This window comes from Coloeus monedula (genome assembly GCF_965178545.1).
Source record: "Coloeus monedula genome assembly, chromosome: 1".
NCBI classification, from domain to species: domain Eukaryota; kingdom Metazoa; phylum Chordata; class Aves; order Passeriformes; family Corvidae; genus Coloeus; species Coloeus monedula.
This window is the reverse complement of record NC_138781.1, coordinates 127,346,860-127,418,510: the sequence shown is the minus strand read 5'-3', so window position 1 is coordinate 127,418,510 and position 71,651 is coordinate 127,346,860. Positions and strand designations below refer to the sequence as shown.

General features: G+C 39.9%; 3 protein-coding genes across 5 annotated transcripts; 1 reads left to right on the top strand and 2 right to left on the bottom strand.

Annotated features, from left to right (window-relative positions):
• Window positions 1-34,972: 34,972 nt before the first annotated feature.
• Window positions 34,973-47,509, bottom strand: LY96 (lymphocyte antigen 96). Its single transcript, XM_082292699.1, has 6 exons — window positions 44,141-47,509; window positions 39,550-39,815; window positions 38,499-38,588; window positions 37,456-37,584; window positions 36,548-36,600; window positions 34,973-35,567 (listed from the first exon to the last, which is right to left on the bottom strand). The coding sequence occupies exons 2-6, from the start codon at window positions 39,719-39,721 to the stop codon at window positions 35,466-35,468; spliced, it is 546 nt and encodes a 181-aa protein (XP_082148825.1). The 5' UTR covers window positions 39,722-39,815; window positions 44,141-47,509; the 3' UTR covers window positions 34,973-35,465.
• Window positions 47,510-47,638: 129 nt separating this feature from the next.
• On the bottom strand, window positions 47,639-52,055 carry TMEM70 (transmembrane protein 70). Of its 2 annotated transcripts, none has more exons than XM_082292676.1 (3): window positions 51,878-52,055; window positions 50,708-50,819; window positions 47,639-49,602 (listed from the first exon to the last, which is right to left on the bottom strand). In XM_082292676.1, exons 1-3 carry the CDS (start codon window positions 52,022-52,024, stop codon window positions 49,145-49,147), a joined length of 717 nt encoding a protein of 238 aa, XP_082148802.1. In that variant the 5' UTR covers window positions 52,025-52,055; the 3' UTR covers window positions 47,639-49,144. The 2 variants fall into 2 exon arrangements, with proteins under 2 accessions (XP_082148802.1, XP_082148803.1); XM_082292677.1 differs by having other exon boundaries at window positions 51,881-52,055.
• Window positions 52,056-52,973: 918 nt separating this feature from the next.
• ELOC (elongin C) lies at window positions 52,974-64,788 on the top strand. 2 transcript variants are annotated; one of them, XM_082296941.1, is made up of 4 exons: window positions 52,974-53,093; window positions 60,355-60,415; window positions 61,854-61,997; window positions 64,565-64,788. In XM_082296941.1, the coding sequence occupies exons 2-4, from the start codon at window positions 60,412-60,414 to the stop codon at window positions 64,753-64,755; spliced, it is 339 nt and encodes a 112-aa protein (XP_082153067.1). In that variant the 5' UTR covers window positions 52,974-53,093; window positions 60,355-60,411; the 3' UTR covers window positions 64,756-64,788. The 2 variants fall into 2 exon arrangements, with proteins under 2 accessions (XP_082153067.1, XP_082153068.1); XM_082296942.1 differs by lacking the exon at window positions 52,974-53,093 and adding an exon at window positions 53,354-53,559.
• The last annotated feature ends 6,863 nt before the right edge of the window (window positions 64,789-71,651 follow it).

The following is a 71,651-nucleotide window of genomic DNA, read 5'->3' as shown; positions in this document are numbered from 1 at the left end:
ACTGAGAGCTGAACTTTGCTCCATTGACTCGAAAATACTACTTTTCATACTCTGGCATGTGCTAATTAAGTAAAACCTGTACATGCTAAATGACTAAAGTCATTCAAACTCCATCTAAACATGAAATCACATCAACTGTAATTTTACATTTTCCCCTCCCTTAAAAAAAAACCAATATCAATGTAGTTTTAGTGGAAAGGGAGGTTGGAGATTTCATCTTGGTATCCCGGAATGGTTAACTATGGCTGCACCCATCTCCTCCCTCATAAGGACACCCATTGGGTAAGACTGAAGCAGTCACCTATACTGACTGCTTCTTTGGGAAATTCAGAAGGAAAGCTTGTGGTTGTGATCATGCCTTTAGCACTATGGAGTCATCTCTCAATTTAATGCATTTTTGCTGGCTGTATTATTCATATTTTGCATATTCACACATGTTTCTGCAGACAGTGTCTTCATCACTGACAATTCAATAAGAACCTGCATTTCTGTTGCCCAGGAAGTTATTTTGCACCTGCCCATGAGAGGTATTTAACATGACCAGACTTCTAATCCGGCTGGGAGAGTTCATTTGGCATGACCAGACCTAGAGTGTATGGCACTATTTGTGAATCTGTAATCATGGTGGTTCTCAGAGGATGTGACTGGACTCATAGAGCCAGCTGGCTCTGCACTTCTGTTGCTTAGTGCTCAGAATCTAAGCTCAGCCACCCCCAGCCCCTCCGATATCTGAGGACCAGCTGGAATGCAAGGGGGTTTATTTTCTGCCAAATCTTTCTCTTAATACAACAGAAAAATTTGCCTTACTCTTAACATGACAAGTAGCCATAGAGTTTCAAGCCTAGTCTTAGCACAGTGATTTCTTTAAATTTATTATTTATTTTTTTAAAAATTATGTACCTATCATTAAATCCTTGAATAATGCCAAAACAACCAAATGCAACATAAGAGTGTAACCCTTGTACCAGTAGCTGATGCAAAGGCATCCACTAGGGCCAGGCCCTGAATTAACAAGCCTGAATATTTAAGTCTGGTACTGTGGAAACTGCTTATACATAGGAAAAAAGACCTGTCATTAAAGAACTTTACTGAACTGTGTCACTTTGTAACAAAGGTGGTTTTCATTCAAGAGTTAAGGATGACAAAAGAATGCTAGAAAATTTTGGTCCTATATAAAGCTGATAGGGAAGTCAGGCACATGACAAATTTTTATGGCTGTGAAATTTCCCAGTTAGTTCCTTTAGAACCGCAGATGCAGAGGTACCAAAGGACTGAAAAAATCCAGTAAACATCAAATGTTTCATACATGAGTTGCTGGAGATCCACAGTGTTTCAGTACGAAGCACTGTTTGCTGTGGAGGACATTGACACAGGGAAAAGCTGGTCAGTAATGCCAAGGCAATGTTTTTCCTTTAGTACTCAACATAAGAGAGGTGTGTGCTATTGCCCACTGAGTCCCAGAGAGGAAAAAATTCTAGATAACATGGGAACTGAAGATATGCTGACATGTTCCAGCTCCCCCAAATTCTTTGGAGTACCTCTTCTGAGTGCCTGGTTACTCAGGGTACCCGTCAACCTACGTCACCACCTGAATCTGAGAGACATGGAAATACTGAAAACATCCACATAAATACTTGAACTTAGTTTTGGCACAGAACTTTGGCAATGTGAAATCAACAGTCTGACAAAGGGAGAGCAAGGGGACAGGAAAAGATAAAATACATTTCCTACCTCAGAAGCATCACTGTCTTTTTTTAATATCTTTAAAGGCACATTTGAGTGACCAAGCCAGGTGAACCTGTGGCCAGACTGGGAATAAATACAGTGGCAACCAGTGATCCTATGGGAGAAGAAAAGGGAAGGAAGGAAGAAAAGCAGCAGAACAGTGTTCCTTCTGGCCCAGAGGCAGGGGTAAAAGGTCTGCCTTTCTTAATACGGCCTGTGTCAAAAAAATGCAGATTTAAATGAGAGGAAGTGCAATAATAAGCTTCCCTTTGATGCTGACTCAGGTGGGTCTGAGCCGCTTCCAGCACCTTCAGAAATCTCCAGGTGTGCAGCTGCGTTGTGCCTGTTCAATACCACGGCTAGAGAATCACTACAGAACCAACCAGTGAGTCTCTCTTACTGGACAGATTATGAACTTCCAGAGGTGCAACAGAGGAGCAGAAATGTCATCTGAGAGGTGACCAAAAGGGCGTAAGATGACCAAAATAAAACGTTATTCTCCCCATAACATCAAGAATCTTTCTTACTTCCAACAACATGAATCAGCATGTGCAGCCCAGATGGTTCAATGTGGAGGGCTGCAATGCCTGAGAACAAATGAGAAAGGGAAGGAGGTATTTATCAGGAAGGAGGAAACCACAGCCTAGAAGATCCAAAGCTTGGTCTTGGTAAAAGAGCCATCCAACTGCCTGGCTAATGAGAACAGTCTTTCCCACTTCCTGGGAAGGTGCAGTTATTTTGGATTCTTAACAGAGCAAAATAAAACCACACAGCCACAAAATATTGCAAACAGAAATGTCTTTTCTGCATCAGGGTTTACTGATTTTTTACATTCCTACTAACTTAATAATTCCCAAGGGAAAAAAAAAATGGAATCAAAGCAAAGCAAATTCTTCCTTTCCCAAAATAGGAGCTCTGTCTGGTGATGCAGTAGCTCATCTGCATGTTATTACTGCTAACAGCAAAATTAATGAGCAGATATGATGTACGAGAAACAAGTCAAACCAGCAAAAGCAGGAACGTTCATTCTACTTTACCCTGGTACTGAGAAGTAGAATGAGATTATGTCTAGCAGAAAAAAAAATGGTAGGAAAGAAATGGAAGAAAAGTTTTAACAAAGACTTTTTTGAGTCCTGTCCATTTTTTCAAGCTTGCCGGTGGTGAAAAGCATATTTTTCAAAGCTTCATAACACAATACTGCAAAGTGTGCCTGCTTTGCACTCTGTCTACAAGGCACCATCCTAGCCTCCAATGCTCTCACAGCAGGATAGGGTAAACCAGTGCCTCAGCCACTCAGGCATTTGAAATAATACTCAGGTCATCACAGAGCACATCTCCCTGTAGAGCTTTACAATCACTTGAAGATCTTAGGAAAAAATAAAATAATAACATAAACCAGCTGATCTGTTTCTGGGTCAGCACATAATCCTTGCTCCACCTTTTACCTGAACATCCTGTGCCCCTTCTGAAAGTTCCTTAATCAACCCTTACTTTATCTTACAACTATCAAATGTAAATTATAGTCATGTGGGGTCATCTTTCCAAGGTTACACTGCATGGCATCCACCTGCTCCTGCCTGTCAGAATTAAATCTGGAGAGTGCTGAGTTGCTCCATAATCTGTGTCATTTGAAGATACAGCTTTTCACCTATACTGCAAAGTGCAACCTTAATTTTGGGCTTTATGATGGGAGCAACGAAGTCCCAGGAGGGAAATACTGTCTTTACAAATTTTTTTTTTAATTTAGGGTGGAAAATAGGATGAATATCCATTTTGCTGGTTTATAGCCTTTCTTAACTCGCCTTTTTTTTACACATGGTGGGTTTATTTTAAAACAGCTTTCAATAATAAGGAACAGGATTCCCTTAGCTGACCTTAGACATATGCAGCCTCACAGATGGGAAGGAAGGGTGCTTTAGGCTAAATAAGCAAGTGATGTATAGGGTATAAACCGAGGAGAATTCTTCTCCTGTTCTCCGGTAGCTCAGCTGTGAGTGGTAGCAGAGAGCGAGTTACCAGCACGCAGCAGCATCGCCGCTCTGGGAGAGAGGTTTGAACCCCCTGGAATCACTGCACACAGCAGACACAGCCATCCACATGTAAAGCATTTTCAAACCCACTAGAATTAGGCTGCTGATTCCATTGGAATAGATATGCCTTCTGTTTGCTTGGGAAAACTCCGAGGGCTAAATTTGCTGTTTGGAAATAGTGAAATTTGAGGCAGCGGCAAGTTTTTATTAACTGACTTCTTAGCCAGGAACCGTGAAACAGATTCAGTGTTTTTACACAATGGTAGATGGAGTAAACTGTATTTACACCGTCACCCCAACAGTAATCACCGTCAACAATTGAGGAAAATAAATACTTTAGAGTGAATAATTTTAGTAAATATGACACTTCCCAGTATAAAATTTTACCCTTTGGGTCTGCAAAAAAATATATTTGAAATGAAATTGCTTTATATCTTCTCTTTCACCCTATTCAAGTTTTTAAACTTCTTTTTTATCAACTATAAAATATAAAAGAAGGAACAAGAAAGAGAAAACAAAAAACAGTGGAAAAGGCTTAAAAGAAATCTCGTAATTTCAAAGATCTTATAATTGTATTTTGTTTTCTAGTTCCAGAACAACTTCTCTGTTAAAAAACAAGTACCCAATATCTTGTAAACTGTCTTGCAGTATTCCCATAAGACATGTCCCTACATATAACAGTTTTATAAGCTGCAACACTAACACAGAGTTTTTAAGACTTCAAGAATCATCCAGTAAATCTGTGCCAATGGGCTACATAAATCAATGTTTCCCAAAGTCCTTGATGCCATCTATCTTAGAATCCTAGAATGTTTTGGGTTGGAAGGGACCTTAAAGGTCATGTAGTTCCAATCCCTCTGCCATGGCAGGGACACTTTCCACAATACCAGGTTGTTCAGAGCCCCTTCCAACCTGGCCTTATCCTGTACATGTGATCTATATTTATCTGAATAATAATTATTCATCCTAACCTGTAAAATCAGCTATTTTAGCCTATTAGCTCATTATAATATTCAATATTAAAGGTATTTTTATTACTTCTTCCAGGTGACATTCTTAATGAAGGTGAAGTTGCTTAAACTTTTTCTATCAAAATAAAAAGGTAAGAAGAATATATTGAGGAGAGTACTTGTAAGAACTACTTGAAGTCATGACAGTCAAACCTCAAAACGACCCAAAATAGTGCAATTTCTACACCATAATAACTTCCCTGGTCCTTCCAACACACATCCACATAGCAAGTATGTACTCCAGTCACACTGGTAACACTTCATTTGACCTCAGGAAAACTGAGCAATATTGGAACAGGTATTAGTTTCTGCTGCTTCCTAACAGCTCCTGATTGGAATGGAAGTTGTTTTTAGTAGGTAGATTAATACACTTGTTGCCCAGAAATGAGGCGTTCAGTGAATCCACCGAGGCAAAAGACATCTGAGTGTATGGCATTTTTACTTTTCCATTGTTTTTTTAGGAATGCTTATCTGGCTGAATTCAGCTACTGGTATATGTTCATATAACTAGTTACCAGTAAATACTTTGTAAATAAAGCAAAATTGTTAAAAAGGCCAGTATGCACACACACACACACTCACACTCAGATGCATACACAAAAATAAAGGATAATACATTTTTGTACTTTGGGTTACACCAACACCACATGTAACAGGATCTGGAGAAGATAAACTTCCTTAAATCGGGGTACAACAAGAGTTATTTTAAGAAAGACAGGATGTCTAGAGGGGTCAGGCCTTGGACATGACAAAGAGATCCTTTCTGCTTCTTTTCTTAGTGAAGAGGAGACAAATTGGCTAGATTAAAAAAACTATGTCCTGTTGCAAGCTTGAAGATGGCTCATAGCTCATGCCTCAGTTTCCAGCGAGGTGCTACTGATAACACTTCTGTGGGGTATGGTGTGCTGTGTCTTTCCACCAAGGCCCTTTGCTGAGCAGAATCACACTCATTATGCTCCATGTCCCGGGCATTACACCACTAATAGGTGTTACTAGCTCATTTGAGTGAGTGTAGGTTCATCAACTCATTGGAAATGTGACCATTTACATCATTTGGGGATGTAATTGGGTGCTGCAATCAAGTTATTGGCATATTAATATTACTCCTGTCCCCATTCTCACCACAAAAATTGAAAATCCTGTAGATTGCAGTATTGGGAAGGGCACCCTTCTTAGACCTCCCGGACATTTCCCATCTGGGTGGTATTTCACTGATAAAAGCAGTCATGAACTGTCAGGGCAGCTGTTGCAGTAGAACTGTAATGAAATAATGTTTGGTATTTCATGACTAAATCTTTATTCTGTGCATCTTGGACAGCTTCTAAACAATTGCAGCTCTGCCCATCTTTATCAAACACTGGTACTGAGGAGGAAGGGGTAGGAATTTAGGCCCTACTACTCTGACTAGAAGATCCAAATCTTCATTTCTCTGTTAGGAACTTCTTTCTGTTTTACTATGCATTTAGTGCAATGATGGCATTGTTCTTTAGTTTAAGTATTTCCTTCCCTCCCTGGCCTCTGTACCCTTGAGACATTACTAGAAAGCAATTCATTTTGCTGGGCAAAGTAATGCATTTTTAATATGTTCTAAAACATCACTGATGTCATGGCAATTGTCTTTTCTGCAAGTATTATAGTGTGAGTTCATAATACTTGATTATGTGTGGCCATGACAACAACTCTGCTGGAGAGGTCTCACCAGTGCCTTGCAGAGGGGTGTGTAGAGTGGAATGTACCCCTGTGGAGCTAATCCCTGTATGTAAATCTCTGCTGGAAGTGAACTATTTGATGTATTTTGGTGTCCTAAGTGACTTCTTTTCTCCATTATGACTATAGATCCTTCTGACTATTTTTTTCAATCTGTAATTTTCAACAGATGAACTCCTGTCATATTGCAAGAAAGTGGTGTTATTCTTCCCTAAACACGAGTTAGCACTTCATAGTGTTAAATCTAATCCTACTTCTATTATTTATTTATCACAGTCATCCCTTTTTCTTCTTTTAGGAATCCTCTCTGTCCTAAAAAACATGTTATCAGCAAATTCCATTAGCAAACAAGTACTCTCTGTGACAAGGTCATTAACAAACACATAAAAGAGGACTGGCACCAGAGCTACAATCACGACCTCTTCCTGGTCTGACAGGAACCCTTCCAATACCATCCAGAGTTGTCTCCCTGTAGCTGGTCCTTCAGCCCTTTTCTCCAGCTCAAACAACTTCTCCTGTGGTCCTGTGCCAAAGGCATCAGTGCAGGCAGTAGAGCCCTATTTAGCCAAGGTTATCAAAGGTAGATATCTGGCTAAATTTCTCCATGCCTCTCATACCGAATTTCAAACCTTTAGAATTTGCTTTCCTCTCTTTATTTAAAGGCTCCCTTCAAAATGTCTTTTAAATCCTTGCATATTCTGAAGTCAGAGTAGCATGCCCAGAGCAATCTAGGAGAGATTTATGAAAGAAAAAGTGTGGGGTTTCTGCTGGGCTGGGGCTGCAGCCCCTTTGCAGCCCCATTTCAAAGAGACCTTTTACCTAGAGTAAAGGCTTCAGCTGTTTTCCAGTGACTTGGTGGAAAAACTGCCTGGACAGATTTATCAAACCTGCCTCATGGCTGCAACTACCTCAAGCATCTTGTGACTAGAAAAGTCACTTCCTGCCCTGGGGCAGGGAGCTCAGTGGTGCTCCTTGTGCCCTTTCTCCCTACCCTTCAGAAGGGCTAACATGGCACAGGTCCTCCCAAAGCTTCTTCTCAAGTCCACTGTTGCTGTAATGAAATTCCAAGTCTCCTCCATGCTAAAGTCTCTGAGTTCCTTTCCCCAGCTGATATCAAGGCTTGTTGGCTCTGTCATGTCCTCATTACTCACTGAAAACAAATACAAAAACAGCATTCGTTTTTTTAGATCAAAGTCATATTGGTGAATAACACTGACATTCCATAAAAACTAAACCTTGTCATTGCTAGTAATGTGTCCTCTGGTCCATAGCACAGAAGTTAAAGCTTTCAATCATGATTCCCAAAAAATCTGTATCTGCTATCATATTAGACAGCTCCTCATAAACACTAAGGTCAGAGTAACTGCTCTGTAGTTACCCAGATTTTTTTCTGTTTTCCTCAACTGCCCCCAGGACTACAGCAACTACTTCTCACATCCTTTCTATAGTCCTTCATCTTCTGTCATTTAGATTGGTGCAGTATTCCCAAAATTAAAGAGCCAACCTTTATCAAATTGTGGGTCAAATATGTGTGATGATCGCCACAGTACACCAAGCTGCAAGCACTGCCTGAAGAGCTGAATGCCTCTTCTGGTACATCATAAAGGAAAACATTGGAGCTGCTGCTATTGTCACCATCACTACTCCCAACAGCAGAAACCCAAAGTCTAAGAGGAACTGTGCTTAGGGAGCTACATAAATGCAGGTTTGAGGTCTTTAAAGAAAAGAAACAAATATGTAAAGGCACTGCAAACTGCCTGCATTTACAGCATGTTACATTAACAATAATGGAACTGCTTTAAAAGCTAAGCTAGTTTTCATCATTCGTGTCATTTGTTTCCTTTTTATGTTTCACTCAACTTGAACAGTGACAGCTCCATTTGTACTTCAATCAGTTCTGTTGTCAGGCAGCAAACCTATGTTGCAGTTCTTGTGATGGAAATACTTAGAGGGAACAATTTGAAATAAACTATTTAAACAAAAATTGAAAGAAAATCTTGAAAACCCCTTATCTTGAGGATTTTACAGACTAAGTATCTAAACTTTGCCTCAAAAACTGACACGATATAACTTCTCTTGGATATTTAACAGATCTATAATGCTTGGATGCCTTTCTGCCTTTGCATAAAATACAAGCACGTAACTAAATTAACTCTTAATTTTTATTTGTATTCTACCCTACACACAACAGCCAATTCTAAAAGTAAAAACTGTGAAAGGTTATTTGTCTGGAGAACAGCTGGATTTTATTTTCTTCTCAAAACTGGAAGACAATGCACAGAAAGTAACACAAGCTGTTAACCCCTGATTTTTTTGCTGTGCTGCAGCTCCACAGTAAAAACAACAGCCAGGAAATAAGCCATGTTGTTTCCCAAAATTCAGTGTAATCACAAGTTAACTTCAATGATCTGCATTTTCTGCCACTCCAAGCATTAACGTCCCCAAAACCACCTTTGAAGAGAATAAGCATTGTCATCAAATTGCAAGTCATCTTATTAATGACCAAAAACACAACATGGAGATTAAATATCTCTGGACCTTTGAACTAAGGACTTCTTGGAACAGCTCAGGACTCAGAATTTTAGGTATAATAATCCAGAATTTCTGCTCTTAAAAGGACAAAAAGGAAAGGAGAAGGCTAACACACAGTTCTGCTCCTTGTCCTTTGCAAGAGCAGAGCTGGCAGATTGTTTTAGAAAGGGGGGAAATACTGTGGTCCCCCCAAAAACCACTCAAACTCTTTCTTCTAGTGCAATAGAAGAACTGTATGAGAGCTTTTGCCTCAGCTAAATATCTCATTATTTCCCTTAAAAAAAGATAGAAGATGTAAACATAAGGAAGTAGTCAGAGCTTCTGTACTCTTTGCTCAAGAAATGTCTACAGCTGCAGGGGAGCTGATTCAGGATATCTCAACAAGAACTATTACCAAAAAACCTGACTGCCAGGGAAGGGCACTCAGAACTGTTGCCTCTTGGTGACCTTTGTGACTGAGATTGTGGAAATGGTAATACAAATGCTTGTTATGTCAGCATTCTGTTCCCTGGGAATTCATCATTGTATTAATTATATAGAGCAGAAATGGGTCCAAAACATAGGATTCAGAGTCAAAATTTAAGTCTCTCACAGTTTGAAGAAGTTTAAATTAATGAATCTGAATTTTCCATCTCCATAGGATTACAGAAATAATTGCTGCCTAATGTCAGCAAGGAAGTTAAAAAATGTATGGGTGTCAGATCAAAATATATGTACCTTAAGTTTAATGCAAGTCTTCTTTTTGCCATGCTATATAATCAGACCGTACAAATGGCAACAGAGCACATTTATCTCTGAATGTGTCCTCACCTTCAGTCAAGTTTCAGTACAATGTCTTCCCAAAGCTGCAGCTTTGGAGAGAAGATATCTGGAGCAGCATGCTTTGTATGGCTCAAGAATTAAGTTTCAGATCCAAGTTCCTGTGATTATTAAATCCAGTCTCCATAATGTAGGGTAGTCAGTTTGTACTGTAGTTTGAACTCTTTTTTTCTGACAATTCAAGAACACCTGTCTAAGTGAGTATTTCTACTTTCAAACACAAAGTGTGCCATAATACTACAGCAGTATTCAAGATGAGAAAGCACAAAAGGGAACCCAAACTGGACAACAGAAAAAATTACAATTTTTAAAATTATGACAAATCTCCATTTAGATTAGTTGTGCTACTCCCTTTAAACTTCATTTACATTTCAATTTTAAAAATGGCAATAAAATTGTTGCAGTAATAAAACCAACTTCATCCTTGCAATAAAACCAGAAGGTTTTTTCCAAAGTTGGCTGTGATCTACCCTAAAAAGAGATTTTCACCATCAACCCCAGAATGGACATTTGACTCCTATGAAAAGCTGGGGAAGTATAATCAGAGCAGCTCTGCAAGGCATAGGTGCAGGATGCCACACATCAGATGTTTACTCAGTTAATCAGCAGTGTGAAACTAGAAAGAGGAGGAGGAAGACAGAGGAGCCGTGACACAGCATTGTCAGCTCTTGTTTCTGCAATCCCTTTCCTCTTTCATTTCCTCAGAGCTGTAGGCCATGTCTACATGCAGAAGTCACATCAGCTTTACTGAGACTGAGATACTTAAGCCAACAACTCGCATGTGTGCAATCACGTTTCACTGGCTCAACCCAAAGTTATATAAGTCAGTCTTAAAACCCACAGAAAGCTCTTCCTATCTTAATTGACACAAGATTACAGCATTATTTAAACACCAAAATATTTCAAGACCTCAATCCCGCTATCTCTGAGAAACAGGACAGGTAAGCTTAGCTCTGGATGGGCTCTTTGCTCAGGTCAGGCAGTGCAAATCCAAAGGCATAAAGCACAGGTGGGAGGGGTCAGAGAAGTTGGGTGTACTAAGCCAGTGAACCTGGAACAGCAGACATTTATTTATAACGCAGTAGTAGCGCACATGCATTCCCTAAAATACAAATCCAGCTTGCATGAAGCAGGCATGTTTCCAAAGGTCTTTGGAAGAACGACAGACATGCTACAGTTGGAGTTTAGCTGCTGTTCACCTATTTGTCCTTTTCCATAACATATTTCCTAGCTTCATATTCATTTTTTTCTCAAGAACTAGCTTCCTACTTGTTTGAGCTTGGAGAAGGAGGGGGCCTGAGGAAACAAAGGTTTTCCTGGCTGAAGGTTCGTGCAAATAACACAACCATTTTCCCTAGATGATGAAAATAACTGTACTGTGTGAACTGGCACAGAGCTACTAGCATGGAAGCTGCTTTCCTTAATTAAGCATGTAGCAAGGTAGATCAAATTTAAATTGGGGTAGGTGCCCTCAGACAGGCTGGCTTTGGGGTTGCCAGTGTCAGCTGCTCCCTCCAGGCTGGGATCAGCCTGCATACTGCCAGTGGCAGGAGGTCACAGCCCCTGCTGCAACCATGGCTGCTTTGCTGTCTGTCTCTCTCCTTTGCAGGTCTCTTGTCTGCATATTGAGACATTTTTATACTTAATGGCACTGACTCTGTGTGATATTGGACCAGGACAAACAGCGTGAATGCCTTGCAAAACTGCAGCAGACTGTGGGTGGGTGCTAGCCAAGGAGTGAGAATGGGGAGGGTACAAATTCCCGATGATTAGCTGTGTCATTTGGACACGCTGGGAACTGGCTGCTGGTCCCACAGACAAAAGTTCATGTCCTAATTTGCCGCCTGCCTTTTGTCCTTCATCTGGACTATTTATGCACTTGGGGCAGCAGATGCTGTTACCCTGCACTCCCAGCTCTCCCACATTGTCCCACAAACAAAGCTCTCAGAAAGACATGTGGGATCTTGCCAAAAGCCTTTAAGCAGAGAACTGTGTGGGCCAGCCCTGAAGATTTACACAGATCAGCAGGTGCCTAAAGAGAGCACGGCACTGGCTGAAATCAATGGTGGTAAGGGTAGCAGGCACCTCACTGCCACTGGGTCCTGCCAGCCCCAGACAAGGGGTCACCAGTAACTCACCTGAAATCTGAGTAGCATTTCCTTCCCTCACCTTTTAGGAGGCAGACAGTGGTTTCACAAGACATCATCTCACTAACTAATTTTCTGGTTAATGCTTAGGCACCCTTTAGATGCAAAATAAGGAATGTAAAAGATCAGTGGGTGAGTTCTTGATCCTGTCAAAACTCTTTATAGCTAATGATAGCACTGAATGCTAACTGAAGTGGCTACTGGCTACCTACCAGTCAAAATAAGGTCACTAGTACGTTTACAAAAAACTCCCAAACAACTTTAAATCTAGAACTGTTACAGTATTCCACTTCATTTATTCCAAAGACAATTCACACCACCTGAATTTCTTGGGACAAGACAATGCCTAAGTACAAGGTCCTGCACCTGGGTGGGGAGGATCCCAAGCACAAGTACGCTGGGTGGAAAATGGATTGAGAGCAGCTCTGAGAAGGATTTGGGGGTGTTGGTTGATGAGAAGCTCAACATGACTCAATGATGTGTGCTGCAGCCCAGGAAGCCAACCAAAAGCAGAGCAACCAGAAGGTCAAGGGAGGTGATTCTGCCTCTCTACTCTGCCTTTATGAGACCCCGCCTGGAATGTTGCATCCAGCTCTGGGGTCTTCAATGTAATAAGGATGTGGGCCTGCTGGAGGGAGTCCAGAGGAGGCCACAAAAATGATCAAAGGGCTGAGGCACCTCTCCCATGAAGACAGACTGAGAGACTTGAGCCTGTTCAGCCTGCAGAGGAGAAGACTTCAGGGAGACCCTACAGAAGCCTTCCAGTACCTAATAGGGGCCTTCAAGAAAGCCAGAGAGGGGCTTTGGACAAGGGCATGTAATGACAGGAGAACGGGGAATGGATCCAAACCAAACTAAAAGAGAGTAGGTTTAAATTAGATAATAGGAAGAAATTCTTTCCTGTGAGGTGGTGAGCCACTGAAACAGGCTGTCCAGAAAAGCTGTGGATGCCCCATCCCTGGAAGTGTTCAAGGCCAGGCTGTGTGGAACTCTGAGCAAACTGATCTAGTGTAAAGTGTCCCTGCCCAAGGCAAGGGCGTTGGAACAAGATGATCTTGAAGATCTCTTCCAACTCAAACCAATCTATGATTTTATGAAATACAAACTGTTGTCCCTGTGCTCTCTAGCAACAGAAAGCATGTCCAGCATTTGTGTGCATCTCCAGCTAGGCAGGAACTCACTGCAAAACTCTGTGTGTGTTGGATACAGAACATGTTCCCACCTTGGAAAATAGAAAAGCTTTGAAATACTTTCAGAGTGTCCCTTTTACTTTTCCAGGGCCATTTCTCTTGCATTCAGTAAGACTTTCTGAGAAACATTTGAGCAACATGGGTTTTCTGCAGTAAGGAAAGTAACAGTAGAAACTGTGTTTCACCTATAACTGAACCTATGTGGACCCTATAAAATTTTATTTTAAATCTGGATTTTTAAAAAGCAATTGGTTTATATAAGTCAAAGTTAAAACCATACCATTTATCTCTCTTGCATTAATAATAATGAAGTGCATTTAAATTTGTTAGTCTCTCTCCTGAGGTCTCCTGGACAGGAACAGTTTTCTCTTTCATATTTTTACAGGAAACAGTTGTACTCATTTCAGATAAAAATTATGCTGACTCCTCCTGAAGTTTTCTGCAAAACGCAAGACATTTCCCTTTTTCACTCTCAATAGAGTGGATTCTTCTTGTGTGGGAGAGCTAAGTTCAGCCTCCAGATCTAACTAGAGGTCTTCCAGGACATGAACCAGGGCTACTCCTAGTAGCTGACCAAGCTCACTTTATCTCTCATCATTACAAAGCAAAAAGCTCCACTGGGAAAATTTGTTTGGTACCACTATGCTCCCACCAGTCCTTTTTACTTCTGTGAACTGTCTTTTTCTTCTAACAGACATTCATTCAAAAATCCCAACCAGCTGCACTGTCATCCCATTTATCAACACCCAATATGCTGATATTTAACAACAGAACTCACCTTGTTGTTTGTTGGACACCTGCAGTTTAGGAGGCTGCTGTACTGCTGGGTACTATTCAAGAGGTATTCTGCTGTCTGCACCTGCAGGTAGGATGAGAGAGAAAATTGAGAAAACATAATGGTGCTTTGGGGAAAAGGAGGAATTTGAGTACAAAACTGAGAATCTGTCACAGGCAATGTAAAAAGAAAAGCTGAGAAGGCAGGATTTGGATGCCTTGTGGCTATCCAGACTACGTGAGCTAACCTTTTTAAAATGATGCATACTTCCATGCTGGGATTCATTTCCCCTAACTTTACAGTAGATGTCCAAAGACATCTCTACTGTCAAGGGAAAGAAGAAAGCACTCCTCAGGCACAAATCACCTTTGATTACATGGGTATCCAAAACATTTTAGAAGTAGCAGTCTCAAGCAGTTGTTTACTTCTCTCCATTGATTATTGTAGGGTGGGATAAGAGATAGTCCAGATGAAGACGTTGCAAATATCTGCAGTTTGACAAGAGGAATCTCATTCTGCTTGTGGCTGAATCACACACCATGTACCCATGAAAGAGTCTTTCAAATATAGGACAATCCAGAAAGCTCTATTTCAAAGATATTTCATGGATGAGTATGATTTTGGCTTCCTTACGCTTTCTCTCCACTGAATTGGTCAGCAATCTGAAAGAGGACAAGAAAGTACTTCCAAAGAATCAGACCCTTGATATGAAAAGAGAACATCCTGGCAGGACACAGAGTGCCTAATATTCATGAACTGCTTTTTTTTTCCTTTTTATTTAAATAGAGATTTCCTTGTAACTTGCTCAGATGGCATACTCAATGCCTCAGGCAAGCCTGTGCAGCTGCCTCTACAGCTTGCAAAGGACTTGGCTACATTACAAGTGTCATATTTTCTCACAGATAAATTGTTCTTGAACAACACTGCCTAAGTAACAGGGTTTCCTTCAGTATCAGCTTTGCATACCTCCTTCCTTCTTTTCACCCTCCTGTTATTGTACAGACACAATGACTCTGACCACTGCAAAGAAGCTCTTTTTACCCTTTAGTTCCTCCCCAGTCCCTCTTGCCATCTCCAAGGGAATGGATGGCATATGGATCATGTTCCGTATTCCACCCTGGTGCCTTCTTTTAGCACCTGCTTTAAAGATCCAGGCCCACAGTGCAATGGACAAAGTTTAGTCAGAGCCCACTGCAGTTGTTATACAGTAGGCTAGTGACTGAAAGGAACTGTCCTCACCCAGCTTTACCACTTCCAGGAACCATTCTTGCAACTCCCAGGTCTTGTGAGGACTCGCCGAAGGCAAGGGGGTGGATTTTGTGCATGTGTGAGTTGGAGAAGTGTGGGTTTGCACATTGTAGGAAAGGAACTGACTTCGATGTACCAACAGAAATGTACCTATTTTTGTTTACCTAAATAAAATCTCTTATTTCACATTAAATATTTAGTTTATATCATCTCTCTTGCAGAGTTGAGAAGGGACAATATATAGCCATTTTTATCCTGAAGGAATTCTATTCTCCTAATTAAACTCTTTTCCTCTGTCCATACAATTCCCCCCATGACACAAATTACAGGTTATGAATGGCAGGAGATCAGACAGTGTAACCTCCTGAAGACCATGGGAGCAGCACAGAGGAGGTTGTTACTACACTGACAGACCAGGCACCCAGCTCCCTGTCCCTGAAACTGGTTAAACAAAATATTTCAAACTTGCATTATGAAAACAAGACTTAAAATCTGCCACATCCTTTTCCACAGGTTGGCAGCTCTTCTCTGTCTCTGCAGTTGTTCCCCACCCCACATGCACCCAACCTGAGCTACCCTGCTGCACCAGCAAAAGCTGCATCTTTTATTAAACCAGAAGCATGACAATCTTCCTCACTGGCTCTCAAAACTGAGCACTGAAAACCCTAAGGAACCCAGACATTATGTTTGATCTCTTTTTTAAGATAAATTTTGAATAAATGGCAGTTGTCAGCTGCTGGACGGGAGCAGAAGGGTTTGTTGTCCTACCCACCACTACTAGAAAAATGAACCTGAGCTTTGCCAGAAGAACCAACAGGGAGAGCAACACAAGCTCAGGATAATATTTACAATATTTACAGCACCATGTCATCCAGCTGAAGACAGAAAAATAACAGAGTGGATAAAATGCCAACATCTTCTGCAGACTTTTCTGTGTTACTGCCCCTAACATTGCTCCCACTAATGGGGGATAAAGTGAGGGCAACAACCAGGGGAAATTTTAGCCAATGTTTAGTAACATGGCTGCAGCCCAAGTCACCATCCAGAATGTAATTCCACTCCTCTGAAGACTCAGCAGAGCTCATTGCAGCAGATAAACAAGTCGCTCTGTTACCCTGAGGCATGACAAATACCACTGTGAAGCTGCCTGGATGGAGAAGAAGGGATCCAGTGCAAGATCCAAGCCCAAATTCCTACCTGGGAAGGCTGAAGAAAAAAAAAACTATCTCAGCTTTCTACTAGATGCTGTCTTATCACAACCAGAGCATATATCCCATATCTGACCCCAGCACACCAAGGCAGGACTTGAAACTGAATTCACTGTCACCAGTGATGTCTTTCTCTCTTCTTGCCTAGGCAGAATATGTTGAGGGTGCAAGCAGGGTGCTTTGGGGTCACTTCTCTGCGGTGCCATGGAAATTTTAGACAAATCATTTTGGGTATGTCTGTATTAAGAGGCTAGAGACACACCAACCCTTTCCACATTCTCTGGGGCCTCTCAAGGCCAGGAAGGAAAATCAATAGAGAAGCAAAGCATCTGCCCTGCTGAAGTCCACAAATAGATATCCTATCTGCACAGTTCTGCATCAGTACTTTCGTATTTTTTCTAGCCCCAGGCTGTCATATCCCTGCAGTACCATTCAAATTTGCCTATTTGGGGGAAAAACAAAAAAAAGCAAAACCACACCCAGCTAGTCAAAAAAAAATAAACCCTTTGAAGTGCTTTAGGTGTTTTGGTAGGAACAATATTAAAGCCCCAGAGAAATATCTTGTATGGCATGATAACCAGTGAACTCTGCCTGAGCCTGTGACATACGCCTCCCCTTAATGCTTTTAGAAAAATCAATGAAACTTGTGCTCCTTAGCAACTTAAGGCTTTTATTTTTTTTCCACAAAGCGGAGAGACAAAACTCCCAAAAGGTATCAGCAGCATCTCAGCACAGAAGAAATGTAATTTGTCAGACCACAGCATTTTGAAAGACTTCACAGCTGATACTATTTGGACTTGACAGAATCTGTGGCCAGTTAACACCTCATATTAGAATTTTGCTCAAGAATAACTAATTGGCAGGATGTCCTTAGCCCCAAAAAAGCATATTTAACATTTCCTGAACCATCATAAATTTCACCATCTGCCATCTTGCCTTAACATGGTCCCTGCCTCTTGAGAAGACACAAAACCATGAGTGAAAATTTGAGTGTCTCTCTGACTACCAGAGTTCAAAGCATCTGTCAGTTACACCATGTACCAGAACACAACACACATGGACTGCTTGAAGTCATACACTCAGTAGTCAATGCTTCTCTCAAACTGTGTATAATTCCATCTCTTGGGGAGAGAAAACAACATATAAATTAATGCAGGGTCAGATTCTGACAGAAATCTTCTGTCATGCCCCTAGTTTGTTCCTAAGTTAAGGCCCTACTTGATTCAGATTCAATAACAAATAATGTAGATAAAGCTGCATATTACTCGTAAGAAGCTCACGACCTGAAGAAGCAGCTAGATTCACAGCAAATCTCAACCTCCATGAATTACTCATTCAGCTTGGTTGCTCTATGTGATGGTCATCAGAAGAATTCTAATGGCCATTACATGTTCTCCCCAAACAGTTACTTGCTGAAAAATCAAGCCTGTATACTCAGTTAAGATACGGTTGATTTGTGTTTGGGGACTCCTCTGCAGACTTTGGTCAGCCAATTGGCCTCAGTGAGTGCTTTGTGGAGGAGATACTAAAGTTCAGACCCAAATGCTTTCTCTCCTTACCAAGACCATCACATCAGCCTGTGTGTCCTGAAGTCTGCTTCTGCCCAGGGTGTGCCACCCCCAGAAGCACCATACACATGTGCATAGCAAGTCCATCACCTGTGGGATGAAGGGGACCCGCTGCCTCAGGCTTGCTCACAGTCAGACATGTCTGCAGTGGTGCAAACATGAAATGGGAAGTGATACTCAATAACTTGTCTAGGATTTGTGTGTGTAGAAGAGCTCAGGTGTAGCTACTCTTACAGGAGCTCTGTACACACCAAAGGAAATCTGCTCCTCCTGAGCCCTGGGAAAATGCCTCAAAATGAGCCTATCTTTCCTGAGGATAATGAATTGCACTTTTGTACTTCCCACTTGATCTCTGATGATCATTATGCAAACTATTTGTGACACTAGCAACGGGACAAGACCTAAAAGTATTGTCACTTAAACCTGTGACAAACCACAGCCACAGTTCTAAACAGCCTCAGGTCACCCCAGCCCACAGGGAAGGTTGTGCAGAGATGGCTTGCAGCAACACAAACCAGATGTCAGAACAGATCTCCCCCAGACCTTCTGTTATTCCTTGCTGAGACCACAAGAAGTACTTCCCCATTTCTTCTTTGCAAGCAGCTGAGAGCTGTTGTACCCACATATCACTTTTCCCTTTTCAGGCTGCTAATTGAAACTTAAAGACCTTCATTAGCCACTTCCTGTGGACCTGCATGGGGGATTCATGCCATAGAAAGGCAAGGTCATTGACTAATGAAACCTGACAAGTCTCCCTGAGAAATCCTCCAGAATTTCTGACCTCAGCAGCTTGCTCTGTCAGAGATAACCATCCCATGGCAGAGTCAGGAAAAGAAATGTGGCTCAGCTTCTGCAGGGCTGTCAGGCCTCAAACAGACAGACCTTTAAGACCTCCACACAGCAAGTTTTGCTGCTATTCCTTTGCCACCTCCCTGCAGAATTGCTTTTACTTCTTTATCTACTCGTTTGCTCTTAAAATTGCCATTTTCTCACTGGACTGTGTATTGCTGCTTCTTTGTATGCTGTTTACTCATGTGCAAGGAAACCAAACGTAATGGCCAACTTTCAGTATATTGTCTGGTTTTGCTACCAGGCTCTCTGCCAAATAATTACTGAATTTCTAAAGGAGCAGGCAATAAAACATGACAGGAAAATGCAGGTGACTTCTGCAATCACTTCCCTTCAACAGTGAAATTATTAAGAGCAAGATAAAGCTTTCAGACACAAAAGAGGTGTGGGCTCAACAGGCCTTTGAATTAAATCTGCAGTCTCGTGTAACAAGGCTACTAATCTGATGCCTTTTCCTGGTCTTAAAATCAAGAGTCATACACGGTTAGAAGGGGAAAAGGGATTTTACCTTGGTATTTATTTTAAGGATCCTTTGGTGTACACGTCCAGGTCATACGCATCGAGATGCACCCCGCCGAGTGTGTGTTCCCCCCCCATCGGGTATAACATTATAGGTTTTACTAATTAGCATATCTATCAAAGATTCCCCAATGAGAGGCTCAAGTGAGCCCCCGTCCCCAAGGAACCTTCCCCTGGATGGTTCTATCTTGGTTTACAGAATGTGTTCTGGAGAGGACCTTGGGGTCTGGGACACACTGATCCCTAACTACAAAGCTTCTAAAATGTTTAAGTCTCTCAGCTTGACAAACAAGTCCAAGAATGTAGGCAAAAAGCACTAGGAATACAGAAGTTGTAAAAGGTATAACAGGGGTATAAAAGAAAAGGCAAAAAATCTTCATGGCATCAATCCTTTTTGCAACTTAGGTTCCCTGAGCTCCCCCTCACACCACACTTTAACCCTTTTTTGGGGTAGTTGTCACACAAACCCAGCCGTGACAGGGGAGGGAGGACGACTGCCCGCACTTCCCGACACACCAAAGCGAACTGCTCTTCTTCTCCAGGAGTGGCACTTGGCCTCACACACAGAAGACAAAAGGCTGTCACAGCAAGATGTAATGTTTGGGTAATTGCTGGTTTTCTCAGCCACTTCAGGTGAAGGGAAACATTTGCCTCTTCTTTCAGAAATCCCCAGCAATCAAAGCCGCTGACTGCAGCGGAGTCACTGCTTGCCAGTGACTCCTACTAACGAGCAAACAGTGACGGTAAGATTGCTGGGAAGCAGCTTTTCCAGAACACTTTCAGACAGTCTGCTTTTTTATCAAACACCAAATAATTGTAGAGCTTCCTTTTAAGAAAGGAAAGGAAGTTTTCCACTGAAATTCGCTTAGTGGCTTTAGAGTTAGTGTATTGGCTCAATAACTAGCTAGTGGCGTAGCCTTTTCCTTTGAAAACCCAGCTCCTTCATCTTCCCTTTTGCTCATATAAAGCAAGCAAAGTCAGGCAAGGCAGCCAGGACTCATGTTGTGATTCGTAATCGTAGGACTGAGAATCTATTTTCATTGACTGGACAACAGACAGAAATGGTGACTCTGCAGCTGACTCCCAGGACAGCATGTAAGATATGCATGGCATGCTGTAAGCTTTGTAGTCTCCTTTGCAGAGGAAAATTCCCTAGATAAGGACAACGGTAGGGAAGCAAAGGAGAAACAGACTGACAAATCTTACAGCAGCAGAAGTCCTCAGAAAAAGCTAAGATCTTCTCTTTTATGGATAGAAATAATTACCATAAACTAAAACAATAAAAAGAACAAACATTTAAACATCTGAACTTGAATAATTTGTTTAAAGTAAACCCTCGCAAAGCACAAATGCAAACAACCTTACTTCACCCCGGTCTTCCTGGATCAAGACACGTCTCAGAGCAGATCTCCTAACACCTACAGAAACAGTGACAGATGAAGAAAAGGGAGAAACTTTAACTCTTATCTAGCTTAGGTGCCTTGGCAAAGATTTTTCTTATCCTTGAAGGCCAGAACAGAGCTGTCTTCCTTTAAAAATAAATAGAATTGTTTATTAAGAATTGTCTAAATCCCCAGTGATTTACAGGTAACTTATGGTGTATTAATCTCACATCTAAAGTGAATAATTCTTAGTAATCAGAGAGACTCATAAGTTGAAGGAAAGAAAAGGACAGTTTTCTCTTCCTCTTACAGTTTTTTACTCCTACCACACACCAAAATGTCATGTACTATTTGGATATCTCAGTTTATAGGATGACATACTCAACAAATTCAACTTTATATCAGGACCTCATTAAATTTAAAGCAAAATGAAATGGGGCTCAATGCTCTTTATTCATACAACATAAATTCTCTAATTCACCACTTTCTTAATTCACAAGTTCTCCAGCTCCCAAGCCCTCTAGCTCGTATGTTGCTCTTGCTGTGCCTCAATGGCTGTTCCAGAACATATTGGGGTGTGGCATCAGCTGCATGTTGGGCCAAAACCAGAGCTGAGTGGACAGTCTTCCTTGCCCCTTACCACAGGCCAAACTGAGAAAAACCAGTGCCTAGGCAAGGGGTGGAACTGTTAGTCCTCTTGCCTCGCTCAGGGGAAGATTTGGGCACTCACTCAAGCCTGAATCAGGTAACAACTGGTGATTCATTTTTTCAACACAGGGAGATATGTGATCAACATAGATATAAAAATATATCACTAGCAAAACTAATAAAATACAGCACGATAGTACAGTAATCATAGGATGTAATATAAGATGCAATATGCCACTAGCAGATGGTGCATATCTTGTAAAAACACCATACCAATGATGTTCAGCAGTTTGTTCTACTTCTGTTGCAATTCTGACAATGCAGCCAGTATCACATTTGATAGCAGTGGTCACCTGTTCTGGGCAAATAATGGCCATTTCGTATTTGGTGATAAAAGTTGTCAGCTGCTCAGTTTGAGAGCACACTGTGTCCTGTGCTGGCCCAAAGGGACCAATGGGGACCATGCTGTAGGCCAGTCTGACACCAGAACGGGTGTGAAGTTTGCATTATGGTCTCTGTCAAGCTGTCCATGGGTCTCTAATGACATTAGGTGTTTTAAGATTGTTTTTACTTCTCACTACCCAGCTCCAATTTGATTGCCAGTAAATTAAATTAATTTAGCCCAAGTTGTCTGTTTTGCCTATTACTGTAATTGCTGAGTGATTTCTTCCTGCCCTTATCTCAGCCCATGAGCTTTTCATTTTCTTTTCTCTAACTGAGGAGGGTAGTGATAGAGTGGCTTTGGTGAGCACCTGGAGTCCAGCCAGGGTCAACCCTTCACAGCTGTATAGCAAGGAATTAGTTTAATTCTGCCACAGGATTAAACCAGCCCTGGACATGGTGTGTGTAGGGTAAGTATTACCCAAATTGTTCACTATTTCAACCCCAATCACAGGGAATTTCCACCCTTCAGAGGCACATGCCATGAGTTTGACAGAGTACACTTGCTGAGTAGCCCAAAAATACTTTTCCTTCCCTAAGACCTGTTTGAATATGGACAATGCAGTCCTTTATTTCATTACAAAATCTACAGGTGACCACTCTCTGTACTCCTGCATGACAAATAAAGTCCTTAAAGCACCAATGATATTTCTTACAGAAGTAGCTTGGTGTCCTCTGAGTGAGCTGCAAAACTACTCCAGCGGGTAACGGCTGGGCAGGGAAATCTGGATTTGAGTTCACCCCCAGGCTGTAGATTTTACTACATTCTCCTATCTTCCTTAAGCTTTCCTCAGTCATCAAATACCCTATTCAAGTGAAAACCCTTCTCTGATCTATGTATAAACCTAAATAAATCTTTTTATCCATAAGTGATGACAGAATATTATTGTGTGGAACCTCATTCTTCAGGTTGGACTTAAATTCACATTTCATGGAGTAGCCAGAAAAAGGTAAAACATTTCAGTAAGTTACAAAATCAAGATTCTAATTACTGTCTGCTATTAAATAGATAGGACAATGTTCTGTAAATGAAGTGCTACCCTGGTAAGTCTAATAAACCATCTCTTCATTTTATTTTGCTGGCATCAACACTTCCATCATCAAACACTTAAATTTTTGTCAATAAGACTGCTGTACAGTATTTTTTGAATGCAGTGCAAAATCAGCCTTACATTTTGTGGACTATGGATTTCCTATTTGCTGAACGGTCTACAAATTTGAAGACACATACAACCCATAAACACAGAATTCTTTATTTCTTGGCACATAAGTTAGACTAAATATTGTGTTCAGTATTAACACTGACCCATGGAGAAGTAAAAACTCAGTTAAAAGAAACCTGTTCAGGGATTCCTTTAGAGAAGACACACATACAAAAGTCTGAGAGGACTACAAGCTACTGAAGCCTCTATGTTTAAATAAACATCCAGTCCTGTTGGGTTACCTCATAGTCTGCTGTTATGAGGAGCCTCAACCATGCATCCTTTTATCTAACTATTTGGGGGCAGAATTTAGTTTCTGTGCCTGGTCCAGTGTGGTCAGGACACTCTCCCAGCTTTCTGGTCTGCCAAACATGCTTGAGACTGGTGTTTCCCCAGTTCAGCCAGCTGGGCAATGAAATTAGGATCTCCAGGCTCTGTCTCTCTCTCTACAACGTGGCCAGGCTTCCAGTGAAAACCCCTTCAGGACAACATGATTGGAGACTCAGCAGCATAATTCTGCATTAATGGACACTTCAGTTCCAGCAAGAGCATCACCTTTCTGTTCTCGTGCCACCTCCTAAAGCAGGCTCACACTTGGTTGCCCCGTTCTCCTGGCAGTGCAGGGTGCAAATCTGAAGGACCACTCACAGCCATAACTGACAGCAGCAGCAGAAAGTCATCACCTTTAGAAAACTGCTGTTTGAGTTTTGTGGATCTTCTTTTAACACATTCTTTTAATGAAAATCTAGCTATTCTTTGAATTAACAGACACTCTACAGCTCTAATAGGAGTATTCTTGAGGTCCCATATCCACTCATTAACAATTACATCGCCTATTAGCAAGCAGGTGAGTGTCACATTTCAAAGCTAGGCAACGAAAGGTCTTAATGCCATGGAACTGCTATTGGAATAATTTCTGCAGAAACCTAACTTTAGACTAATTTTCAATACTTATAAAGACCTGTCCAAACTGTATTGTGTCACATGGTCTCACCATAACCATTGCAAAGATTTTCTGGCTCTAAATAAAATTAATGTGTTTGTATCAACTTTCATCATGTGCAATTTGTCCAACAGTTGCAAAACAATACAAAAAGGTATGCTTTCTTCAGTTTTGAACAGGCCATGACTGATAAAACCAGAAACAGGAGCCAATTCTTAGAACATCTAGCATGTAGGTTTAAATGAAATGTCTCACATTACCACTGGATTTTTCAGCTCTCTGAATGTTGTAATACTCTAAGCTGTGGCTGCTTAACACCTCTTAACACAAGGTACATCTTGCAAGGATAAACAGCTTGCATATATTTTCCACAGGTCAGTAGTGTTTTGTTGGTCAGTTGGTTTGGGGTTTTTTTATTTTTTGTTAATTTGTGGGAGGGTTTTGTATCTGCTTTTTATGAAGTTCAGAAAATACTCAGATGACCTTTTATCTTTATGCATGCGATCTGTATCTGTACAGAAAGGACATAGAAAGACCTAATGAAGGTCATTAGTACAGAAATGGCTTCCACCCCAATAAATTCAACATATCCATGCTGTAAGGGTATTTGCAGCCCTGACCCAAATGGGGAGAGTGAAGGGAGCACCTGCATCAGGCTAACTAGGAGCTTGGACTGCATCAGCCAGTGCTAAAAGAAGCTCCAGACCCTTTTCTATATCTGCTGCTAAAGCTTTTATATACACATGGATATAGTCATACACACACACACATACATTATTTCTTTAATCAGCTATTGTCTTTATTTCTGTATTTCATTATGAATAAACATTTTTAGCATCTGTTGATAAAAAAATTACCATTTTGTGGCCATATGTATAATATAGAAAAGCTGTATGAAGAATAAATTTAGTTTAGTAGTCAAATAAATTTTAAAAGATATATTTATATAGAATAGCTGGAACTTGTCTTGAAAAGAAAAACTGAAAGAATGCAGAAGAGCATGGGGCTGATATGGGGGTGGTAACTGAAGATAACAACAGAAATAAGAAAAAATGTTTTAAATAAATACTATGCCTGTAAAAAAGAATGGCAAAGCTGCATCTAAAAATAATATTCATGAACATGTCATTGCAGGATTTGGTCAGAGTAGTATTCCAGACATTAACAACACTACCAGAAAAAAAACCCACAACACAATTTAAAAAAAAATTAAAGAAAATGTGCAGAAGATATGTTTTCTGTTTTCACCGGAACAGTAGCTTTCTGCCAAATGCCAACACAGGAGGCACTTTGCACTATGAAATACCTTTGTTGCAGCAGCCACCATACAACTTAATAAAACTGCTCACTTTTGCGAGACAGGATTGTTTTCTATTATCTCTTGCTTTCTCACAGCATAAGAAAACTAGGCTGGTACATAACATTAATCACAGTTTTTAACTTGGATCACTATTAGTTTCTCTAATATTCAAAGCAGCCCTGCTAGAGAGAAAAACAATAGCTCCAAGGCAACAGAAGCTGTTCACTTCTCTGGATAATATTTCCCAGCCTTACTTTCAGGCTGATGCCGAATTACAGAGCTAGATCTAGCTGTTTGCTAGATCCAGATCACTCTCAGTTTCTCTTCTTTCTCCTTCAGTGCACACACGGACACGGGGAGAAGGGGGGAGGTGGAACCCAGGCTGGAGCTGGTGGCTGCAGGAGCAGCCCAGGTGTGCCAGGGGGACACCAGCACAGGAGGTCTCTGACCTCGGGCCAGGACACACCACTGCAGCCTACTCCTCTTCCCAGATGCTCGAGCACTCAGGGGCAGTTTTAGCCAGAATTACCATACAAACCAAGGACCCCTCAGTGGACCAGGAATCCTTCACTGCACTCTGCTATGTGCTTCCTCAGTGGCTCAGCATTTCTTACAACTGTACTTGAGTGATGTCAATCACTCTCCGATTAATTAGTCTGGTTTCAATTACTAGGATAATTAACACCTCATTTAAAGCAGAAAATAGTTCTCTTAATTTCAGTACGGTATGACTAAATCTGAGTTTGCCTCCAGCCCAACAGCTCCCAAAAGCCTTGACCTGATAGTGCTGATTGGGAGCATTAGCCCAAAAAAATTACAGTACTACAAAGACTTTCCAGCTCTGTCTATTCCAAGATCTGCGGGATTTTTCAGGACTTTCAACACATATATTCCTCAAAGAATACCCAGGACATTGCAGAAGATTCCTTAAACAACCACACAGAGAAAAACTCTGCTGGCTGCAACAGTAGCAATGCAAGTGATGGCCACATGAGATACCATCTTCATTTAGTTATTTTTTATTTTCATAAGGAGCATAGAAAGGTGCTGATTCAGCCAGTGATCAATCCTTCAACAAAACCCTATTCAAAACTTAACTTGTACATAGAGAAGGGTGAACCTGAGTCACTTGACTAACCAAAACCCCTCTGTTTTGTGGGAGATTTTTGTGCAGCAGGTGTTAAAGTAAGGGGGGGTGGGGAAGTTTGCTACTGTGTGGAGAGATCTGCAGGAAACAGAAGACCTTCAAAAGTGTATTTTCTTCAAGAAATCAAGGTAACAGAACCTGCATTTACGAGAGATTCTTATTCAGTTTTAAAGCTGAAAGGAGTCAGATTTTCCTGTGGAAAGGCTAAACAAGCATTTAGGTCTCTTGCATTTCATTTGATGAAAGCAAACACCCCAGGAGGCAAAAGCTATTTAATCTATAACTAGCAATCACCAATATTCCTGATTATGTAAGAGACTCATTTTCACATACTTAAAACAAGTATTTCTCCTTTCTGCTTTGGTGTTTTAACTCAATCGATTTTCAGGAAAGACATTTTCAGTACACCTAAACTTTGATCATGACAGTGACTGTGAGGTACAGTGTCACTCAAACATGGGCTTGTGTTCCTTCACTTAGACTGGGATAAGCTTACGGGATGCTCAGAAGCTGAATAAAGATTTTTGTTCATCAAAGCAAATATTTCTGCAGATTTGGGGAAAATGCCTGTACCACACTGCTTGAAATGTCCTATGTGATTGAGTTATTAAAGATGGAATCATCAGGCCGGAGCCGACAGGGGGACGTTAAAAATGAATGACAGTGCTGCCTGAAATGAGTATGTAACTATACATGCAGCCTTAATATTCTTCTAGCATTGCTTGGAGTTTTTGCATAAAATTTCTTGCAGCAGGAACCTTTGGTTTTTTGACAGATTCAGACTGACAGTCTACAGGTGAAAAGCTTTCTGCCACGTTACAACTTGTTTGAGTCATTTGGGACCATAGTGACAAGGACAGATTATGTGTACGCACTTACCTTATCGGGGCCAAGCTGCAAAAATCCTCCTTAAAAATGGCTTCATTGACTTAAGCAAGTTTGTGTCACGCTTAAGGATGTGTAGAATCTGATTCCATGCACAGGGCTTCCTTTCAGGTTTGATTGCTCATTTTTATTCAGCAAGAAAATAGCCTGTCAGTCGTCAGCAAGGATAAGCTCTCCAGCACTGTAATTCTCAAAGCAGTTGTTGATTTTACAAAGAAAGGCACTAACTTGCAGCGAACCTCCTCCTTTTATTCTGGGCTTGATACAACTATGGAAATGTTATTAAGAACGTAAAGCCTAAACAGAGTGTATTCCATTTCTTTCCTGAACGTTTAGGTATTTATCTTACCTGTTTGAAGTCAAAGACTGCCTCTTTCTCCCCCCCAACAGAAATGAACAGAGCAAAACTAATATAAATCATGCAGGCAACATTGTGCAGCTTGCTTTTATGTGCATCAAGGAAAACCATCCAGTCCCAGAAAGAGACAACAGACAGAAAGATTTCCATCTGACTACAGTGCATACTAGGGCAATGCACCTCAAAATATATTGCTTTTTTCTTAGTTTCTCAGCCTCCAGATAGAACCTAAAAATAGAGAATATCACTGAAAGACTCAGTGATTTGGTCTAAAGATTGCACCAACGTACTTCTTGTGTTAGGACCTTTTTGATAACACAGCCACATTCTTTATTGTGGTGAAAAATGGGATGGTTTAGTTTGCTTACCATCTCGTATTTCCCAGAACTGTGATCATTGTGATATCCCTTGGAAACATGCTAGACCATTGCAAAAAAAGGCTGAATTTTATGGCAAACACAGATGACATCAATTTAAACATCCAAACAAGGCATATGGTCAAGACCCACCAGAGTTAGGAATCTGGCTGTTTCTAGTTTAGTAGTCCAGCAAAATCCTTGGGTTATGATATCTGCTCTACTGTGTCATACTATATGCTTTTCAGATTGTTAATTCTTTAAAATACAAATTACAGTGGAAATTGCACTGGAAAGTAAGAATTACTCCAGTCTGCCATGCTCTGCGGAAAATTATCTTGCATAGCACAGAACGAGTCCCCCATTGTGTAGGATTTATGGGCTGCTCTTTGGAGATGTCAATCAATCTTCACTGCAGAATTAAGGGATTCCAGGTCCCTCTCTTGGTGTTAGATCCTTAGTAGGTACTCTGCTGCTGGCTATGATTCACATTTCAAAGAACCCTTAAAATATTACTTTACTAATTTCATAAATATTTATATGGTATGCAGTAGGGAAGCAACAATCCTGATTACAAGCTACTCACAGGAGGCACCACTGCAATCCAAGTGCTAAAAAACCAGATTGTTATAATCTTAATTACTGAATACCTCGAGCTTATGTGACAAGTTTTAGCACTTGTCACAGAATTATGGTGTCTTAGTCATCCTTGTTGTATTGACAGAATGTTTGGAAAATCACCTCTTTCAAATAAAACTAATATTAATATTTGACTCATGGATATTGCAGTGTTTGTCGATCAATATTTCAAATACCTTGCCTTTGAATGTATATTTTAGGTAACTGTTTACACCATGTATATTTTCTTCCTTATTTACTTCCATGTTTTCAAAACTGAAATAATATTTATCATTTGATTCTGTATTTTCTCCCAGAACACCGTGATTTTTGGGTGAAGAAGTGGACTATCACAGCAATTGGTGGTACCTGTCAAAGAAGCAACAGTAAAAGAGTGAGCAGCCGTGTTTCCACTCCCACCACAGCAGTGATAGTGACTGTGGGCTCTGCAGAGTGTTGTCCCTCCAGCAAGGCCAGAAGAAGACACTTCCTCCTGTGTTACTCCCCATTCTGCTCACACTCAGGCTTGGCATCTTGAACAAAGCAACTTTTGTATAAAATATTTGCTGTAGAACCAATACCAGTCTGGAAGGAAATACCACTTCTTTATCTTATCACAGACTTCTCATCTACACTTAAATACTACAGTTTGCATAATCACTGTGCTCAGATTGGGATATACAAAATTACATGTTGCTGAATATTACTGTCTCTGTCCAGCTCTGTAGCTCACGTGCATGCATGCACAAACACGGCTAGCTTCAGTAGGAAGTCAGTGACAAAGAGATGGGAAGGGTCTTTGCGTGTGTTCCAACAGGACCATTTATTGCTTCCACACTGTCGAAGGTCACACAGGCAAAGGTGAAAACAATACGGAACTCAGAGGCTTTATCCGGGGGCGGGAAAAAGGCGGGACTAGGGAACGGGAGCAATGGGGAAGCTCTGGGGAGTGACAAGGGGTAGAGGCTCACAGCCAGCCGGGGGAGACAAACGGGAGCGTATTGACATAGCAGAGCAAGCATCCTGGGAGAAGCCTCTTTCTCTCACCATGACTGCTAAGTCTCTGGCACCAGAGACTGTCTTACCAAGAGCTCTCTCTGTCCCTTGTGCCACAGGCCAATCGGCCGTCACAGCTGAATATGTCCAGCTTGCAGCTTCAACGAGATTTGGAGACACTCAACACCTCTAGCAGTGTTTATTGGAAGTTGGCACATACGGTCCAGGATGCCATAAAAATATGCTTCAGCTTTTGATCAACACTGAATGGTCAGACAGTTGGATGAGATTATCACTGAGGTTCCTTCCAAACGAATTATTTTATTCTAAATTTTTGGTACCTATCCATATACTCTTAAAGGTGCATAAGGAAGAGGCATATGAGTCTGTCTATTTGTTCTATTTGTTAGAGCATGTACTTTTGATAAAACCAGAAGTACTTAAAAAAATTATAATTTACAAAGTTGAAATACATGGTTTGATCTGCTCTCCCTGACAATTTGCTTCCTGTTGTACTCTTCACACAGTTGTAATGTTGCCCTTTGCTCATCAATTCCAAAAAAAGGCATATAAAGTCATTTAGAACTGGGCTGTGCACCTGTACCCAAAAGGACAGTTCAGTTGTCAAGTAGATGCTAGTATGAGTACAACCATCACAGCTTGAGTCCTGGTTTGTCAGCAAAATTACAGTGATTTTGTGGCATAATGATCTTTGCTTGAATAATACCTATTTGTCATAAACAAAGGTAGAAAAATATTTATTTGCTGAAGCATCTCAAATTTAAATGAATTGAAGCCTCCTTTTTTAAAAGTTATTTTGTCAAAATAAATACACAACATTCTGAAGTTATCAACATTATTTATTTCCCACAACCACTTTTTTCCCTATTACTCATCCAACAGTACTGTTTCTTTGTTTTAATATTTTGAATTGCTCTAGATAAGATATTACTTTAGATTTTTTTTTCTAATGATCCCTTTTCCTCCTTAATTAGAATATTAAAATCACCAAAACTTTTACAGGTTAGAGAAACTGTATAAGTAGCAGTCAGAATCACTGGAGGTAGCTTGGGGAATCAGAAAGGAATACTCCTGCTGACAGTCATCTGTGAAACTTTCATTAACGATGTTCATGGTTCTGTCTACATTACATCAGTGTCATAAAAGTATCTTTAATGCTTTATAGATATCAGGAAAATTCCACTACATGCAATATCCACTGACATGGAGCACATCACTTCAGTGTGATATAGGATTAGAAAAGATAACTACCAGTCTGTTCAGCTGATATTCAGATGTGAAATAAAGTCATGTCATTCTAAAACAGGGTCAAATTACTTCAGGGTCAAAGTGAAAAACAGTTCACTCTCATATGCACTATGTTTTTATTATTGCCTCCTTTAGACATCTTGTAAATGAAGGACACATACTGCAGTTCTATTGCTTTCAGAGAACTATTTCTAAAATTTTGTTTTCTGTGTTTATATTTATTGTATGGCATTTGGTTTTGTTGTTGTTTTTTTTTAAAGTTGTATTACTGAAATTGTTAAACTGCACTGCTATGCTAAAACCACAAAAATTATGGGTAATATAGTGAAAAGTCTGAATGGAATGTGGCTGAACAGAATGTATTCAAGAATTAAACCAACTTCATAATCAGTATGGAGGTACTTCTTCAGTAGAGATGCCAAACCTCTCAGAGAACAAAACACTCAGTGGATGTGTGCAGAAGGCAGAAGTTACAAGTTAAGAAAAAACTACCATCTACTCTGTAGTTCTCGAAGGTTTTGTGCGGCACAGGGAAGTGGGCAGACAGGAATCTTAATACTTAGAATGAGTGGCTGTTCCCTCCTGTGAGCAAACAGCCAGGCTTGCTATTAAAAGTTTTGCTTTCTTAGTTAATGTCAGTAAGAAATTATTTTATCAAGAACTTCAAATTTAAAAACACAATACTTGTAGCTAAGGCAGCTGTTTAAGCTAAAGCTCAAGGGGAAAAAAATATACATATTGTGGGTTTTTTCTTTCCATACAGAATCTTTGGGAAGCTGTCATAATTGGCCAAACACAAGTATGCACATATATATATATGCATATATTAAATATATGTATTTTATATACATATATTTAAGTTCTCTTTTTGCCAGTAGCAAAACGTATCTTGAAGAAAAGAGGTTATGGACATACCCATCTACAGCAGCCAAGGGATCTACAAGGATGCCTGGGATCCACAAAACAATACTTGTGCACAGTGACTATTATCCAGGATTTCCAAAGTCCAAGCATTCCTATCACCAGCTAGAAGACTTTCCAAATTTCTTTTCTCCTGTCCTCTCTCCCCTAAGCCCTGCAGGGAGGAACCCCCTCTCTTCCCTCCCTCCCTCCTATCCCTTCCCATTAGAAATGTCACTACCCCATCTGCTGCCCCCAAACTCACTCGTGCTGGCAGGGACTCACAGGCAGAACGAAGGAGCTGAAGTCATTCAGCATAATGTGCTACACAGACCCTTCCAAGGCAATTGCTAGCATTTTCCACCAAGAAAAAAAATTGTGCAGAAGGGATTAATGCTGCTATGGTTCTCTTTTGATGCCTATAACACAGATGAGGACACATCTCCTGCATCATTAAATCCAACTCCTTCTTGCTGCAGGCACCATGTAGTTTATTTGTTCCATATGAGTGTGTGTGCTTTTTGCCATCCAAGCTAAGTGGTGACCGAGGGATTGTTTCCCTGGACACAAGAGATGCTATTGTAATATCTGAATTGCATGGAAGTATCTTTGTGCGTCTATCTCAAATGATGTAACAATTTAGCCAGCAAATGTACATGTTATTGTGGTCAGTAGGACTTCTCTCACTTGAAATTATGTATGCTTTATTGCTTTTATCAAATAGAACTGTAATAACACAGCTCAAAAAGTGTGCACTCTTATTGGAAACCACATTGTACAGGAACTGCTGCTTCTTGTAATTACATATTTGGCAACAGAGGGTGAGGGGGTGAAGAAAAGCTATTTTCCCATCTGCAGAAAATCCTGACAGCCTCTTAAAAACAACAGTAATGAGGGAGAGAAAAAGAGATATTTGTGAAGGCTTTAGATATTAATTTCACATAAATATGCCAAACACAAACCTTCCTTGAATTACTTTTGTGAATTACAGGAGGAGGTTTTGCACAGTTCACTGGAACTCCTGGCAAAATACAAGGATCTCAGGGCATGTAGCTCTCATAGAATATTTAAAGAAAGAAATTCTTAGTTGATGTTTTGTTTCACAGTATTCACACCATTCCAACTCTAGACAGAGGGAGCAAATGAAGAAGTAAAAAAATGGATCGAAGTTTACTGAACCAATAAAGTGAAGAAAAGGGAAACATTCAGATCAGTCTTTACAGAGCCCATGTAGCTCACTTCATCCTAAGTAGACTCCTACTTGCTGTGGAGCCACAAATATGGGCTCAGGGAAATTTGGAAAGGAAATAAATGTCAGCTCTGGACAACAGCAGAAGGAAGGAAGGAAAGCCTTTTAAGAGCTCTGTCCCAGCAACCAGACATGCAGAGCAAAGCTCTGCCTTCAGCTCAGCCCTTCACCCTACAGCATCACAGCAATTTCAGGGTAAGTTGTTAGCATGATCTGACACTTTACAAAATCTGTCTTCTCTAGTCCAGGGGAGAGCATGGTGTGGCAGTCACCAGCACTGGAATAAGTGGAAACTTCCAGTCATAGAAGGAGAAAGCTTGAGGCCTTTGAAGTCTTTGCTTTATAAAGTGTGGCTCCTGCGCCCTGCCTTGCAATCCTATCAGCTGGTATGTAAAATTATAACCCTTCAGTTGAAGATCTATATTATAAAAGTCTGCAAGGCAAGATACTGAGTGTATATGTTCATCTGTAAATGTCTCTATTCAGAGACAGAAATTCTATTTAGGCCTTTACAAGTACTGTAAATTTTCTGCAACATCCATAAAGCATTAAAACATGCTTATGTGAAATAGAGCATGTGAATGTCTTTGATCTCTAGGAGCTGTTAATCTCTCCTACTTGTGTTACTTGCTGCTTAATAAACAAAACATTTCTTCTGACACCCCAAATAATCCAGGCCAGCAAAAATCTCAGGACACCTTGTCACTAAAGATGGTTTTGAGTCTTGTGGTTGCTAGATGCTGGCAAATGTACACACAGGGACATCATAAGATAAGACTGTTCCTTAGGCCAGTAATTTGAAACAGACACTATTTGAAATAAGCTAAACAGAGGAGGAAAGGTAGATATTGCTTATCATGCCCTCTGACTGCTTTTTGATTGATATTTCAGATCAGGAATAAATTGATTACAACTGTAGTAAATAATCTCAAACATAAACAGAAAGTGCTGCAATACTCCATCCTGGACTACTCCTGGAATGATCTGCAGTCTGAATGCAAGCACAGATGTTTTGCCACCATCACTTAGATGTAATCATGGCTTCTTGTTTCCAATCATTATGCAGTTCTACTTCTGTTTTTATTGACTCTCAATGATTTTGCTTTATGTAGCCAAACTACCCATATTAAACCCAAGTTTTAAATGGAGTATCTACAAACTCGGGTATGGGCGTTTTTGTTGAGTTTTCTGATACCAAGTTTGAAAAACATCTTTCGTTACGTGTAAAGTGAGATTAAAATCTTCATGTCTCCTAATTTTCATGCTTGGTATTTAGCAGTCTGAAAGAGGGTTGGTTTGTTCTGGCTTCTAATTTTTTCCAGGCATTTGTAAGCAATCTGCTAGACACAGCACAAACTAGTAGCCAGCACAAAGTGCAGCATCAACAGTGTCCTGTTATTTGGGGAAAAGTCTCTGAACTTGTTAAGTTCACCAGCCCCGCTGTCTGGGGGCTGAGGATGAAAACAGGACAGCAAGGACAGCACTTTTCCTAAGGACCAAATCTCATCTTATTGAAGATCCTGGGTGCGGAGGAGCAGCAGAGAGGGCAGGTGGGTACTCAGTGTCAGCTGTCCAGGGGGCAAAAGCGACAGGAAATCTTTAGACATGCTTTAGAGGAATAACTGAGAATAGATCAAATTGTTGGGTGACAACCGTCCTCCTGCTTCTGAAGGACATGGCTTGTGTAGCCTCTGCTCCTCGGACTCTGAGCAAGAGCTAGAAACATTCTAAGAGGCTGCAGTTGCATCTCTGGATGGCTAAATTCAGCTGTACCATATCAGTGTAACTGGAAACCTGTTCCACTTTGGGTTTTATCCACATCAGCTACTACCACATAATGAATTGTTACTCCTCTGTTTCAGCTTGGTGTAAACAGAGCAGAAGAATATGATACATCTGAAGAAATATCAGAAAATACTAGGAGAATAAAAAATGTCTCTTCAACTGACTGTACAAACAAGTTTTATTGTTACAAGAGAAGAAAAAAAAAAAAAACAAGCAAACAAAAAAAAAAAAATCCCCACCTCCACCTCACAACAGGGTTCCCAAATTCAATTGCTGTGTTATTTTGAGTACTGATGAACTTCTGATTCTTGCACTTCAAAACTTCAAAACTTCTTGATTACTTTAGCTCAGCCTGAAGGACTCAACTTTATTGTAACTCAAGTCACAGCACCAAAATGCAGTACCAGCCTGACATCCAGTCAGGGTCATTGTGTGGATTAATCAGGATGCCTGATTCCCAGGGATTTTGTGTTCATTGGCTGAGCAACTGATTACGGCTGTGCTACAAATGAGTAAGACTATATATCATATAGCTTTCCAGACAGCACATGATGTATTCTACCTCAGGAAATTTAGTGTGCTTATTACTTCACAGCTTGGCCTCCAGTTGCTCACAGGAGTGACCTCCGTGTTCTGGAATTATTTGGAGTTTGTTGCACTCAGAAAGCATCTTGTTTTACTATCATGGTGAAATTCAAGCATATGACCATATTATTCTCAGAATCATCAGAGAATCCTTGCACAACAACATTATAATTGCCCTAAAACGAGCAAGAGAAAAAAAAGATAATTAGTGCACAATGCTGCCTGCTCTTGTCTAAGTAGCTGATTGGAACGGTTTTGGTGATTTCCATTAGAACTGAAAAAGACAGATTCCCATCAGGGATTGTTATCATGGGTATAGTCAGATACATGAGTGCATAAAAAAAAAAAATAGTGCTTGACTTTCTTCTCATGACCAGAGTACTCAGGAAGAGCATTTCGTGGTCTAGCAGAGTCCCATCAGGAAGTGTCAGGTCTGCTGTAAGTTCCTCATCTATAGGAGGACTGCTCATGGCAGAGGATGCTCCTGTCCACTACCAGCTCTGGGCCTACAAGAGGTGTTGGACTGGATGGAGTCCACTGTTGGAGGCCCATGAGCTGAAGGGAGTGCTGGAGATTTTGGACCAGTAGGAGCTCCTTAGCGACATTTTTAGGGATTAATAGGGGTGATAAGGGCCTTCAAAAAGCTCAGGCAGCCGATGAGGCAGTTGTTGGATGAGAATGGCTTAACCCGAGGACTGATGCTGCTCCTGGTTTAACAGCGGAGCACTGCTTTTACTTTTTGGATATTGTTACCCCTCTTCAAATGGTTTCATGGAATAAGAGAGCAGCAAGTGAAGAGAATGTAAAATAAAGAATGAAATGGGCAGAAGGAATATTAATGGATTTACTCGAACAGGTAAAAGGAAAGACAATAATTTACCAAACAAAATGGAATTAGTAAGATGACTAACTAATTTCTTTGGTCTTTCCTTTCATAAAATAAAGGAGAAAATATAGAGGAATAATAACCTCAGAACATCTACCATTTCAGAGACGCTACCATTTTAGTGTCATCACTTCTTTTACAAAAAAGTTTTCTGACATTTCCTCTTCTGTTTTCTACAGTTTAGGTGAACATCTCCCCTCAGAAAAAAATATACCAGTAAGTATGTGATTTTACTATTATTATTTCTTTATATAAAATATTGAAAAGTACCTTTGGAAACGTTATTCTTGAACCTTTAATGTCAAATGCTGCTACAAGTGTTTCTGTAAAACAGAGATAATTATAATACAAAAGGTTACTTAACCATAAAACCATCAATCAGACTGCCTAAATAACTTCAAAGCAATATGGCATATCTCTCAGCAGCAGTTGCCAATGCCATTTACACTTTCACTGATAAAGCCCTCACCTGGTTCTTCTCTCAGAGCTCTGACTATTTGTTGAAACCACATTAGAAAATAGTAATTTAACCACAGTGCTCCTGCAACATCTCCTCCAGACACATCCTACTGTGATAACTCCAGTAATTTAACTTGAAATAGTAGTTCCCTCGAATGGTAACCAAAGAGAGCTGATACTGATTTTTAAAGAAAGGAAAACACAGACTTACAGGTCTTTTTGGCCTTTAGTCTGACATCCTGCCTGAATTCTCTGCATCTGAGCCTGTGTCATATTAATGTGTATTAGCCCCTACCAAAGGATCGACTCTTCTCTATTAAAAACAAAAACAAAGCATCATACCTGGGTGTACAGAATCTCTTAAAAAACCCATCCAGATACTTATCTAAATAAACTTTGTTCTGGATATTTGTAGTGCCTACATCACCTCTCAAGTTTCCTGTTCAGTCCAGTCAAATGCAGTCTTCCCATGTCATTTTAGAGATGTTAAAAATAAGTGTCATAATGAGATGAAGGATAGTAGTAATCCTCATTTATGGAGATGAAAACTGCAGTACAAGGATGTTAAAACATAGAATTTGGACTTTTTCTACTTTAATGGGGTTCTGGCACTGGAGAGCTGCCTGTTCTGAGGTCTGCTGCCTGCCAAGCAAGGTCTAGATTGTGGAGACAAAAATCTGTTTGCATGGGTTGATTGCACCACGTATTTTTACACCAACCTCCTTTCAGCGTTCCGCACACTGAGTATTCATCGTCAGCTCCGCTGCAAAGGAGTTCTTTCCAGATGAGTGCTTTGGCATCATCATACCAGACATGGAAGACCATCTTCAAAAACTGGATGTCACTTCCTAATTAAAACATGGCAAGTGAGAAAATGGTAAAAGATGGGGAGAAAAAAATGTATATGGAGACCTGCTACTTAGATAAAAACTAGATTTTGCTGAAATACAGTATTTTTTTAAGACTCCCCCCAAAACTAAAAGAGTATAAATCTTGAAAACTGCTACTTCCAGAAAAAAATCAAAAAGCAATTGTTGTTTTCAACAACAACAAAAAAATTATTCTTAAAAAATATTTGGGAGAACAATTTCAAAATCTGTTTTCATTTCTTCAGTAAAGAAAACAGAGTTTACTCAGCTCCACAGCTAACCTAAACGTGCTCAAATGAAGACCTTAGTTTTAAGCAGGTGTTGCAAACAATCAATCGTGAATGCCAGTAGCCATCCTAAAGATCTTTCCAGGGAAGGAAACCTAGTCCAGAAGGTGAAGTTTATGATACAGCCATTTCCTGGACATTTCATTAGCTGAGCTTGCCAGCTTAATTAACACTGGGTCTAAAGATTACAGCCAGGTTTGCACACAAAATCCAGTACCATTTCCAGCTTCTGGAACACGCATATTCTTCATAAAAGTCCTGCCACAGTTGGATGGCCTGATGATACTCTCTCTCCTTTGAAAGACCTGGATCTTCCTGGATCTTCTCCAGGTCAGAAGAGCAAAATGCACATACACCTAAACTGTCTCAGATTTGCTTGTACAGTGACAGTCTGTGTGCAGGGCTCTGGTAACTGCTCCAAGTGAAACTCAAACACATTTTTGCAAATCATCATTTCTGTCCGTCACTACAGTTTATCCATTCCATTTTTAATTCGAGAAACTGATTTCCTAAATCATTTGGCATTTAGGATAAAGTGTCAGTTTTTCAGTTGTATTTCATTTTCAGCATTTCCAGAATATAATTGTCCAGTTAAGAGAGACTCACTTGGAATCCAGGTAAGAGCAGCCTTCCAGACAGGTTTGTTCATCATGCTGCAAGGTGTCAGATGAAACGTGAAAGCATGAGGTGTAGAATCTACAGAAAAAAAGCATTTCACATTGATTGTGTGAAAAGGCTTCTCCATAAAAATAATAAGGATATACAGTTATACACACAAAAAACATGTGCATATTTTTAAATGTATTTAATATAAGGTATATGCTATAAAATGAACCAATATATGTATTAAATATTAAATATGTATTTTAAATTATATTATTATTTTTACATTCAAAGGGCAAAACCAATATCATATTTCTTTAAGTAACAAGAGAAGTCAATGTTTGGTTGATGATCTTTTGCACACAAAAACCAGAGACAAAAGTACCTTTATTTCTCTTTTGAAGACATAAAAACTTTTTACTAGCATTAAGTCAGCATGGTCTTCTGCCGAAAATATCCCTACTTACACTAATCATGCTGCCAACAGCTAAAAATGTTTTTAAGATATCAGCATATTTTCCAGGATAATGTAAATGAACCTTTGAGTAGATTTGCTCTGTGAGTGACCCACCTAGAATTTTTAAAACACACAAAATATCAGCCCATGACACAGATATGGCAAGAAAGGACACACTGTGCTGTCCCAGAGCCTGACTGGTTTCCCAGCCTGACAAAATCCCACATTCCCTCTTTTTTTTCCACATACTTGAAGCTTTTCATTGTAACATACTGGTTAATTCAATAGGCATAATTTATACAGCAGAGTTTAAATCCAAGTTTAAATCCATTGTCTTCTAATATTTCCTGAACCAAAACATGTCGACTTCACTTGAGAATTAAATTCTCTCTCTCCTAGCTGCTGGAACCAGCATTGTGGTAATATTTATGTCTATGAAGTAAAATTCTTATAACAGGGTAATTAAAAACAGAAGTATATTTCTTCTCACTTTTCTGTATTCATCAAAGAAACAAATTTGAAAGAAAATTCACAATCCCTCAGAGTACAGTAAATAACATGCAGATTTAACAAAAGTCTTACCTATTTTTTACTTACCGCAAAAAGTATATGACATTTCAAGATCGGATGATGTACAGAGGAATTCACTGACTCCAGGGGCAAATAAAATTAAAAAAAGGAGTCCAAACATAGTTACTTCTTTTTGCTCAGTACTCAGTGGTATAAAACTTAGTTTAGGAGAAAGAGGAACCAAATTCAGCACAGTCATCGTCAGTCACATGTCTTCAGGGAAAGTTCTGTTATTTATCAAATTCTCTGCAATCTTAGTTAATCCAACTGCAGCACCGTCAGTTGTCATCACACTAAATTTTGTTAAGAAAAAGAATTCCTGCTTTTATTGTTACATTTTCCCCAGACAATGCAGCTCAAACCACAAGTGAAAAATGAAAGGGAAAACTGTGTGAAATGGGGAAGTGAAATGACATTATGAGTACCAGAAGCACGTAAAGAGCAAGTTTAGTTGACTCATCAGGTTTAACATTTTTAAAGGCACAATTTCAAACACAGTTTCCTGTACATATTAAAGAAGAAAAAAAACCATAATTGATGAAAACAAAGTCCATTATTTTATTTTTATGGTAGTCAATACCTCTCACAAGTTTCCATAATAAATTTCTTACAAAGCTCACTGTGCTTTACAAATACACCTGAAATCTGGAGGAATGTAATTAGAGGATGTGTTTCAAATGGAGCTGAATGCAACCATCTGACGTTATTGAGTAGAACCACTGATGTCCTGCATGATGTCAGATACCACCTTCAAAGTTGTATCTATCACAGTTATGCTTCTTAGTGGGAACAAATTCAAAAATCAATAAAATTACAGCTGATAATTCCCACATCTGCCTCCCAGAGTCTCTCTGCCACCTTTTCCCACACTCTTCCCCACAGTCTCTGCTGGAGAAGCAGCACTGCATGGTTTGCCCAGAGCACAGAGCCATGCACAGGCCTGGGGCCAGGGGGACACCAAACATGAGTCAATTACTAACACAGGCTGTCCACTTTTGACTGGCATGTTTCTGTAAGAACACAGAATCTGTCACAGCTGAAGGTAACTTACAACCTGATTTTATTCTGCGACGCTGACAACACCCCAGGTCACAGACTTTGATACTCCAGTTTGAAACAACAAAACAAAACCCTCTTAAAGCACTTTTGGTATTAGATACATGCCATTATTTCTGTCTGTTAGTGAATTACACTAAGAATTACATATTTGCCTGTACTGCTGGTCCCAGTTACGGGAACAGATCAAATTAAGCCTAATGCCTCATTCCAGAGAGCAGAACCCCCAGCTAACTGACAGGAAACACAACTAAATTTTTTTTCTCACGATAATGAAATACGGAAATCTACCAAATTTAATGGAAGAATGACTTACAGAGATTAAGCACATTATTTTGTCACAAGTTACCTTATTGGTTCACATATATGTCTGCTGACTTCTCTTAGATCAGAAACTGTTTGGGTTTTTTTTAAGTAAAATAAGCAGTATGTAAAATAGACAGGTATTTGAGTTTGTGCTAAGCTGGAAACTCAATAAAAATTACAACAAAAACAACTTAATTGTTGTAACTCTCCCCATTCCCCATCACAGCGCCTAAAAGATTTTATTCTCACAAATTCTGTGCATACCAGGGTTATATTTTACATATTATAAAGGTAAAGTAGCAGAAGATTAAAAAATTGTTTTATAGAAGTCTAAACATGTAACACAAAAGATAATTTAGGAATAACGATGTGCACAAAACCATGACTGATTGTGCCCAGGGATGGGCGTAGTTCCCAGATTAGTTAAGGAAGGTGAAAATTCAATTAAAAGTGCCTGAAAGTACCAACTAATGAGCTACTACATGTAATAATTCACAAAATGAGATAAAAATTTGAAAATTTAATGCCGCTAGAGAATTCTCTTCTGTATTTCCAAACCCTTCTATAGACCACAAGAAGAGTCCCCCTGGTCTGACAGAGTTAAGATTTTTAAGAAATTTCTAGCATTTGGCTTTTAAGTGGGAATACAAAATTGTATAACTTTCCTGACAGATCTCCAGAGTACATATATCACACAGAGATTTTTGCTGTTAACAGGATGCTATAAAACATATAAGCCCTTTGTGATCATAGCAATAACACAGTTCTGTTTCAAGATGGACAAGTTTTTCTTAAAAATAGTAAGACATGCAGTGGAATTGAAATAAATCAGGAAGGCAGTAATAGATGGAAAAAAGAAATGGAGTAGTGAGACAGCCGCAAAGGAGCAATGAAGCAGCTACTAAAGAAGAGCTACCTTTTGCACGTACAGCCAAAAAAATATTCCTTTCAACCACAAAGCCATGACCAGTGGTGTGAAGGAGTTTAATCGGTGAGAAGACAAGCCAGGCTCTCTGCTGAGTCTTCTGTCAGTCCAAGAGGTTTAGCACAAGTCCCAGGTCAGTCTGCAGCGGGCAGGAGGCGGCACTGACCATACCCCACTGATATACAGGACTTCCCAGCTGAACACGCATCCCTCTGTGGCCAGACTTGGTCTGGTGTTGCTGCCCAGTGCTTTGGGTGGCTGATGCACTCACGGGCAGAGTGGAAAGAGCACTGCAGATTGACAAGATTTTACATAAAAGTTCTCTTAATATAAACGAAGACCAGCTCTCTGCTGAACTGACTTTCTAGACCTGGTCCAAGCATTGGTGTTGTTTTCAGATACTTGCTGCAGTAAAGTTATAGATGAGGAATGAGTCCCCCCTGGTGGTTCGGACCAACAGACACATGCAGAAACCTGCTGCTGCTTCCTGAGTGGACTTCTATGGTACAAGTCAAGACTGTTCCAGTGCTCTAAAAACTCAGAATAAGAAAACTCAGTTTAAAAGGATCTGGCTGGCTAAATGAGAAAACAGGCATCACAGCTAAAATATCCTTTATGACCGTGATTATAAAGCCTACAACCTTGACTGCTGTGTTTGGTCAAATTGTCATTAAATCAAAATAACCTAAATTATTTTAAAATATTTTCAGCAAATTCAGTTTTAGATGCTTGTGGCTTTTGATGCCAGTATTGATGCAATTCATAGAAGTGACCTCTTGTGATGATCAGTCAAGTCCCAGACTAGTGCACTAGTGGTGTGAAGAGTCTGTTCTGTTCCTTTCAAGTCAGCATGAAGATCACTGCAGAAGATTATAAAGTTTTATATACTTTAATTTTACTAAATCCTCTTTCTTCACTATAATCTTTTTCTCATATATTCTGATCCAGAAGGAAGGTGAAAAGGAAAGAGAAGTGGAAAGAGCTACACATTAATGTTACTTCACTGAGGCTTTGTCACTATTTACTTCATTTATTTCAAAATTCTTTGCAAGTACATTCAGTAGGAACCAACTCTCATATCCAATTAACAGCACATAAATTTAAGTCTAAAAAATTTAGAACTTCATACCTAAGATTTTAAATTTATTTACATCTGAGATGCTGAGAAGTTTATTCCAAGCTTCCTTACTGATTTGTGGTTAAAATCCTTAAAATAATCCATATTTTTATCTACTTTCTCAGTGCATCCAAAAAGTGCTTAACTTACTTGTGATTGCTTTTCAAAATAATCACTTTGTATTTGGATTTTTGGCTGCAGATGAGTACGTTGATCAGATAAGCACTTTTAAGTCACTAAAATCTCCCTCGGGAAAGATTTATAATATATGTGATCATAATATTCCATCACAGAAAAATAAATAACAGTACACCAGTATAGCAGGGGAAAGTACTCCATTTCAAAGTGTTAGACAGAATTAAAGATTATGTCCTAGTTCTCAGCATGTAACATAATTTCACTTTAATGGAAAACTCTTTTAAGATGTTAACCACATTTAGTCAATAAAGAAAGAGGCAATAATAATTTTCATTGCAGGTCCATTTGTGAGTTTTTGAAGAAGATAGTTTTGCATCTGGACGCAGACATGTTTACCCCTTCTGATTCTGGGTGTAGGGTTGATGCTGAAGGCACTTCAACAAAAGGGGGTTCTATATAAGGCATAAGACTGCATTCACAAAATAAAAACGCACTCAACTCTCAGCATGAAGAATAGGAAACTGTAGACTCTTCTCAGATCCCCTCACCCTATCTTTGACAATATTTATAGTGCAAGTAGAAAGTCATGCCCAGGGATACAAGAAAGAGGTAGAGGATTCATTCCTCTACATGCAACAGATAAAGTGCTTGAGTGTGCCATGGCAGTCCAATCCAAGAGCAGCGCACTGGCACATATCCAGCAGTGAACTGGTAGCATTTGAGTAAGAAACCAAAGAGCTGATGGAATATAGAAAAAGTGCTGTGCATTATTCTGAATATATTTTGTTAAATGCTGTATGAACTTTGGCTTTGGTTTGATTTGAATATATCACATTTAACCACTGGAGACTATTAGAATGTAGCAAATACATACCAGGTGGTATGGTTTTCCTGTGGAAACAATTATGTTGGAAATAACTCCCTGCCTCTTGCCAGTAGCCTTATGATTTATTCTTTGCAAGCCAAGTTTAGGACTAAAACACACAGTTATACTCTAAAGTATTCATTAAACTATTAAAATTGTCCAAAAAAAGAGAAAGCAGTAGGTGAAGGGAGAAGAAAGGGATTTGTCCTACCTGAGGCTCATGGTAAGCACACCACAGCAACACTGTCCACCCTGGAATTCTAGAACTGGAGACAGCTGGACATGTTTTGTGGCTGTTTGCTCTTGCTCTGTGTTATTCCCTGCTTAAAATAGCTGCTTGCTGAGGTCTGTATAGCTTTGGGATAATCTTACTATAGTGGATCCAACTCCTAGCTAAGCACACTTGTCCCATTTCTCAGGCAGGCTGCAGCAGGCTATGCTGTACATGGGGCATGAAGAAATCCATGGTATGAGGCATGAAGAAATTTGTGGTATGGCCACAGGACTCTAGAGCAACCAAATTACAGAAGCTTACTGAGTTTCCATCCTATTAAGTTATACTGAGCAACTGTAATAATTCATGTCTGCTCTTAATTTTTACAACACAAAGAGATTTTCATGAAGTTTCCATCACCTAAATTAGGCCCTCATGGTACCATGCAAAAATTTACAGATTTTCTTCATCTTTGCCAATGTGATGACTTTGGTTTGTAATAAAGCAAGCTCCAGTCAAATTAGTTACCTCTTAATTCTACAGTGTGGTTAGGAGTGTAAAGTACCTCAGAGCTTTAAAGATTTCTCTTTGAAGTATCAAAAGGGGATAATTTTCTCATCAAAAAATTTTACATTTGCAAGAAAAGGATAACGGTTGTGGGATAATTTAATTTAAAAAATAACTTTAAAGAATGACAAGGAGCTTTGTACTTTATAATTAAGAACAGATAGGGACTAATGAATAATAATGTGGACAAAGCCAAAAACTTGCGAAAACAGAGAGGGTCACCAGCAAGAAAATAGCATGTAGTAAAAGACTAAAGCAAAAATTTGCACATATCCTGACTATTCTTCAAAGGGAAAAAAAAAAAGAAGAAAAAACCCCCATTTTCTATGATGTTTTGTGGAAGCTTTTAAGGCTGGAAGGGGATAGGAAGAATGTGTCTAGGAAGGAGGCTACAGTCGTTTCATATGGAATCACAGAATTAACTAGGTTGGAAAAGACCTCTGAAATCACTGAGTCCAACCTATGACCAAACACCACTACGTCAACTAGACCAGGGCACTGAGTGCCACGTCCAGTCTTTCTTTGAACACCTCCAGGGACAGTGACTCCACCACTTCCCTGGGCAGCCTGTTCCAATGTCTAAACACCCCTTCTGGAAGGAATTTCACCTGATGTCCAACATGAACCTCCTCTGGCACAGCTTGAGGCCATTTCCTCTCATCCTCTCGCTGGTTGCCTGGGAGATCAGCAACCCCCATCTGGTTACAACCTCCTCTCAGGTAGCTGTAGAGAGTGATAACGTATCCCCTGAGCCTCCTTTTCTCCAGGCTAAACAACCCCAGCTCCCTCAGCTGCTCCTCCCAGGACTTACCCTCTAGACCCTTCACCATCTCCACTGCTCTTCTCTGGACACACTCCAGCACCTCAATGTTGTCCCTGAATTAAGGGGCCCAGAATTGAACACGAGGTGTGGGCTCACCAGTGCCAAGTAAAGGGGGGCAATCACTGGTCCTGCTGACCACACTATTCCTGATACACACTGATATGTTCCTGCTCTTCATACCAGACCAAGTGAAACTGGTACCAGGGTAAGATATGCGACCCAGCTGCTATGGATAAGTGATAGGTTGGTCCTGAAAAAGCTGCAGGAGCTGTCAGCCTTCATGGTAGGCACTGCCTTGCAAATAAGATAGTTTGTACATCACTTATTTCAGAAAACTGGGCTTCTACATCAGTATTTCCTTCAGAACCTCCATGTGTACAAGTACATTCTCTAGATCTCCTAAATTGTTTCTTCCACATCGTATACAAGCTACCTACACCCAAAAAAATATCAACAACTCCCAGGGACAAAAATGTTAGCAAGTAGTAATATTTCTGCAATTAGTACTGGTTTTCACCAAGTGTATAAAACTGAAGAAAAATACACCAGAAGAAAATAGTAGTTCACATAATTAATAGGGTTGTTAAACAGACATGGAGCTAACAGCCTTGGAGAATTACCTGGTAGTAATTTGTTTATTGAAACACACCACAGTTGATTCTCTTGCAGGATTTGTTAGCCGCAGGAGGGCCTGTTCTGGTTTACACACATTTTCTACCTTAGGACACCAAGCATTTCAGAGCTTCCCACTTGGAAATGCACAAAATGCACTACAAAATATCTTTATTAAGACACACTGCTCAGAACCCAGAGCAAAGCAGAAACACATCTTGTCATTTTAATTCTAATGTGAATAACTGCTCTCAACAATTCCAGGGATCTACACCAGTCACGTACGTGCAAGTATACTCAAATTCTGTATTCATTTTTGGGCCCTTCACTACACAAAGGACATTGAGGTGTTGAGTGTGTCCAGAAAAGGGCAGTGAAGCTGGTGAAGGGTCTGGAACACAAGTCTTAGGAGGAACAGCTCAGGGAACTGGGGTTGTTTAGCCTGGAGGAAAGGAGGTTGAGGGTTGACCTTACCACTCTCTACAACCTGAAAGCAGGTTGTAGCAAAGTGGGGATCTGTCTCTTCTCCCAAGTAATAAGCAATAGGACAAGAGGAAACAGCCTCAAGTTGCACCAGGGGATGCATAGCTGGGTATTAGGGAAGATTTCTTCAGTGAAAAGGTTGTCAAGCATTGGCACAGGCTCCCTGGGGAAGTGGTTGAGTCACCATGCCAGGAGATATTTAAAATATGTATAAAGGCACTTAAGGACGTGATTTAGTGGTGGACTTAGCAGTGCTGGGTTAATGGTTGGAGTTGATGATCTTGGAAGTGTTTTCCAACCTAAATGGTCCTACAGTTCCAAGTACACAATCTAAGTGTAGCAGCAAACAAAGCAGAAGCAGGTAGAATATTGAGTATCTTCAGTAAGTCTGGTCTTCTCTTTTCCTAATACGAAAGTACTATCCTATTAAGTTGCAGATTGGAATTTTTAAATATTTTTTCTGAGACTACGTCACAGCCAGAATCATCACCTATCTTCTGGCAGAATTCTGGACTCTTTAATATTATTTTTAATCATCTGTGTGTCAGAAAGCCACCTATTAGCTTAACTTTCTTTTCACTACCAGAACACGAGCAGAAGAAATAATATTTATCTTTCATAGACAGAAACTTAGCCACTGGCGTTGAGATATCTTACTCACGCTGCTTAATTCTGAATTGGCCAAATCTCAAATTTAGAAATGAAAACGTTTTGCAGTCAGAAGAAAAGGGTGAGGATTTTGACATTGCCTATGGAGTAAATAAATATAATTTTGGAGTCTTTCCTTCACCTTCTCCTGCAAACTCTATTTCTGATTCTCCCTGTATTTGGCATTGGAAGATCAAGTCAACCTCATCTTTCAATGCAAGCACCAAAAGAAGTGAGTGAATGCATCAGACATGGAAAGATTACTTTTAACTATGTGTAAAACATCATTTCAATGAGGACAAGTAGTACAACCAGGTGATCAGAATTGCTTGTTCAATATAATTTGAACCTCACACGTTCAATATAATTGATGAAAATTTTATTCAGATATTATTGCTACCCATGAAATGATACTGGCTTAATGAAATACAATAAGGCTTTTTAAATTATAGCTGTGCCAACACAAAAGAAATGCCTCAAAAATATTGGGATGGGATGATTTGCTTTTTGATTACTCAGCAAGTTCATTGAGGGCAATCAGAAAAGCAACATTCAAAACCACTGGTTTAATATCATCTGTAGTGTCATCCTACAAAAAGAAATTGAAATAATAGTACTGGAAGACATTTAGACTTTTAAATATATAGTTTTTCAGCTATAACTTAGGAAACATCTTGAAAGCTAACTATAATAATTTTTTCTTTATTTGGAGGATCAGGATGACTAGTAGCAAGCATATTTTCTTAATACTGCTAACATAGAAGGATTAATTTCAATTTTGGGGTTTTTTTTCAATTCAGTAGTTTTTATGACTCAAAATATTTAGGCCCTTCAGTCTTTGAAAACAAGTATCTGTCAGTTTATGTGCTTTGGGCTAAAAAATATAAATCCAAACTCTACACACTCAAGGGAGAAGAACCAGTCTAGTACCACAAAAAGACCTGATTCCCTTTTAAGTTCAGTGAAAGGTGGCTTTCTTTGCAGTGCTGAAAATCAAGAGGTATGTTTTTTAAAGGCACAATTGCTTCCCCACCTTACACAAATTCTGACGGAATGCATTTTAACCGCTAGCTGCTAGAATGTTCTTTAAGTTGATTCAAATACAGCACCTGTTGTCAGTGGGATGCTCACAGAGGAAATTTATGCCACGGTGCTTTCCTGTGCCCAAGAAGAGCCTCTTGCTCTCCACCTTTGGGGACAGGGTAGCTCAGAGTGGGACTTTAAGAAACCTCAGAGTAGCTTTGAGTAGCTAGAGATCACAGCAACACAGCCATTCTTCTCATGTTTTCCCCTCCTTCAGGAGGAGGTTGTAGCAGGAATTCACAAGAATACCTGTCTGCTTTCTAGAGACTCCTCCTGGCTACTGATGGTCTCACAAAGGGAAGGGAAGGGAAAGCCACGTTCACTCCCTTTATAGCACCACCAGCCGTGACAAAAAGCCCGGTATTTTTGGATTAAGTACAATTGATATTTAAGGCTTAACAGCCTAACTACATACTTGATAGGTAATGAGTGCTGATGATTTGTCTGTTACAAATGGCTTCTTTTGACATGGAGATGGTGAGACTGCCACACAGCTCAGGTGTTTTACAGGTGTCTGGAGAACTAACAATAAAAATCAAACCAAGAATAAACAAGCACAAGACAGGTCTAAGCATCTCCTTTTTTTACTGTATTTTATGTCATTAACTCTAAAGAAATCCTCACATTGTTTGTAATATTTTTTAAGAAGCGTCTCCTTTTATACATTCCAAAATGCATAAGGAAAACTCCAGCTACCTGATACTTAAGCAAGTGTAATAGATTTTTACATTCTTTCACATATATAGTACTGCACTATGGACAATGATACTGACATTATCTTCAAATTATTTCCTTTCATCAGCTTCCTTTACCTCCTCTAATTCCTCAAATTTAAAAAATGAGGATTTGTCATAGCCCATGAGATGGTTATAATCCTGAGGATTTGGAAAAAGTGTAGGATTAACAAGCATTGATTTTGTCTTAGCATAAAATGTTGTAAACATCTTTGTGATGTCTGGAATCTTTACATCTTTCTGATGGAAAACAGTTGCTTTTTCTGCCAAGATGGCATTGTAGGTAATGGCTGTATAGGTGTCCACTTCATCTTTATAATAGAGTCGGATCACGTAACCTTTTGTAAGGATATGCAAAGTAACCGGTGTTACAAACGTAAAAACCCCAATCAACCCATAAAAGGCAGCTTGGACAAGCAGACTTTCCACTCCAATACCACTCTTGAGCATGATGTAGGGCATCATGAACAGGTTGAATATGCTGGTGGAGTAAGAGAAAAACTTCACACCTACATAAAAGAAAAAAAACAGAAAATGAAGCAAAGTTTTCTTATGAGCAAAATTTTCTCTCCAATTACATTTATTCTTCTTCCACATAACAATGCCATTACTTGAACTGATGCAGTTACTGAAAACCCTTTTCTCTTTTTTTTTAAGCTCACAGACAAACTGTTGAAAGCTCGACCCTGTCTCATTGCTGCTGTTCTGATTTGTTTGTATGTTCATGTTGGGTTTATCAAAGCTCGTAGCTGGCTCTATTTCTGTGATGCAGTCAGTTTTTAGCTGTTATGCACACATATGAAGTTTTTACTTCACAGGTAGGAAAACTGATTTCTAATGAGACTTGACTCCATTCATGGACACATGTAATGGTACTCATTGAAGATATGGCAGACAAGGAATTTCTCTCTTCATCAACAACTAATGCTGACATTCAGTGTGCATTACAAAGAAGTCATCTTGGTCCCTCACCATGCATAAACCCTGAGTTACTCAATATTAACAAGTACTCCACACCCATCTTGCATGTGGTTTGAAATACAGTAGCCAGTGCTGTGGACAATCCACAGTCCTTAAGCCACCGTGAGAACCAGGAGCCCAAGATGCTGTGACAAATAAGTGTGTTAGGACACATTTCAAAGATGTGTATCAGAAAACATCCAGTGGCTTTATTTTTCACTGGGTCTTTGTAACATTAACTGGACAAAGAAAGATTAGAGAAGTCTTATTACGGATGAAGCATTTCATCATAATACCTGTCTGCCTGGGAAGCATTTCAGGAACACTTCCATGCACACAGAATGTAAACAGCAGTTATAGCTCATCTTCACTGCTTACTGGATTGGGTAAGTCACCCAAAGGGCTGCAAGAGAAGCCAAAGAAGGCTGAGGGGTTAGAGGAATGAGAAGAACTCCCTGCAAACTCAAGTAGAGAAGCAGAAACCAAGCACCACCACTACCACCTTTTTTATTTGTTTTGCTGTACAGACAATCCAGATTTTGGCAAACTTGGAAAGGAGAATGCTCACTTTTAATGTTCCATTTTAAAGTTCCTAAACACTGTTGAAAGAGCAACAACAAAAAAAGGCAATATAAACCACTTCAAGTCACATACCTAACACTGTCTTTGCCAAATTTCCTTTATAAACTAATCTTCCATGTTCTGGGTGATCATGAGGGGAGGATGTGCTGAGGCTGCGACCAGCCACTCCTTGAAAAGATGTAACCTGAAAGATAAAACCAGTACATGGCTAAGGAACACGAGTACTACAGCTTGTATCTACCATCCATATACACATACACACATATATGTACATATACACACCCACAGAAAGTTTCTCCTTACCCTGAACCCACCCCCAGCGTTTTAAACTAGGGATTAAACTTAGGTTACACTCCAAAGCATGCCACAAACTCCAACTAATATACTGCCTGTTTTAATAACTTTCCATGTAAATATACCATGTTAGCATTAAATCTCTGCAACCCCCTTACTGAGAATTAAGGCAGCAATCGACTTACACACAGCTTTGCAGGGAGACATCTACGGCACCCGTGCTCATCATGTCTCTGTTTGATCACAGAATCATAGAATGGCCTGGGTTGAACTGGGCCTTAAAGATCATTCAGTTCCAGCATCCCTGCTGTGGGTAGGGACACCTGCCACTATACCAGTTTGCTCCAAGCTCGATCCAGGCCAGCCTTGAACACCTTGAGGGTTGGGGAATCCTCTGTTTCTCTGGGCAACCTATTCCAGTGCCTGACTACCCTCACAGCGAAGAATTTCTATCCTAATATCTTGGATTAGCTAAATAGCTTCCTTCAGAGTAGCTAAATCTACTCTCAGTTTTAATTCGTTCCCCATCGTCCTGGCACTTTATGTCCTTGTAAAAAGTCCCTTTCCCCTACACGACTTTCTTGTAGACTCCCTTCAGGTACTGGAAGAGCACAGTTAGATCACCCCGAAGCCGCCTCTTCTCCAGGCTAAACAAACCCAATTCCCTCAATCTTTCATTGTAGGAGAGATGCTACATCCTTGCAATCATCTTGGTGGCCTCCTCTGCACTCGCTCCAACAGGTCGATGGGGGCCCCAGGGCTGGACGCAACACTCCAGGTGGGGTCTCACCTGGGCGTAACAGAGGAGGTACGCCCCGGGGAGCACCTCGCTTTCCTCCTCAAAATCCTCTAAGGGCAAAACCGCGAATCTCAGGGCCGCCGCCCTTTCCCCGAGCAGCGGGAACGCTCCTCCCGCTCCCACACACGGTCCCCACAGCCCCCACGCACAACCTGTTGGGGCCTCGCGGCGGCAGCGAGCAGAACGGCCCGGTGGCGGCAGGCGGGGTGCGCGGGGCCCCGCAGCCATGCGGAGGCGGCGGCGCGGCGGCAGGCGGCGGGGGCGGCGGCGCCCCGGAGCAGCAGCAGCGGCAGCATGGCGGGGCCGCGGCCGCACCGGGAGCACCACGGGCGGTGCCACAGCGGCAGCGCCGCCGCGCCGCCGCCACGCCGCACTTCGGTTCCGCCCGCGGGAAGGGTCCGGCCGGCTCCGCGGCGCCCCCGCCAGGCTGCCGGCAGCGCTGCGGCCCCGCGTCAGCGTCTCCCGTACCTATGACAGCCGCTCAGCCACAGAATCCTAGAATCAACTGCGCTGGAAAACACCTCTGAGGCCATCGAATCCAACCTGTGGCCCAACACCACCACGTCAACCAGACCATGGCACTAACTGCCTCATCCAGTCTTTCCTTAAACACCCCCAGAGATGGTGACTCCACCACCTCTCTGGGCAGTCCATTCCAATATCTAATCACCCCTTCTGTGAAGAAATTCCTCCTGATGTCCAACCTGAACCTCCCCTGGCGCAGCTTGAGGCCATTGCCTCGTGTCCTCTCGCCACCTTCCTGAGAGAAGAGGCCAACCCCATCTATTAAACCTTCTTACATGTAGTTGTAGAGAGCCATAAGGTCTTCACTGAGCCTTCTCCAGGCTAAACTACCCCAGCTCCCTCATCTGCTCCTCATAAGACTCGTGCTCCAGAACCTTCACCAGCTCCGTTACCCTCCTCTGGACACCCCCCAGCACCTCGATGTCGTGCATTAATTGAGAGGCCCAGAACTGAACACAAGACTTGAGGTGTCTGAACTGAACAGCGACCTCACCAGTGCTGACCACAGAGGACGATCACTGCCCTGGGCCTGCTGGCCACACTACTCTGGATACAAGCCAGGATGCCATTGGCCTGCCGGGCCACCGGGCACATGCTCGCTCATGTTAAGCTGCTGTTGACCGACACCCCCGTGCCCTGACATGGCGGGCCTGCAGATGCCCCGGGAACTACGCGCCCCAGCACGCACCGCTCCGGGCGCACGGCATGCCGGGAGCACGGCCGTCGCACGGTCGGGGCGGGGGGGGCCGGAAGCGGCCCCTGACCCGGGCGGAAGCGCTCGGAGGCAGCTGGGCCGACACCGCGGCCCTGCGAACGGGGCGGAGGGAGCGGCGGCCACGGGTGAGGGGCGGCCGCGGGAGAGAGACCCCGCCGGGGCTGCGAGAGACACCCCGGGGGCGGGGCGCCCCGTCGAGCGGGAGCGAGGAGCCCCCGCAGCCGGCCCCGCGGAGGGCAGCGGGTCTCGCCCCGCTCCTGGCGGGGGGTGGGGGGGGGGGTGGCTGAACGGGGGCCGGGCGGAGGGGCCGGAGCGGCGCCGGGGGCCGGCGGGGTGCGCGGGGGGCGGTGCCAGGCCGGGGTTCTCCTGCCGAGGTGGTGGCGAAAGACGCGTTCCTCCACCAAAACGTTCTCCTTGGAATCCCGGCGCCGCAGGAAAAGGGGCTCTCTGGAGCAGTGCTGGATTTGAGCATCATCCCCAAACTCCTGCCATAAATGACGTTTGCCCTTTTCCTACGCTAAGCCGTAGAGCGAGGGGAAAAGTTAAGGCCGAGAAAATTTATGATGCGCCCCCAGGGGTTGTTTTGCCAAGGTGAGAAGTGCTGGTTCAAGGGATTTGGCTGTAATGGTCGGCGAATGTAAGCAAAGCAAAGGGCAATACACCTACTTGTAGCAACAGAAATGAGCTTCTGAGTGCCGTGTGTTCCTCAGAGGGAGGTTCTGCTTTAATACAAGGGAACCTGAGCATTAGTAAGTTATTGAGGGCTTCACGTTTATGAGTGAAAAGGTGAGGGTGCAGCTAGCAGTTTGCTTTGACAGCCAATTCGGTTAACTTCTGTTAAATATTTCTAAATATGTTTGGTACTGTAGACTGTAAGTTAAGCTTTGAGTTCTGAAGAGACCTAAATAGTCGCAGGCCATTTGTTTACTTGGCTTTGATGGCTTTTGGAAGCAAACCAGAAAAACAGATAAACAGGCAGGCAAGAGACCTTTACGATAAAAACCACTTTGTGCACTTATTTCTGAATAATCCCTTACATGCTCCAAATTTTCTGCTTTTGTAATAAGAACCAAAATAATTGTTGGGGGAGAAATAATGTTTTATTAACTGAAGAGTTACTTCAAAGGGGAATAAGTGTTTATTAGTTTTCTTGTAGTACATTGGCCACATCTTTGCATATGTGGCACACAGCTTATGCCTTGAGATCAGTGTTTTAATGAGTTTAAGTTATATCAATAAAATGTTTATGTCAGTAAAATTTTTGCTAACATTTCCACTGGGAGCTTTAAGATAATTTTTAGAAACTTCTAGCACTTCAGCACTCAATTTTTCCTTGTTGTGTCAGAGAAAAGCCATTTGAGATTTTTTTCTTCTCTTTTTTTATTCTGTACCAGAGCAGGTGATAAACAGATTTAGATAGTTCCACATAGTCTTAATGTGAAGACTTTTAATATTGTTGTTTTAATATTATTGTAGTGACATAAATTATCATCACACTCAAGGATACTCAGCTTCAGATGTTTTACTGTATTTTTACAATTCTCGTGTGTGTTACAAGAAATCCTTAAGTTATGTCATAAAAGTATGGAGTTTGTCAGATTAATTTAAGGAATTTTGGTGTATTTTTACAAGTCTCTTGCCACCTAGAAAGGTTCAGGATTTAGTTATCTTCATTGTGGGGTAGTTTGCATAACAGTAGTTTTTGGTGAATGTCTATAACAAGAGGGCAGAAATACGTGCCCTGTAAAATTTTGCATTATGCCAGCAGCCTTTTCCACCTGATGGGCAAGAGCTGTACAGTACAGGGCTTTTAGTATGTTTGGAAGAAAACAGTAACACTCCCCTGCCCGTGTTTTTGGGGTTTTTTTGTTAAAACTTTCTGAGGGATCACTGAAAAGGAAAGTTTCCTTAGATAGGAAAAGAAATCTTAACTAAGGTCTTTGGTGCTCCACGCATGCTATCCTACCCCATCTCCTGTTTATCTCAACTAGCATTTATGTGTAGTATACCTTCCTGTCACATTCCACTGTGTCCCAGAAAACTTGAATTTTAGAGCCTGAGAGTACTGGAGTTGTGAATCAGCTGATTTGGAAATCCTGCTGTACCAGTTTCTCCTCATGTTTTTTCTAAATATGCTTTGGTCCTTTCATTAATTATTTTTTGATGCATGCTGAGCAATGAATGCTGAACTTACCAGCGGTGTTTTTAAACAAGTTATTATACAGGATAGGGTAGAATTTAGGATTGAACAGTAGGAGGCTGTAGTCATAACACACAGCAGCCTTTGGTAATTGATGAACTCTTACTGATATATAAATGACACCAAAAAATGTCACGTTTGGCTTTTAAACAAACCTAGGAGTTGTGAAGGCCTTTGTATTATTTGCCACATGTTTTCCAGAAATGGATACAAGTCTCAGCAGCTGAAGCATACAAAAGTTGTGCAGCTAATTAGTTGGAAGCCATTTGAATTTCCTTAAACCAGAATCTGAGTTTTTAAAGGGTTTTCCTGTGGGATCAAAGAATCTGAATGCTTGAAATGTTTGCATAGATTCAGTTTTCTTGTGCTAATGAGAACAGAGCAGTGGGGTTCTGGAAGCCATGCAGTGGTCGAGTGGGTTCAGCTACATTAGTGCCTATTCCTCTCACTGGCATACAAGGCATACAAAGAAATGATATTCTGTAAATTCTGGCAGATTTGAGAGATGAGCATGCAGCTTTGGGAGTGAGCTGGGATGGTTGTGGACATGCTTCAGTTTTGTTCTTGCATTTGATGGTCCAGAGAAGCAGGAAGGAGATCAGACTAAACTCACTACACCGTCCTATTTCTTCTTAGAGGTGTAAGAAAAAGAAGTTAAAGTAGGGAAACAAGAACATTGACCTTAAGTGGCTTAATTGCCATGGTTTAAAGGTTTATGATATTTCACTATATTGTACCTGGTATGTGTAAATATTCTGGCAACTTGTGGCAATTTTTAGTTCCTAATATCTAATGACAATTTTATGTTTTGTGCAGCAGGAAATCCTTTTTAGAGTGGTTGGAAAATTTAGTTTAGTTGTATTGTATATTCCTCTGATTAAAAAGGGGCATATCCCTTTTATGTAAACTTTCTCTTAATAAATGCAGTTTTTGCCTTTTTTTTTAAGGAGGCAAAACAGGAAAACAGTAATACCTAATATATGTGCTTTTTTGAGATTAAAGTCAGGGAGTTGAGCTACCTTATGGTAATGCCACGTAAGCTTCTTGAAGGGCAGATGGAATTGTGAATGTACTTCAGCATAAATTAGTGGTTCTTTGCAGGAGTCTGAAATAGTCAAGTCAAAAATATATAGAAAGTACACGTTAACAAAACTTGGATTGTTCTCTTCCTGACAGCTGCATTGGTGTAGTCTTGGTGAAGTCAAACAGGCAATTATAAAATGTGGAAAAGTAATTAAAATATAGATAGTTATTAGGCATGTTCAGAAATCTCAGTCTCTTTCTTCCTATTGTCTTGTCATTTATGCTGCTTTCATTATATGTAGAAGTAAAATATAGTGATATGTTTTGTAATAAACATTACACTGGAAATACACTGAGAGAAAATAATTTCATGGAAGACAACATACAAGGTTGCTTGACTCTCCTTGACCTATTATTTAAAACCTAAGGCCATGCCACTGTCAATTAAAAAAACTGTGCAGAAAATTTCCCTCCGTATTCCTTTTTTACTCCCTGTGTGCACAAGTGAGATTTTGTGGGAGGTATTTCTATGTCCTTTTGATTTATTTTCTGTGTGCATTTTTTTCTGGCTTTGACAATGTTCTGATCTTCGTACAATGTCATGACAGACTGAACACTTCCTGATCCAGAAGAGGAACCATTACTGGTTTTTTAGGTTTTTCAGGGTTCCTGAATGTCATTGTTTTCCTTTCTCCTCATTTGTTGCATTGGCTCTCTGATTTTTCTGGGCTCTCTGCTGTTAGCTATTATGTCAGGAATAAATCTGTACTGCTAATAGTATTCAGAATTTTTTTTTTAATGACATCTTATTGCATCAGAATGGAAACTGAGTGGAACTCAGTGTGTCCCTTGCTAACCTGTCAAATGCATCATATATGGAAACATATTATATCATTTTCTTAAAAGCAGGGTGGCTTTTCTGCAACTTTTACTTTTGGCAATAGAATGTTTGCGGTTTTCTATATTCAGAGCCAAACTTGGATTCTGGAATAGCACTATAAATTTTATCCCTTTTTGTGTTTGCGTTCATTTGTTGAACTTAAACTGAGGTATTATGTTGGCATAGTTTTCCCGACAGTGTTTATCCTTTTAATGAATTTTTACATTTATCTTCATTCCAGTTTTGCTAAGCTGAATAAGGAAGATTAATTTTTCTTTTATAAACAGGCTCTTTGGTCATATCAGTAGGTCCTTCCTGTAGTTCTTGTATTTCAAACTTCTTTTTCTTGAAAACAGGGCTTCAGAATTGTGTGTGGTATTCGGGACAAACTGTTGCTCATGTGTAACATTGTTAATATTCCCTGTCTCTCTTGCAAAGGAATCCTTAATGTGCATTTGCCTCTTTGTCCCTCACCCTTCTTTTTTCTTTTGCCCCCACAGAGCTCCATCAGTTTATAGTTGACCACAGAATGACTATACCCCCCAAATAACAAGCCCTGACTACATGAAAGAAGATTGTAATGGTCCCTCCAAGGAATCTTGGATTTCATATGCCTTAATTTCATGTGGCTTGTAGTATGCAGTTTTTCAAGACTGGTCACTTGTCTGTGTTACGCTTTGTTCCGCTTCTGTTGCAATGCTTTCCACTTCTGTCTCATCCAAATCTGCCTATGCTTTTCTGGCAGCATTGTTTAAAAAAAAGTTTGACTTTTTTTTTTTGAGGAACTAGTAGTTCTTTTCTAGTCCAGTTGCTCTATGTTTGCAACACCTTACTGTATTCTGGTAGTCTTGTAGAAAGGTTCTTTCTTATTTTAAGATTACCTCTCTTCACATATTTTTAACCCCAGATGATACACTGAGCCCAGATTGCATCTTATTTGAGTTTCCTTTTTCCCAAGGAAAATGACTGATGAATTTTTTAGATATTAGATTAGTTCAGCATGCCCTAAAACTACTAAGGCTTGCTGCATTTTTATCCTATTTTACTGTTTAGTACAATTGAATTCAGACCTCTGAGCCTGATAATTTTTTTCTTCTTTGTTAATTACTATATTTTTTCCCTCTCTAATCATATGACAGCACATTTGATTTATTAAAATGCTTATTGTATATTTTTGTGACAGCTAATTTTTTTTTGTGTAGACTTTTTTTCAGTCTCAATTTTCAATCTTTCAGTGTATGAGCCTCCTGAAGTTATGCGTTTACCTTGCAAGGTCTTAGTATGTCTTCATTCCCACTAACTAGCCTTTATTCCTGTGTTTAGTGGCATTATTTGTATTGTAAAGGCGTATTTTATCATCACCAACACTTTCAAAGAGTGGTATCACTTCCGTGTTGCTTTTTTTTTTTTTCAAGTATTATTATTTGTAAATCATAGGCAGTTTCACTACTCTTTTGGAATGTAGCAAATGGTTTTGTGGCTAGAAAAAGAGGTAGTACAAGTGATCCTCTTCTGCAAAGTAGAAATAATAATGTGAGATATTTCTTCAGTTCCTGAGCAACAGATACTCTCCAATAAGATGCCTGATTTCCATTTACAAAAACTGCTGGGTGAAAGATCCCATCAGTTTTGGGCCCTAACTGTTCCAGCACCTAAATGTAATTTTCTTAGATGAGTTCCTGGAATTAATGAAAATAATGAAGGCATTTAACACTCCATGCTAGGGAATCTGTATTACAGCGTACACAAATTAACTCTCAGAAAACATTCTTCAATGTGCCTTATATTCAGGAACTTTTCACCTGCAAGAGTACAGGTTAAGATGTTCCTTATACCAGTGGTAAAGAAAATATTTTTTAAAGATAATTCTGTAAAGTCAGGATAATTTTCAAAGAAAGTAGCAATGTAAACGGAGGATTATTTTTGCTCATTTCTCTTCAGACAACTAAAAGCTATTGGTTATGTGTGTGTAGTTTCATTAGGTGTACATAACAAAGGGCCTTCTTCTGAAAGCTTCAGGAAACATTTGGACTATTTGATATTTGTAGCTATGAAAAAAGAGAGATGGAATAAACTACCATCAAAGTGCTGTGCAGAAGTGAAGCAATCAGCAATAGCAAAGAGGTATCTGTAGTACTTCTTCCAAATCTTGCAGCTTCCTCAGCTTGCTAACATTTTTTTTGCTAAACTTTTACTGGAAACATAGGAGGGAGCAAATGTGGGCTGTGGTCTGATCTCTTGACTGCCCTCAACCCTGAGCTGGGAGATCACCCAGAATCACTGGTGCTATTTTCCTGAATCTGTGGGCACACAGCAGTATCATTGATTTGTACTGGGTAATGTTTGCAGAGTGGCTGTTGATATGAAAGGAATTTTAGGATAGCAGGTGGGTGGGTAGAATTTCTCTTCCAAAGTTTTCCTTTCCACAGCAGAGATGCAGTTTGGGGTAAAGAAATAAAAGTTGTATCTGAACATGCCAGATTTGTTTTGTAAATAAGTGCTTCCATTTTTGTAACTCTTTAATTTCCTTTCCATGGAGAAATACACATGCATCAAGCTGCATATCAGTATATAAGATATGAAAGCTCCTGGTTAACTTACCATGTGAATACCTGCATTATATGTCTGAAGTAGATTATCTAGGTGATATTGATGGTGGTGTTGGGAACTGTCAATCTTCTGTGAAGGACAGGTTGAAGGCCAGGTATTTAGTGCATACTGATTAGACTGATCCCTGAGCCTTCTCTTCTCTGGCCTAAACAACCCCAGTTTTCTCAGCCTGACCTTGTATGACAAGAGCTTCAATCCCTCGGTCATCTTTGTGACCCTTTGCGGGATTCCGTTCAGTGTGTCATACTGAACCCAGCACTCCAGGTGTGTGTCCCAGTAGTGCTGAGTGGAGGGGCAGGATCACCTGCCTCAACATTCTGGCAATGCTTTTAAATAAAGCCCAGGGTGCTGTTGGCCATCTTTGCTGCAAGGGCACGCTGCTGGGTCATGTTCAACTTGTCCACCAGCACCCCCAGGTCTGTTCATACAAAGCTGCTTTCCAGCAGGTCGGCCTCCAGACAGTACTGGAGGTGCCAAGGTCGAGGGTTTGCATTTCCCATTGATAACTTCATAGGCTTCCTGTTTTCAAAACATACTGCTCATCAACATTGCATGTTGTGTATCATCATATTCTTTTTGGAAGAGTGTTTATGGTAACATAAAGATTAATAAGTAAAGGGGGCTTTGAGAATTCTACTGCTGACTTGACATATTGCCACTTGTGTTTTTCCAGACTCTCCTATTGCAAAATCTGCAGTTGAAAAGAAACGATTTTTTTAATAAGAAGAGAATGGGTAAGTTCACAATCTTAGAGTGTTTCTTGTTTTCCTATGATTTGAAGCATTTTCTGTCTCATATTGGTAGAGGAGGTGGATTCTAAGACTTTAAATGTTGATCTTGTCACTTTTTCTTGTAGTCTCAAAAGTTAGTGGAACTTCCTGCAAATGTTTTGTAGGAGAATTTTCTCAAGTGACTGTTAATTTATTGGAAGACTTGTTCAGGGTGTATTTATTCTAACAAAAAATTTCACTTGCTTAATGTGCATAGTCCTGAAAATATACATGCTAAAATAGGAATAAATAAAATAGGAAAAGCCTACCTTTAGGCTTTTATAACACTAAACTTTTATGTAGTGCACTATCTACTTTTTAAAATAATTCTTTGCTTGTTTGTTAACTAAGGTCAGCCTATTGAATTCTGGCTCAGAGATCATAATAGGAACTGATTTCTGATAAATTACACTGTGTGATATGACTACATGTCTGAAACTGTTGTTTCTGCCTCAACAAATGACTGGTTAATGAAACGGGATTGGACAGATTGTGATTTTATCTATACTTTTTCTGAATGTATTATAGCATGTTTGGCATTGCAATACTTTATTAAAATTGGCGATAACTACATAATAATTCAATTTTAACTTGAATTCACAAAGCGACTTGCTTGGGGGAGTGTTTTATTTGCTACACTGGCAACAGTAATTCAGCTTTTAAAAGTAGCACTGTTGGGATACAAAAAGGAAGGAACAAAAAGGAAAGGGGGATAAAGACTTCAGGAGAAACAAAGTAGAGAGCAGGGATTTACTGAAACAGAAAAAGTACAGTCAAACTGCTGTGGGGAGAATTTTCAAATCTCTGTGGGTTTAGTGCTTTGGCACTTTCCATGCTTTCTACCAAAGGCCACAACCTGGGTGTGCAGTGATGCTGTATGGTTCTGGGTCTGGTTGGGCAGTAAGGGAGGATGAATCTTATTTCATGTCATTTCTTCAAAGCAGGAGTATTGACTGCTTTTATTCTTACCAGTGCTTCAGAAAGCACTTTTTTCCTCGCCACCTATATTTTTCAGTATCAGGTATGTGTTTAGTTAACTGTTGGCAAGTGTTAATATGATAGATATGACTGTAGATTTAAATGAAGGAAGCAGTAGCATGTTCAATTCACTTGAGAATGTCTAAAGGAAAATTTCATTCCTGTGTAGATTTTAGAAATCATGTCACAATGTGATGATGAAGGGATGTTAATTTAAAAAATTCCAAGTTTTGCAAAAATACTTTAAACCAGATTGCTGGTTACTTCAGAAAAGTCATCTTCAAATATGTAAAATGCTTCTGTCTCATTTCTCGTTGTATTTTCAGTCTGCAAACTTAGTCATAGGAAAGACTGCAACTTGCATTTTTAGTGATGTGAATCAGTATATTGTGTTCTGAAACTGTTATCTTTTTTTCCATTATAGATGGAGAAGAGAAAACATACGGTGGGTGTGAGGGCCCAGATGCTATGTATGTGAAGTTAATATCCTCTGATGGCCATGAGTTCATTGTAAAAAGAGAGCATGCATTAACATCAGGAACAATAAAAGCAATGTTGAGTGGACCGGGTAGGTACAGAAGACTTAGCACCTTTACATTCTTTGCTTTCACTTTTGGACAGTTTGAATTTTTATCATGCAGTAAGTGAAAGTTCGAGTAACTGATAACTTTTCCACGTCCTGCCTAATTCCTGTTTCCAGCAGAACAGCCCATCTCTGTTGGGGTATTGTGGTTCCAGACTTAAAATGGGGCTCTGCTTTTGGGGAATTAGTGATCTTACAGTGTCATTGCTACTAGTTCCCCATGGTGTGAGAACTTGAGGGTATTATATGAAACATGGAGCTGGCAAGTTCAGAACGAACAAGAGCCAGTAGTTCTTTATTGCCATGTCCATGGCAGGACTTCTGGTATTCTATATGGAGTTAATTTTCTTCATAGCCGGTCACATGGTCCTGTGCTTTAGATTTGTGACTAAAACAGAGTCAGTAACACACTTCTGTTTTAGCTGTTGCTGAAAGGTGTTTGCACACTGTTCAGGCCTCCTCTGTTTCCCACTCTTTCCCCACCCAATGACCAGATGGGAGGGTGTGCAAGAGGCTGGGAGGAAACATGACCAGACACATGACCTGAACTACTGAAGGAGATATTACATGCCATATAATGTCTTGCTCCAAAGTAAAAAAGGGAGAGGTGTAAGAAAGGAAGGTAAGCCATCTTTTGCTTGGGAACTGTCTGGTCATCAGTCAGCCCATGGGAGGTGGTGATTACCTTTGCATCCTTTTTTGTTTCCTTTCTCTTCTCTCAACCCACAGGTTTTCTTGCTTTTACTCTTCCTTTCCTCTTCCCTTGTCAGCAGCAGGGGTAAATGAGCAAGTGGCTGTGTGGTGCTTTGCTGCCTACTGGGGTTAATTCATGTGTTCACAACATCCTATGGCAAGGAGTTCCTGAGCTTAACGATGAAAGTTTGAGATGAGGGTAGATAAACTTACAGGAGGGAAGGACCTCACGTGTTACTGAATATATGAGACTATATCTGGTTTAAGAAGCATCTGGACTAATTTTTGAAGACCAAAAGGGTGGGGAGAGAACAGGGAGAAGTTAGCACAAGTGCTTTCTCTCTTCTATACCTTTATTCTGTGCACTTACCTTTGTCCACTTGAGTGATGGACAGAAGCTACATGGAGCTTGGAACTGAATATGGTCATTCTTATGTTCTCTTCTAGATTCTGATGAGGGGAATTACTGGAGAGATCTATTGGCTTAATATATTTTTTAATTACTTCATAATACTTGGGCAAACTGAGCAATTAAAATTCTCAGTGCAATGTTCTGCTGTCATTTTAATGGTTGCATTTCAAAATATGTAGTAAGTGTTCTATGTCCATGTCAGCCTCCCAGACATCTAAGAAGAAGAATAGTTACAAGACCTGCTCTGAATTTATTCAGTGTGAAGGAATAAAAGGCAAAGTAGCCTGCTTAGAGGGCTAGAAACTGCCTCTGTAAAGGACTCAGCAGTCAAGAATATTTTGTATAAATACTAACAAGATAAATGGGTCACAAGGAAAAGTACTGTTGCTGTCTAGTTCAGTAGGTCATAATTTCACTGATGTGTAAGTCTTCAGTTTCAGTGCTGTGACATGGCCAATATGCTAACATTTCTTCTTTTGCTTCCAACTGTTCCTGTACTAAAATTCAAGCCAGATTGGCTTTAGTGCATGCAGATATTTCTACACAAATCTGTGTAGACATTAGTAAATTCTGCTTTGTAGCTAGGAGATGCCCTCAGAAATAGTGGGAACTAAACATTGCTAGTCTCCTGTAAATGTGGAGTTAATATTAGTATTTTTTATTGTCTTTCAGTTTAATGAGTTGAAAGTCCAGAGATGTGAGGGAATGAGAGACAAAAATAAAAGAAATCCTGTGGGACTAACCATAGGATCCTAACCTTTGCATCATCCAGGTTTCATGGTTATAGGCACTATAGAAAACTAATTTCAAATGTACTTGTGTTTTGAGATTTGAATTCTTAATAAATTCTTTAATATCTAATAGGGATAAACTTGTACTGCATGTAAACTTCTCTCCAGTACAACTAGAATTTCCCTGTCCCTGCTGTGTGTTTTCACAGCTTATCAAGTTAATGCATCTTTGAGGTTTCAACCCTCTTGTCAAATCTGCCTGAAACTGAGGAATTCAAAGCTACTGAGTCATAGAAGGGACTACTGATAAGTGTGCATATGCAGATATGAAACGTCTAGAAACCTTCTTTTTCCTTGGATAAGACAGCTAGAAATTTGGATTGATGCCTCTTAGAGCTAAGCACACTACAGTTTTAGAGCACCTATCAGCTGTATTGGAAGTAAACCTGAATTTCTGGTGTAATTGTTCAGAGTAATGTTGATAGGCCGCAGCCTAAATAAACATTTCACAATGGTGGGTGTTTTAGTATTCTTGAGGGCTCTGAATGTGGCACATCCTGCTTTACAATGAAGAATCTAGTACCCTGGAATATGGGACTTAAGCAGGTCTATTGAGAATGCATTGTATTAATATGGTAAGTTACTTCATTTGGCAGTGAATTGAGATTTTGACTTGTGGTTTGGTGTTCTTTTATGTTGTCTTTTTCTTTCTACAGGTCAGTTTGCAGAAAATGAAACAAATGAGGTCAATTTTAGAGAGATCCCATCCCATGTCCTATCCAAAGTATGCATGTATTTCACCTACAAGGTCCGCTATACTAACAGCTCTACGGAGATTCCTGAATTCCCAATTGCACCCGAAATTGCACTGGAACTTCTGATGGCTGCAAACTTCTTAGATTGTTAAATAAAATAAATTATAATAAAAAATGTAAAACTTTTTTCAGTATTTAATACATGTAGTTCAGTTAGTAACTTTTTTCAGATAGCATGTTGCGTGTGTGCTGTTGAGAACTGTAAAGTTCACTGCAGAGGCAATTGCCTTCAATTCTTTTGCATATAGCAATCATTCAGTTGGAGTTTGTTTTGCTGCTTACACAAATAAGGACCTTTCCACAAACTGAGACAAATAAACAAATATGCCAATTAGTAGATGGCTATGCCTTATCCTTTAGGTGTGGTAGAACTTTCTTTTAATACAATGATCGTAGCAAATACTGCAGTTTAGTCTAATAGTCTCTAAAAGATAATTATAGTTACATTCGAGTAGCTGTTTAGCGTTTCTAGCTTTCTCTTATTTTTAACGTTTCTAAACATCTGAACTTAATCTCCTTTGTAAGATAGCTGTCCTGTAGCATAGTTACACTAACTAGATTAGAAGTGCCCTCTTTATATACTGTCAGTGATATTCCATTTAGGTTGAAAGTGGAGTGTGTAGGAGAATGCTTAAAGCTTTTAATTTAAGTCATAATATAGACATGTGCAAAGGTGTACTTGATAACATTTTGCTTTTATAACCTCAATTTACCCCGTTAGTGATTTCAAATATTCCGGTCACTTGTCTGTACAGTAAGACTGTGATTCTACTGACAGTGACTTTTAAGGGGAAAAATAACTGTTAAAATCTGTGTATATTATCTTCTATATAACATATATGGTTGTTCTTAATATACCGTCACTTGACCTGATAAGGATTTTCTATGGCTTCAGTTATGGTTTATTTCCATTGTTCTGATTGTTTATGTAAAGTCTGTATTTAATCTCTAGAGTAGTAGTCATTTAAATTTTGTAACATAACAACAGAAAAGATAGAAGTTGTCCTACCTTTTACCTCTTTCTCAACCTCTCCCTTGCACCCATAGCAAAAGACCCTGAAATGTGGAGGTCTTTTATATTTGAAGGAAAGGACATTAAGCAGATGTTTTAGGAGCTGTTTTTTAAATTTCATAGATATTTCCAATGTTTTTACAAATATTTTAGGGGAAAAAGGATTGGCAAGCCACTGACATAATACTAGAGTGGAACACATTATCTCTTGGTAGTTCTTGCTGGCAGTTGCCTGTACTATTAGTTCTTTGTTCAAAACAAGTTTCCATAAAGAAAACATACAACTTGAAACAAGAAGTTGCTTTTTTTTCAGCTGCTGCCTGAAGAACCCTTCTGCTAAAATCATCTGTAAATGAGAATAATGCATCATGAGAAATGATGCAAGAACAATGTAATTAGCATTTCCACCAGCCGCCACTGCTTCAGCTTTGTTTTGATCAAGAAGTGATTGGGTCTATCATGGGAAAATCCCACCAACTGATGGTGGAACCTTTTCCTTGATGTTTTAACTCTCAGCTAATTTAGAGGGCTGAAACTCTCTAAACCTGTTTGTCAACATAAATACGACTTGGAAGAGATTTTCCTGGATGAAAACTAGTTACTTAGATAGACTATGCAGTCTGCCCATGCAGGAGGTCAGTTCTGACAAATGAAATTTTATTTTGGGCTTAAACAATGCTGACATTTGTCAGTGTATTGATAGATTAGCTGACATTTATTCACATCACAAACTTTGGCACAATTTAATGTGTTTGATGTGGGGATGTTTATGACTAGATTGGCTTTGCACGGTAAAGCTGAAGTGCATTGTAGGGTGATTGTCTGAAATTCCATGTGTAAGCACTCTGGCCAGTGCTGTTAGTAACTCATTTTCAAGAGCACTAGAATGATAAACCAGAGATACCCTGTTATGCTGCTTTTGTTAGAGCCGCTAGGAATACCCTAAAAGGACAAGGAATACCAACATGGATATTTTAGTCACAACTACATATCAGTCTGAGCAAGTCTTAAGTTCACTGGCCATTTTTAATAGGCTTGAGGCTAATGACTTGAGGCTAAAAATTATTTTGTTTTAAACTAAGGCAAAAAGGATGTCATTTTTTAAAATGGTGGGTTTTTTTCTTTTTTTTTCCTCTTTCTTCCCCTTTTTAAGCATTCTAAAACAATTTCCTTGAGTTTGTTAAAATACACTGCATTTTATGTTTCTGTACTTCAGCAGTAAGGTAAAATAGCTGGTTTAGCTCTGAATAATAATTTTGTTGGTTTTCTTTCAGCTTAATGTATTATACAGTAGCTTTGAACACTCAGGAATTGCAGTAGTGGCCTAGAGTGCACTATTTGCAAAACCACCGTCTGTTAAAATGAACCAGATTTCTAAGGGGGAGGGGGGCAGGGGGAATTAGTGCAATTTCCATGCTAGTTAAATGGGTATGCTATTATTAGACAATTGGAAACTTACCACGCTTAACCCCTGAGTTCTAAATAAATTTCAAAGTTGAAAATTTTTAATCCTGTGTTTCTGTTGATTTATGACTTCTTAGAGGAAGTGTTCATATGCAGAATCATCATTTTCATGGCTATACTATATGGTGAGCAAAATGCTAATGTAATTAATATTTGGGTAATAGGTTGTGAAGCTGAATGTGTAAAATTAAAGGTGGTGGGTTTTTTCATAGTTCTGAAGAGTTTAATAGAGTTAAGTGTTTAGATATCTGTGCTGCTCTGAATTACAAGTATCCATAATTCTCAGCACTGAGTACTAAAAAAGCATGGTCTTCCTGAACAGGCTTGAAGAGGATACTTCCAAGGGTACTTCAAGGATATCCTGCTGGGGATATTTTGAAAACTTCAAGTGTCCCATAGTACTCCTTTTACTTAGAAAGGTAGTTCTGTAATAGAGGTTCAAATTTTAAGCTGAACTGCTGATTTAAGCCATAAAAACTACCAGATTCTTTATTAACTGTAAGCAATGAGAAGAGTCATGCTGCATTATGGTTTGTCATCATTTACATATGTATAAGCTGCTGAAGGAGTCTCTGATGGTCCCCAACATGAAATAGTCTGTGCATCTACAATGATCAGAAGTCCCTTCCACAAGACATGAAATTCCTTTTTGGTTTTGAACTTGAAGAAAGGAGGATTCACCATCAGGATTCACTGTGCCATTATATTCAACAGATGTTGAACACAATATCCAAAAGGCATTTCTCAATTAACGGTAGGAAGTCTGGAAAACGGGTTGCTTCTGTGTGTGTTTTATCACTGTATTTTATTTCACAGGCCTAAATTTAAGTAGTGACTGTTTGGTTTGTTTTCCCTTTCTTCTTTTTACTTTGACCATTGAAAGGGTGATCCCAACACTTGCCTAACTCTGTTGGTTTGTGTAATGAAGTGGACAAAGAACATAGTGAGGCAGAAAAGGTAACTTTTTAGTCCATGTTTTGTATTCCTAGTTTTATTTTGTCAGGTCTCAAATGTTGCAGTGTAATTCAAGGGAGAAACTGCAGTCACTGCAGAGTCAACAAAAGCACAGTGAGAAGTACCACTATTCCTACCTAAAAACTAAGGGTTGAAGCTGTGTTATAAACTTAATTTCAACAACTGAGTAAGACAAAAATAGCAGGAGTAAGAGAAAAATAGCAGGAACTCATTAAAAATTGAGTGGATTTGGAAATTAAACTAGGATGCTTGTTTTTAAATACAGACTAAAGCTTTAGAAAAAAAGGCTTTAGGGATTTTTCCCCCTAGACAAAGTTCCAACTTTTGAAGGATTTTGACAAATAATGAACTGGATTGGAGTTGGATTTCTTTTCAAATGTAATTTATTTTATTAAGTGGTAATTTTATGGGAAGATGCCAGTGCTGTGAACTGCATGTGTGGCTCGATGTTTGGATGAGCTAGGAAAGAGCACAAAGTAGATTCTGTGTTTATTATCAGTCACCTGTGAAGCTTGAGTGTCATCACTAGGGCAGCACAGAGAAAAGAACAGGGAGTTTTTACAGTTTAACAAGTGTTATATGTCATGAAATAAAGCCTTGCATATGTCGCATCTGAAATGTAGATTGTGCAATTTCTCTTCTATGGGAGAAAGGTCATTGAGATTAAGAAAAAAAAAACAAAAAAAAGAGATCTATCTCTCTGTCATTACTATGTTACTGGTTTATGTTTACAGAATACAGGATTTTCCTCCCACGCTAAATGGGAGGAGATCAGAATTGCAAGATCATGGTTGTTCTTTGACAAATTGAGTTCTTCAACATTTTATCCTTTTGAATTTTTGTAATCAGACAGTTTTCAAGATGTTAGTCACGTAATGTTTTGTAGTCTAACTTGTTGAGGGTGGAATTGGAAAATTAAATTAAAATTGCCCCTAAAATATGTACTGCATTTTAGATCAGTGAAAGTAACAACATGAGAGCTTTTAGATAAATTAAAATCTACAGTTCAGTGCTGAAGTTATTAGTTATCAGGACAGTTTCGTGGGATTAGTTTTTTGGGATAACATGCATGGATTAATGCTATTCCTTATTTATTTGTTGTTAATTTCTTTCTTCAACCAGAAGTTACTTTTAAGTTATAAAACAAATACTGTTAATTCCATTAATGTTAATTCACGTTTAAAACTGCCCTTTCAGGTGAGAATTCATAGCAAAGGATTTTCTTCCCATGAGAAAAAATACTACTGGTAGCCTATTTACACTAATAGAAAACTTCTATCTACCAAATCACTACTACACAAAACCATAAATAATACATAACTCCTATCTTGTGTTGCTATAAATTCTTCTTACTCTGTCTAGCAAAATAGTGGGATGCCTGTTGTGCAGAATAAAAAGTTCTCAGTTTTGGTTGGTATCACCAAGCCTGAAAAATACCTAGAATTTTAATGCATTTGCCACAAAGGATTTATTTTCTCTTTGTACACAGGGAAAAGCTTCCTGCATTACCATACTAAGCTGACATACAATGTTTTCCAGAAGTGAGACTCCATTTGAGTCAGAATTATTTGTAGTTTGCTACAAATGAAATATGAAAATGATATATCAATATTTAACATTTAAGCTGCTTTCATAATTGTCATAGATATTTGGCATGTAATAAACAACTATGCCTTAAGGAGAGAACTGTCTGAAAATACCCAGCTGAAATAGCTGAAAATTCTGGTTTTATATCATGGCTCTGTTTCACGGTAATCATATGCCATATGAAGTCTTGTTTTCCCAAGGAACATTAAATAAACCAAGAGGCTGGACCCCTGTCATCTTGGTGTACAGTCCTGTGAAATTAAATTCTGCAAGCTCCATAAGTAGTGTGCAGGGTCCAGTGAGGGCAGTGTGCAGTCTGATGTGCACAGTTGGAGGAATTGCTTCTCAGCCCTTGGGAACTGTGGTAGTTTGTCACATCTGTAGAGGTTACCCAAGATGCCTCTTCTCCAGTAGTTTTATCTTGCTTCTAGACTGGCAAAACCAAGCAGCTTCTTAATTTTGAAAATTCTTATCAATATCTTTTTTGTTGGTTATGAAGTCAGAGTCACTTCTGTGCATTCCTAACCACAACATGAACTAGCTATTCAGGTAACTCTTGGAGTCACCTGAGAAGCCTCCAGTTCACAGATTTTAGAGGTAAAATAAATTACTAAATTATAATTAGATTTGAATGTTGGGGGCATTATCACTGAGCAGCTCCTGAACATTTGGATTTGACAGACACAGTAATCAACCTGCCCAAATGGGCTGTGGATGCTTTTGATTTGGAAGAACTTTCAATAATTACATAACATTACATTTTAAATGTGTTCATCTACTTAACTGAGTATAGGTCCTACACAGTCCTCAGTAAATTTTTATAGCTTTTGTCTTTATAAGTATTTATCTTTACAGCATTTAAAAGTGTTAGAGGACTACTGGTGCCTAAACCCATGGTTTGACAATTACTACAAATTAGTAATTACAGAACATGGTGTCAAACAATAGGACAAGAGGCAATGGACAGAAACTGATGCCAAGAAACTGATGACAGAAACAGAAAGTTCCACCTGAATATGAGGAAGTACTTCTTTACTGTGCAGGTGACCAGGCACTGGAACAGGCTGCCCAGAGAGGTTGTGGAGTCTCCCTCACTGGAGATATTCAAGAACCTCCTGGATGCAACCCTGAGCAACGTGCTCTGGGATGTCCCTGCTTGAGCAGGGAGGTTGGACCAGGTGACCCACTGTGGTCTCTTCCAACCTGACCCATTCTGTGATTCTGCATATTAGTAAAACAGCCAATTCCACTCCTTTCCCCAGCCCCATGTCCTCCTTCTTCCCCTGCAGTAATTACAACTGTATCTGCACATAATAAGACAAATTCTTTTCTGATCTGATGGAAATTACTTTGGTAGTTTAGTCTTCCTGTGGGTAACATGAAAGCCACAGACAACCCAGTGGCTGCAAAATCATCAGACCCTATACAAGAGAAGAAATGGAAGCATATGTCATCTGAGAACAAGATTACCCTCTTCTGCAGGAACTGCACTTGCAGCAGATTAGGAATAAGGTGAGACTTTTCCTTAACCTCTTTTCATGCCTTTGAAAGTCCTGGGATGGAAATGACATTTTGCCTGTTACTATTAAGAACTAAGATGGAAATGGAATGCACTGTTGATGGAAAATCTATATAATCACTAAGGAATAAAACAACAATAAAATCTCAACAGCACAAAGTTATCTTGCAAATTTAGGCTATTTTAAATTTTAGCTACGTGTGCAATTAAGTACTTTCACATTCTTGATATAATGTTGTCTTTGTTTCATTCTCCATCTTTAGTTGATGGTTTCTGCAGGTGCACCAAGCTTGTTTATAAGAAGATCTTCATTCCACAGAGTTTTTAAACTCAGTGCCCTTCCTTAAATTGGCAGGTAGGAGCAGAAGAAGCAGTTGGCACAATTCCTCTGAGGGGCAGGGAGTCCTCCATCCTCAGGAGATGCAACGTCC

What these genes read in the sequence shown, in the direction of transcription:
- LY96 (XM_082292699.1), bottom strand. Translation starts at nt 39,721, where the DNA reads ATGACTGTGCTGAATTTGGTTCCTCTTTCTCCTAAACTAAGTTTTATA. An exon ending in AATGTCATATACTTTTTGCG is followed by an intron (nt 38,589 to 39,549) that starts GTAAGTAAAAAA and finishes TTTTTTCTGTAG; the next exon opens with ATTCTACACCTCATGCTTTC. An exon ending in GTGCGGAACGCTGAAAGGAG is followed by an intron (nt 36,601 to 37,455) that starts GTTGGTGTAAAA and finishes TCTGTTTTACAG; the next exon opens with AAACACTTGTAGCAGCATTT.
- TMEM70 (XM_082292676.1), bottom strand. Translation starts at nt 52,024, where the DNA reads ATGCTGCCGCTGCTGCTGCTCCGGGGCGCCGCCGCCCCCGCCGCCTGC. An exon ending in CCGCGAGGCCCCAACAGGTT is followed by an intron (nt 50,820 to 51,877) that starts GTGCGTGGGGGC and finishes TTTATCTTTCAG; the next exon opens with GTTACATCTTTTCAAGGAGT. An exon ending in TTTGGCAAAGACAGTGTTAG is followed by an intron (nt 49,603 to 50,707) that starts GTATGTGACTTG and finishes TCTTTTATGTAG; the next exon opens with GTGTGAAGTTTTTCTCTTAC.
- ELOC (XM_082296941.1), top strand. An exon ending in AGCAATGTTGAGTGGACCGG is followed by an intron (nt 61,998 to 64,564) that starts GTAGGTACAGAA and finishes TTCTTTCTACAG; the next exon opens with GTCAGTTTGCAGAAAATGAA.